Genomic DNA, 71,372 nt, shown 5'->3' with positions numbered 1-71,372 from the left:
GGTTGAGAGAATACCAACAGTGTACAAAGCTATCATCAATGCAAAGGGTGGCTACTTTGAAGAATCTCAAATATAACATCTATTTTGATTTGCTTAACACTTTTTTGGTTACTACGTGATTCCATATGTGTTATTTCATAATGTCGATGTCTTCACTATTATTCTATAATGTAGAAAATAGTACAAATAAAGGAAAACCCTTGAATAAGTAGGTGAGTCCAAACTTTTGACTGGTACTGTAAGTACTCAGACCCTTTGCTATGAGACTCGAACTTGAGCTGAGGTACGTCCTTGAGATGTTTCTACAACTTGATTGGATTCCACCTGTGGTAAATTCAATTGATTGGACATGATTTGGAAAGGCACACACCTGTCTATATTAGGTCCCTCAGTTGACAGTGCATGTCAGAGCAAAAACCAAGCCACGAGGTCGAAGGAATTGTCCGTAGAGCTCCAAGATAGGATTGTGTCGAGGCACAAGGGTACTAAAAAATGTCTGCAGCATTGAAGGTCCCCAAGAACACAGTGGCCTCCATCATTCTTAAATGGAAGAAGTGGTCTGGAACCACCAAGACTCTTCATAGAGCTGGCCGCCCGGCCAAACTGAGCAATTGGGGGAGAAGGGCCTTGGTCAGGGTGGTAACCAAGAACCCGATGGTCACTCTGAAAGAGCTCCAGAGTTCCTCTGTGGAGATGGGAGAACCTTTCAGAAGGACAACCATCTCTGCAGCACTCCACCAATCAGGCCGTTATGGTAGTGGCCAGACGGAAGCCACTTCTCAGTAAAAGGCACATGACAGCCCGCTTGGAGTTTGCCAAAAGGCACCTAAAGGACTCTCTGACCAAGAGAAACAAGATTCTCTGGTCTGATGAAACCAAGATTGAATGCCAAGCATCACGTCTGGAGGAAACCTGGCACCATCTCTACGGTGAAGCATGGTGGTTGCAGCATCATGCTGTGGGGACGTTCTATCAGTGGTAGGGACTGGGAGACTAGTCAGGATCTAGGGAAAGATGAACGGAGAAAAGTACAGAGAGGTCCTTGATGAAAGATGTTCCAGAGCGCTCAGGACCTCAGACTGGGGTAGAGGTTCACCTTCCAACAGGACAACAACTCTAAGCACACAGCCAAGACAACGCAGGAGTGGCTTCGTGTCAAGTCTCAATGTCCTTGAGTGGACCAGCCAGAGCCAAGACTTGAACATTTCTGGAGAGACCTGAAAATAGCTGTGCAGCTATGCTCCCCATCCAACCTGACAGCAGTTGAGAGGATCTGCAGAGAAGAATGGGTGAAACTCCCCAAATACAGGTGTGCCAAGCTTGTAACATCATACCCAAGAAGACTCTGGGCTGTAATCGCTGCCAAAGGTTCTTCAACAAAGTACTGAGTAAAGTGTTTGAATACTTATGTAAATGTGATATTTCTTACATTTGCAAAAATGTCTAACAACCTGTTTTTGCTTTGTCATTATGGGGTATTGTGTGTAGATTGATGAGGGATAAAAAAAAATCAATTGAATCCATTTTAGAATAAGGCTGTAACGTAACAAAATATAGAAAAAGTTAAGGGGCCGGAATACTTTCCGAATGCGCTGTACTTTCCCTAGAAACTAAAGGACCACAAGCAACACCTTTCAATTACCGAACCCAGGCTGTTAGCTAGGAGCAATCAAGGTCTCAGTTTCTTCAACTGTGCGTGTGTGTCCCTCAACTATATTGTCCGTTCTAAATTACGGCACCAGCCTTTTCCTTTATAGTGTTGAGTCAGTGAATGTAATGGGTCATAAAATGTGTCATACACTGCATAAAACAGCCCGGTCCAGACTGAAAATCATGTTTAAGTGTCTTTGGCTGCATCCGAAGTGGCACCCTATTACCTACTGCACTGCTTTTGAACAGACCCGTGGTCAAAAGTAGTGCACTATGTAGGGAATAGGATGCCATTTCGGATCTCCTGTTTTAAAGCCCCATCCGGAAGTGGATGTCAATGAGATGAGTTGATCACCTTCAGCTCCATCTGTGCTGGGAAGAGGAGGGACAGATGTCCCTGATGTGTTTGCACATAGCCTCATTATCTAGGTGACCCATCTGTTAATGCAAAGCGTTCTGCCATGGCAAAGTTATAGGACATCAACAGGCAATCTGTCCTTCTGTAAATGATAGCAACCATCAATCGCTGTTGCGGTATATCTTGATCGTTATTTCCAACTCTTTGCTGAGAGATGTTCGTGGTTGAGGCCAGAGAAGATTTGGATATTTGAAAGTGGACAAATGCTGTATACTCTTGTGTTCCTGGAATAGATGAAAGATGTTGTCTCCCTACAAGAGTTGAGAGCAAAAACAATTATAAGTGGTTGTTCAAGATGTCTTTTGAGTTACTCCAGGAAGTGGTCACCATGGCGTAGTCTGCATCCCTAGATGGTCCCTGGTCAAAAGTAGTGCTTTTTATAGGGAATAGTTGCCATTTTGAGACGCAACCACAGTATTTTCTGCACCTAAACACTCTAGAAGCAGCAACAGAATGTACTGCAATGTCCCGTAATCTATTGTAATGCCTGTTATACCCACACAGCTAGAATGAGATTATATTTGCATGTTTATCTGTTTATATTTCTGCTAGAAGGTAGTTATAGTGTTTGTAGGTACCAGTCATAATAATGGCTGGAATGGAGCGAATGGAATGGCATCAAACACAGGTATTAAATACATGTGTTTGATGTATTTGATACCATTCCACCTACTCCGCTCCAGCCATTACCAGGAGCCCGTCCTCCCCAATTAAGGTGCCACCAACCTCCTGTATAGCCTGGGAACCATTCTGCTTGGGATAACATTCCAGTTCTTGTCGTGTCAAACATGATGTGTACAAGGAATGGAATGTTAGCACAAAACTGGATTTCAGTCTACTGTTATGCATTATCTCTATTTTGGAGACACTATAACTAAGTCCTTGAACCTGATTACATGCTATAACAAAGGTAAAGACAGCAACATGTTTTGCCTCAACTGTTATGTATGTTCCTTGTGATTCTCTTCTTAATGAATGGGCTATTTAAGGTACTCCACATCTAATCTGTTGGCAGTTTCCAGGCATCTATTTGCCTAATGGGTTATAGGGACAATAGTTTTGTCTGTTTGGTCAGATTGTCTAGCATTCTTTTCCATCTCTGTTTCTTCTGAATTCACTCTTGTATTCATTCGAAATGTCACAGAAAATGGATTAACGTTTCAAACCCATAGATGAAAATTCTGCACAAAACTATCATCCCATTTTTAAGATTTTAATTGAACCTGATGTGGGTATACAATACTGTTCCCTGTCTTCTTATCTCCTACCTGTACAATAGGACCTCTTGAAAATAGCCATCAATCGGTCGTAAGAGAATGCTCAGCAGGACTGAAAGCCCGGACAGAGAGGACAGAGTGCTTTCAGTATGATCTATAATATTCCTTAATAATACTCTATCTCACTCCTACCACAGGTCATCCACGAGGCTTACGCACGAACGCACGAACGCACGTACACGCACACACGCACGCACATACACACACACACACACACACACACACACACACACACACACACACACACACACACAGACACGTCAACATAATGCTCTCAGCCCGGAGGCTGGTGTTTTCAGTTCATTAGTTGCATTATTTGTTTGGACAGCCACCTTAACAAGTGCTGACAGCCATTAACAGTGAGGATGAGGAGAAGCAGCCGTGTCAATTCAGTCACATACGCAGTAGGGCAGAAGGTTAGTCGGGAAAAATATAAACAGGCTGCACCCCACTGAAATATCAAGTTCCAGGAACAGAAGAGACTTAACAGCCCATAAATCAAATGCTGCCCATAAATCAAGTTGACATCAATGCAACATGACTAAGTGAAAATTCGACTGACGTTGAAGTTAGGATAAAAAGTTTGAATGAATACACCTTCATGTCGACCAAACTTCTCAGAATAACTGCTATATACACTGAGTGTACAAAACATTAAGAACAACTACTCATTCCATGATACAGACTGACCAGGTGACTCCAGCAGAAAACTATGATCTCTTATTGATTAGTCTTCAAGTTTATTCTTCCCTGCTCACGATACGTTCTGAGTTCCTGTTCAAAGTATTAAAACTCCCTGAGCTGGCAGCTAAACTCTAGTCAGGACTTTTGTTGTATTCGTGTTACATGTTCACCAAACTCCTTGGTGCTTGGTCTCTTTATTAAAAATCCCTGCTTTGTTATAAACTCTTGATAGTGTCTTTGTATTCAGCATGAGCAGCATTGTCTCACCAGACTAGCTGCGAGAGAGAGAGAGAGAGAGAGAGACCCTTTAGTCTGTGTTTGAGTTATCATGTCCTTACTTCTGACAAATGGATGTTCTGCTTTGAAACTCCCAACATCCACTATCTAGTTTGGGTTCTACAGTGTTGAGCGTGGGCTTTGGCATTTCAACTCTTCTATTGACTGTCTCCCCATCATCATCATCGTCTCTGAGCTTTCATTTATGATATCAATGTTTTGAGGCTTTGTTGGATACTTAGACATATTGGCTTTGTGCTAAACTGTCACTACGTTGACAGCTGTCAATTAGAGAAAGCGATGCCCTCAGAGAAAGGAGTCTGAAAGTGGGTTGAGTAATACACTACACATGCATGGCTGCACTGAGATAAAATAGCCATAAAAGTGATTCAGGATAGCAAATAGGGACATTTTTATTTCATGTTTGGACGTTGGAGGCTGTTTTGTAGCTGTTGTTTTTTTTTTTGTCTACCTCTGAGTCACAATCCTTCAACCAAGATAGACATGGTCACAATCCTTGAAATGTATCTTAAAAAGACGGATGTGGGTCAAAAGGTTTAATAGAATAGTAATACAATGTCATAATAGCAACTGCATGAAAATGTTTGAACGTACCCAACCATGAGAAACTTTCAAATGTACCATGAAGAAGAGGATTGTGATGGAAAGGAACGAGGGGGACGGTCATTCAAACAGTTGAACACACACAGGGTGAACTTGACATGACACCAACATGAACCTGACAATCTAAAAAGTTACATTTGTCAAGACTATTGAGAAGAATTGAGATAGAAAGGAAAAAAACTAAGGTCTTGTTGTGTGTTTTCCCAAATCATTTTACTGTAGCTGTAATGAATCTAAATCTGTGTTACCATTTCTGTTGAATTTCTTTTGAATGACCTTAAAAGGGTATTGAAGGAGAGATTAGGATACCCACAGACTCATTCCTCATCTTGACAATCTCATTCCATGTTTCTGGTCCACACCAGTTAAACACAAACAACTCTGCAGGTCCTCCAACATCGAACTATTCACATTCATTGCAGGTGTGAGGACAAATAGGAATGTTATTGAACTTTGAGTTATTCAGGGGAGTCCATTGAGCCCAGGGTCTCATTTACAATGGTTCCCCGAGGACAACAATCCAATACAACACATTCAAAATGATCAATAAAAATAAAATCAACTACAAATGACAGAATCAACACTACAGCTTCAAACGATACAAATACAATACATTCATTCAACATTGTTTTATATATTAAGGGTATGTGAGACAAGGGAGATGTACCTGTCCATAGTTGTTTATTAGGAAAGGGAATTGTACTAATTATCTGATGTTATGAATCAAACAACAACTTTGTCTGTTGCAACTACTATTGCTGCTTAACCTTGTTGCATTTCTCCTCCCCCTCCGTCTTCCCTCTTCAAAAGGACCACAATGGAAATAAGCTTTTAAGCTTTATTGTGTTATCCTTGATGATTTTCTTAAATTGTATGTAGAGGCTTCTGCATTCCAATAAATGGTGTCATCATAGTAAAGAACTGGCAGGGAAGTTGACTGTACAATCTGCTTCCTGCTGTTTATGTCACGCCTACTCCCGCTCTCCCTCTCTGGGCCACGAGGACGCCAGGCTGCCCTTCATTACGCACACCTGTCACATCAGCGCAATATTGGACTCACCTGGACTCTGTTACTTTGTTGATTACCTCCTCTACATCTGTCTGCTCCTCACTTTGTTCCTTATGTCAGTGATGATGTCATTGTTTTTCCCCTGTCCAGACACTGTTCCTGTTCTGTTTCATGCACATTGGTTATTAAATGTTCACTCTGTGTACCTGCTTCTCATCTCCAGTGTCGATCCTCACAGTTTTGGGAGAGGCATGATTTATTTCTATAAATACTTATTTTCCACCATAATTTGCAAATAAATTCATAAAAAATCCTACAATGTGATTTTCTGGATTTTTTTTCTCATTCTGTCTGTCATAGTTGAAGTGTACCTATGATGAAAATTACAGGCCTCTCTCGTCTTTTTAAGTGGGAGAACTTGCACAATTGGTGGCTGACTAAATACTTTTTTGCCCCACTGTAAATGTGTAAGCCATCTGCAATATTTCTTAGAGAATTAGAAAACAGTATACATTTAGTTTTTCCCTCATTAAGTACCAGTTTTAAAGCAACAAGGACTTTCTGCAAGGTGACAAAATCAGATTGCAGCCTGTTCAACCATAGTATACATAACAGTGTCATCTACATACAGATCAATGTTACAGGTGGCTCATAGACCAACATTATTTATATAAATAGTAAAGAGGACATGTTCCAAAATCAATCCCCGCAGGACACCTTTAGTAATATTGAGTTAACTTAACTTGACACCGTAAGAAAGCACACATTGTGTCCCAAACCATAGTGCTGCTCATAGTATTCCCACTGGCAGATGGGGTGAGTGTGTGTGTGTGTGTGTGTGTGTGTGTGTGTGTGTGTGTGTGTGTGTGTGTGTGTGTGTGTGTGTGTGTGTGTGTGTGTGTGCGTGCGTGCGTGCGTGCGTGCGTGCGTGCGTGTGTGCGTGCGTACGTGCGTGCGTGCGTGAGTGTTTGTGGGTGCGTGCATGTGTATGAATGTTTGTGCGTGTGTGCGTGTGTGCATGTGTGTGGAGATGCAGGGAGGCATTCATTGTCTCTCCATGCCCACTGGGCACCTCACACCGTCTCACCTGGCCTCCCCGTTCTATCAGTACCACCAGACACTCAGGTCTATGAATCCTAACCATGCACACGCACATACACACACACACACACACATTGTCTGAGGCTGATAACAACACAGGCAGTCCGCTTGCCAGTTAAAACAGATTAAGACCAATATCTTCATCCCACATCCTCATCCAGACAGCTTTATGCCTAGCCTCAATGTGACACCCCATGCTTTTCTTTCTGGACAATTGTTATAGTCACATAGTGTACAATCAAAATTGCACCCTAATGCTTATATACTGATGTCGGATCTTAATTTGATCACTTTTTTGTTGCTGAGAATTTTCCTGCACCACAGATGAGCTTTGTGATTTACAAATTCACTGAAAAACCAAACTAACACACAGTTATATTAACCGTATTGTACTTTTCATGTAGCCTATTTTCGAAGAGCTAATCGTCTAACCACTGATCAAACAACATCATGGACTAAACGTTCAAATGCTGTTGATGCAGGATTATTTTGCCCAGGTCAAAAGTAGTGCACTATATAGTGAATCAGCCAGGTCACCTGTAATACAAGTCAGTATTCGACATCCATCCATGTCTGAGGATGCCAGGTGATGACATGGAAACCAGCCTATAGGGGCAATAGTGAGTGCTGTTTCCTTCAAATAGGTTTAGTTTTTGTAGGGCGTTGTGGACACGGACGGCGGATGGTCGTAAGCATCTGCCTCTGATTCCAAAACTGCCAAAGAGAAGGAACCAGACGAAGGAAGGTTGCAAGTTCAAATCCAGTGATTAAAAGTTGTTTTGAGATTTAAAAAAAAAACATTTCTGGAAAACTTTGAAATTTGACGTGAGACTGTGAGAGCTAGTTGAGTGAATGGGGTGTCATTTCAGCCATAGCCTTATCCCTGACCTCACTGTGACTCCCCATGCTTCAGCATAATGATAACATCACTCGTTCCTCTCTGTCAACTCAGCTCCAGTCTGAAGATCAATATGATCATCCATTATTGTCATTGGAGAGTTTGTGATCTGAATATCATTCTCAACCAACCATTTTGCATAAGATCATGTTACTGAAGATATTCATCACTAGAACCAGTGTCAGTCACGGTAATCGGATGACTGGGGTTGCGTCTGAAATGGCATCCTATTCAGAGAGATCAGTCACACTAATCAGATTGGAACTTGGAGGAAAAATAATGTGTCCTTTACAAAAACGCACTGTTTTTCCAGAAATCCTGGTTGGAAGATTCCGGATTTCCTTATTATTCCCTTCTAATTACAGGAATCTTCCAACCAGGATTTCTGGAAAACCTGGGAATTTTGACAAAGTTCATTTTACAACCCTAGTTCTTGTTAAAAAACCTGTAGCCTTTCCTACCGTATCTGACACTATATTTTCCCTAGTATGATCATTATACAGAGTTAAGATAGCCTTTAGGCAATGTTTTACAAGCATAACGAATTGGATGATTCATTTTACGTTGAGACAAACAACATCCTTTTGAGGGATGCTTTAGCATTCAGAGAGCCTACTACAGTGAAGACTATTGTATCTGATAACAAAAGTCTGCGAGGGGAATGATAACCTTGGGAGTGCAGCTCTCGGGACGAACGATGCTTAATGGAGCATGCCAATTAGCCAAGGATAGGCATTCTAGGCCTTCTTCCATCTATTAAAATATTATACGATCCTATATAATCTATTGCATGTTGTAAGATTCTATAGCCAGATTCTGTCCCCATTGGTCCTTTAGCCATGAGAAATGGTGAGCTATAAAGCTATAAGGGTATGGAGTTGTTGAACCCCTTTGTATTCCTCATATGAATAATTCTCTTTCTCCTTGTTTTAGTCTTTCATCACGCCCACAACCTAGTTCCCTTTCTCTCTCATCCTCTTCTTCTTTTTCAAGTATAAACTTAAAAGATTAAGATCAAAGTATAGTCTATATTTTATGGCGATAGCCTCTTGTTCACGACTTCTGTTCCACAACATTAATGCAACACTCTTCTGATCAAAGAGCAATGTACATCAGAGGCAACAGGCCACGTAGTTTAACAGAACTAAGCATTCTTACTGAGAGGTTGTATGTGTTTCAGATTGACTGTTGCGTTCGGAAACTACAGACAAACTGATTGACAAATCACCTTGCATCCTAAATAACTACTCATTATTTTTTGATCAGTCCTTTTTCCCTGTGATCAGCGACTGAGCAATATTGATAATCTCAGACACGGCCATAGTCTGATGTTGTTTAACCCGTGCCCTGATTAGTATGGATTCAATTCACTAGTTCGAAGTGAGAAACAACAATTCTGTATTGCCCTCTGAAAGGGGGCACATGAGGATCATGAACTACATTTTCGTATTATTGCTGAGAATTGCCGAAAATATGTACATCTGAACCAATATACAGAGCTACGGTGTCCTTAAATATGGCCTGCCCTCCATTGTAGTTAAGTTCATGTAAATATCTCTCTTCACTTTGTTTCAATCCAACACCTCACTAAGGGTAATTAATATGACGCTGGTAGAAAGAAAACTCCCATTAATTAAACAGAAACACTTCAGATGCTTCAGTGAAGCGAACACTGTGTCTCTGTGGTTAGTGTGGTTGGTACCCTGGTTTCCATGGTGACTGCAGTGGATGATGTCGCTGGCTGGATCTGCAGAGAAGGCAAACAGAGTGGGAACTTTCATTTTCTGATAGTGAGCGGCTCGATGCGATGGGACTTGCACGCTAGAGCTCACTGACGGAGGCCTTGGGGCCATCTTTGTGACGCATTCATATTGAAGGGATCTGTTTAATTTCATGACTGACTTTTTTTATTTAAAGACTTCGGCAGAACTTTAAAATGGATTTCTGGTCATGGATGAATTGATGGGTTATTTTAAAGGGGCAATGATTTCTGTGACATGGATAATGCCAGTAGATAGTTTCTCAGATGTTGTTTTAGTTTTTGAAGTTGAAGAAAGCATCCATTAAGCTTGCTTGCATTAAAAACCCCATGCTGTCTTTTTCATTTATTTTTTTTAATCATTACTGTGTGTCCAATAAATCACTGTAGGTGTTTATTTTATGAACATTTTTACATTTAAAAAAATAAAGGTTAATTTATTTCCCTGAGCCTCCCTTTGCCATTAAAATGTTCAGTCTAGTTGTGTGGGCGATTTGATACAAATGTAAATATATTTACATACACAACCCTGATTGGCGAATAGAATCGTCTAGACTAGGGGTGTCAAACTCATTCCATGGAGGGCCAAGTGTCAGCGGGTTTTGTTTTTTTCCTTTCAATTAAGACCTAGACCACCAGGTGAGGGGAGTTCCTAGTGACATTAATTCATCCATCAAATCGAGGGTAGAGTGAAAACCTGCAGACACACGGCCCTCCGTGGAATGAATTTGATTACGCGGTCTAGACTAGAGAGCCTACCGGTCATATGACCGGTCAGAATAATCAGATCAGATTGTGATGTCATGCTGTGGGTCACAAAATTCATCCCATCTGAACGGGCTGAAATTCCAGGTTTTTCTCCAAAAAAACTGTTACACTAAAAGGGCATTATCAGAATGTTCCTAATTTCAGAGTGTTATTGCGACATCATAGTATGGAAATATCATTTGAAAAACAGGAAATCATGTTTTTGACTACACTAGACGTATTGATTCAAAATTGATTCTATAGGGAAGGTCAAATTTTTTTCATTATCCAAGTAAAGTGCTACTACTTTGTTTTTCTGTTTTTGAATGTTTTGATGTACTGTGAAGACAATAACTAATAGTTTAGCTATCCATCCACAGTTCCTCGACTAGACATAGAACACACCTAACCCCTAGCCCAGCTATCGTTAGCCACAAATGCTAACGCAACAAGACGCATGATAATGTAAGACCGCTAAAACGTATGATACTATATGACCGATATTCCACCACCAGACCATTTGTAACATATCATACAAATTGGAGGACGTAACATATCATATGAAATGGAGAACGTACATATCATATGAAATGGAGAACGTACATATCATATGAAATGGAGAACGTGCATATCATATGAAATGGAGAACGTGCATATCATATGAAATGGAGGACGTAACATATCATATGAAATGGAGAACGTGCATATCATATGAAATGGAGAACGTGCATATCATATGAAATGGAGAACGTGCATATCATATGAAATGGAGAACGTGCATATCATATGAAATGGAGAACGTGCATATCATATGAAATGGAGGACGTAACATATCATATGAAATGGAGAACGTGCATATCATATGAAATGGAGAACGTGCATATCATATGAAATGGAGAACGTACATATCATATGAAATGGAGAACGTACATATCATATGAAATGGAGAACGTACATATCATATGAAATGGAGAACGTACATATCATATGAAATGGAGAACGTACATATCATATGAAATGGAGAACGTACATATCATATGAAATGGAGAACGTACATATCATATGAAATGGAGAACATACATATCATATGAAATGGAGAACGTACATATCATATGAAATGGAGAACGTACATATCATATGAAATGGAGAACATACATATCATATGAAATGGAGAACGTACATATCATACAAAATGGAGGACGTAACATATCATATGAAATGGAGGGCCACAAAAACACCACAACATAATGTGAATGGGTGTGAGACAGTGTTGGTTCTACAAATCATTCCATGGTTTTTACAGATTGGGAAACATAATTTGCCACCGTGTTCATTTTATTGATTTTTGTTGTTGTTTTAATCAACAATCCGAGAAGCTTCTTGTAAAACATCTTGGCTTGCTGTTAATTCATCAATGCCTTTTACAATAGATACTCATCTAGCTAGCGTAAGTTATAAACTATAAACTATAAGGATCACTGCATGAGCACTGTAAAGTTAATCATGATGGGTTCAAGTGTGACTAGCACAAATACCTTACAGTCTCTGGCAATACATTGAATATAAGCAAACATACAGCTTTTTGTATACATTTTACAGAAATGTTCCAGGATTCAATAGTCTTTAAAGGAGTTACTTATAAATGTATATTAATTCATAAAAATGACAAAATTCCCTAACTGCAATATCCAAAGCAGGGCAGAAGAACAGTGCTAGAAAAAAACAGAGGTAAAGCTATATTTGGATTAAATAGTGAATCTGTAGGCAAAGAAAATACTGTTGATATCCTGCTGATAGTCTACAGCTAGTTTGTTGAACATCTGCACATTTCCTATTTATATAAAGCTTTACCAAAATACACTGGGTGTACAAAACATTAAGGACACCTGCACTTTCCATGACATATTGTAGACTGACCAGGTGACACCAGTTGAAAGCTATGATCCCTTATTGATATCACTTGTTAAATCCAATTCAATCAATGTCAATGAATGGAGGAGACAGGTTAAAGAAGGGTTTTCAAGCCTTGTGACAATTAAGACACGCATGGTGTATGTGTGCCATTAGGATGGTGAATGTGCAAGACAAAAGATTTAAGTGCCTTTGAATGGGGAATGGTAGTAAGTGCCAGGCACACTGGTTTGTGTCAAGAACTGCAATGCTGCTGGGTTTTCCATCCTCCACAGTTTCCTGTGTTAATCAATAACGGTCCACCACCCAAAGAACATCAAGCCAACTTGACACAACTGTGGGAAGCAGTGGAGTCAATACAGGCCAGCACGGGCCTTGGGGTCAACAAGGGTAGGGGTGGGGTGGTTGGTGCAACTCAATATTAGGAAGGTGTCCTTAATGTTTTGTACACAGTGTATAAGTATAAAAACCATGAATGATAGATTGTTAAATAATTAAATTTGATTTTCAACACAAAGTGTGACTCACATGACAAGAGAAAGGAAAGTTACAATTGTATTGCAGTATTGTAGCTATTGACAGCGGTTGCGAGAAATACTATGTGGGAGTTAGCCTTGATCAATATAAAATCCATCGTTCTATAACAGACACTCAGAGGCAAAAAGGTTATAGTAGGCTATTAGCAACTGTTTCTCTAGTAAAAATGGGTGGCTAAGTGGTCATTTTCTATTTTGTGACATTTGCACGCATTTGTCAGTTTGATGTACTGTACTGTACCTTTCACCATTATGGTCCTACTGTGTATTAAAGGGTGGTAAAACCATATTTAGATGTACAATTCATTTACAGAAGTTGTGAGCATTGTTACACTGGAGTACAGTACTTAAATATCTCTACCCTGTCGATTTTAGCTTGTTTGCAAAGCTAATGCATGTAATCAATATCACATCTGTTATACATAATAATGTGTAGGCTGTTTCACATTTCAATAGACTCTCTCTTTGTAGAAGCCATGTAAATACATCGTTTTAGATCCACATAATAATATAAAGTGTGTCTGTCAGGAATACTGACAAAAGCAAGGAGAACATAAAGCAGAAACGGATTCGGCTGTAAATAATTCAGCAGTCTGTGTTATTAGACCTGAAGCATTTTCACTCACTGCCAGGACATATACTGAAGATACGGGATGAAAATAATCTCATTCTATAAATGGGACTTAATCTGTTTCTCTCTTATTTTCTTTTTTAAATGTAAGACTAGCCTCAGCAGTTATGCAGTACAGTAGCTAATAAAGCATACAGCTATTTGATCAAATATCACTGTGAAAATGGAGCGATAGTCATCATCAAAACAGCATACAGAATCACATACACAAACGGAAGCCAGTTAGTTTCACCTGTCACTGAAAAAGTTAGCCAACTACGTAAATAATATGTCGGAGTGCTGAGAATATCTATATCTACAAAGTCACGTTAAGTGATTTTAGTTTGGAACTGATTTTGGTTCCCTTACATTCAGCAAACTACAATGTTGTGGTACATGTACATGCATCCTTCTGACTTCAGTATTTCCACAGACATGCACATTCATCTTATTAGAAATATGCCAAAATGTTGACATCTAACCATTAATAGTTAGACTATGTCATCTAAACTGACATCGACATAAACAGTAATTAATTATATTCTCTTTTCATCTGTAGTCTGTGCTAGCTAGTATCAGTATGCAAAACCATTCACAAACCTCTCGTCCACATTTTTGGGCTTGTCATAGTGGTTCATGACATAGCATCATGCCCAAGGTCAGTAAAAAATATAGCTACTTCTGAAATGGTACCCTATTCCCTACATAGTGCACTACTTGGTCAAATGTAGTGCACTATATAGGGAATAGGGTGCCATGTGGGTTGCAGTCTATGGAACGATTTACAGGCTTGATCTTTCATCAGCATTGATGTTTTGCAAGGTTACCGGGAGAATTTATGCCCTATAATAAAGTCATAAGTTATAGCCTACAGCCTATGAAATATGAAGGGTCATTTTAATCTTAATCACTATAATTAGTTGATGCCCTCAAGGTAAAATTGAGCGCTGTCATCATCTTTCTTAGGAATCTTATCATGACTTAATGCCATAGTTAAGTCTCTCTAATCTGCCATCGATTTAATTTGACAGATGACACACTGTTTTTCTCCAATTACACAGTAAAACAGATAGTAAAAGTCCTTTCCAAATCTCACTTGTTTCAGCTATGTACATGCTCAGTGATTCTCAAGAGGTTTGTTGTCTTGGTCTCACAAGCCGCCATACTCTTCAGGTTTGTCAGTTTTAAAGTTGTTTTGCTGTTGTTGTTTCATTTTTACATTCATCAGAGTAGTAATGCATTCACGCAGAGTGTAGATCTAGATTAGGCTGTTCTGCTCCTCCACCCTCAGTGGTCTATGATTGTTTAGTTATTCCTCTCAGTGGTCCCTTCTACCTCTCTGCTCCGATCTATGAAAGTCTATTAGGTTTGTAGCCGAGAGCCGAGGTGTCTGTGAGGAAATTCTATGGTACAGCAGTGGAGCACAGGCAGGCACAAAGCTCTGTGGTAGATTTCCATTGTTTGCAGATTCATGTAGCTATCAGCCCCATTTTCCCATTTGTTTCAGTGTCTCGTGCCCCAGTGCTTTGCACTAAAGTATGTTTTCATCCATCATCCAACCTGTCACAATGGATCTGTAGTTTCTTCTTCCTCTGTGGCGCGTGCAATGTATTTGTTTTGCCTTTTGTAGATGGAAAGTGGAAAATAACTATTTTTCTCTCCATTATACAGTACCTTAGTCAAGTGTGATGGAATATGCGTCAGCAATCTTCGAAAATTCATCATCGATGTTAGTTTACAGGTGCTTGCTTCCCAGAGAATAGAAAGAAGGTCTGATAAACAAAGGTTGGACATCCATGCTTCTCCACTTTCTCAGTTTGTCAAAGCACAAGGCTACTGTAGCCTGGAGAAGCATTGACATCCCACTCACAGTGTACTGTACCCATGCTACAGCCTGTCTTGTCTATTCACACTACTTCAAGATGGATGATGCAGTCTCTGGTACATGAGATAAAAAATAGACCACTGCTTAGCATTTGGAATATTTGCGAAGTCCGTCAGCTGTAACAACTGTCATTGTCACTGAACAGTGTTGGGTGTTTTCTCCAACCCCTCCTGGGTGAAACGTCTCCATTTCAGATGTCTACATATCTACTCATTCAGTGGTTTCCCTTACCCTGTTGTCTTATTTTCAAAACAACCCCAGTCCCATATTTGTGCAGCTTGTCATGAGTCACAAACAGGGATGAGTTGTTGACAAAACCATGTCGTATACTTTGGACCACTGTCCTTGACAACATCCTGTGTATTCGCTCTGCAGCCAGACATCCATTTGTCATAAACCAGAAATTCACTACTCAAAAAGGCCTGGCACCTTCGCAGATTGTCTCTAGATAGAACCTTCACAGAGATGTGTGTAGAGTTTTATTGAACACGATTTATGATGAAGAATTGAATCTCTCTACTTCTGAGCTACAATAACGAAAGTTCCTAAATCTCACTGGTAGGAATGCCGATGATGAGGTCAAAAAAAAAAAGGTATGGTGTGTTTTGGAACCTCCTTTACTGACACCTCTGTGTGAGTCTGAATAAATAATTTTTTGTCCTGTCAGAATTCTGTTGTGGAGATCTGGGTGATCTCAGACTGCAGGTCTTGCTGGACCCTCCTTGATCGAGAACCACGAGGGATCTGGTCCATGCCTAGTCATACGGGCTTCTTTTCCGTCCCAGCTTCAGTCGGAGCGCAGACGGACACAGGTTCCCGGTTGGCGTTCCGACCCCTGTTGAGGGAGTTGCGTTCCACGCGGGTCCGGCAGGGCAGGCAGAAGTCCCGGAAGCACCTCTTGAAGTTCTCGTCCAGGAAAGCGTAGAGAACAGGGTTGAGACTACTGTTCATGTAGCCCAGTGCAATGCAGAGGTGCCAGCTGGCTTTCACGTAGGGGTTCCTGTTAACAATGAATCATAATAAGTTATGCATCATTTCATTTGATGCCCTTTTCCAACACACCCAAAGTAATTTGACCGAAAAAAATTGACAAGAAAATAAAAGTACACAAAACATAACGACTAACCCAGAGTCGATCTCCACCAGAGTCTTGATGATGATGAAGATGTGGATGGGCGTCCAGCAGACAATGAAGGCTGCGACAATCACGAGGACCATGCGGGTGATGCGGCGCATGTTGCGGTCCTTCTCCTTAGAGCCGGAGAGCAGGCGGACGCTGCGCAAACGCAGTATCATCAGACCATAGCAGATGGTGATGACCATGACAGGGATGATGAAGGCAAAGATGAAAACGCAGATCTTAGTGACTGTATCCCAGTACCAGTCAGGGTCGGGGAACTTCAGTGTACACATAGTCTGACCTAGGAGTAGAGAGGGGTGGAGGAGAGAAGAGGGGGTGGGATGGGTGGAGGAGAGAAGGAGAGGAGTCAGACACATTTAAAGAGAGCGGGGGTGAGACAGAGCCTGTAGGACAGAGACTGAGGAGACTGAGGAGACTGTAGGAAGTTTACGTTATAGAGATAATTGATATTTGACCATAATATACAAGAAAGCCGTTGAAAGAAGTGTCAAAAACGTGCTAGCTAGTTTAACGTTACTTTCTCACCACTGTCTGTTGTTTTGGTCACCGCCATGACCATGATGGGCACCCCGATGGCAGAGGACAGAACCCAGATCAGAACGTTGATGATCTTACCCTTGGCGGGCGTCCTGAACTCCAGGGCTCTCACTGGGTGACACACAGAAGATTACGTTTCAGTTGCAACTTATATTACAGTGTGGCTCTAGGCACCCTTTCATTTCTATTTGCGAGAGGATACGCTCTGGTTAAAAGTAGTGCACCATAACGTGTATAGGGTGCCATGTGGAATGCTTCTCTCCCTTTACCTGGGTGGCACACAGCAATGTAGCGGTCCACAGACATCATGGTCAGGGTAAAGATGCTTGTGAACATGTTGTAGTAGTCGATGGCGATGACCACCTTACAGAGGACCTCTCCGAAGGCCCAGGTCCCCATCAGGTACTTGGCGCTCTGGAAGGGCAGTGTGCTGGTGGCTAGGGCATCAGCTAGAGCCAGGTTAAAGATGTAGATGTTGGTGGATGTCTTCATCTTGGTGTATCTGTGGACGGAGACATTTGTTAAATAGATGTTGCTGTCAAACCGTATGTTGTATTCTGTGATGATTTTGACGTGAATGAATTGAATTTCAATTCACCTACAAAATTTACTTTGGAATTTATCTCAACCTTGGTGAAAGATAATTAAGTAAAAAAGATTTAGCAGTCAGTAATGACAGCGGTTGGTGCGGATGGTAGGATTTTCTGTTTGGGTTGAGAAAGCTACAGTTGAAGTCAGAAGTTTACATAGACTTAGTTTGGAGTCATTAAAACAAATTTTTCAACCACTCCACAAATTTCTTGTTCACAAACTATAGTTTTGGAAAGTCGGTTATGACATCTACTTTGTGGATGACACAAGTAATTTTTCCAACAATTGTTTACAGACAGATTATTTAACTTATAATTCACTGTATCACAATTCCAATGGATCAGAAGTTTACATACATATAAGTTGACTGTGCCTTTAAACAGCTTGGAAAATTCCCAGAAAATGTCATGGCTTTAGAAGCTTCTGATATGCTAATTGACATAATTTGAGTCAATTGGAGGTGTACCTATGCATGTATTTCAAGGCCTACCGAAACTCAGTGCCTCTTTGCTTGACATCATGGGAAAATCAAAAGAAATTAGTCAAGACCTCAGAAAATAATTGTAGACGTCCACAAGTCTGGTTCATCCTTGGGAGCAATTTCCAAAAGCCTGAAGGTACCACGTTCATCTGTACAAACAATAGCACGCAAATATAAACACAGTGGGACCACGCAGCCGTCAAACCACTCAGGAAGGAGACGCGTTCTGTCTCCTAGAGATGAACGTACTTTGGTGCGAAAAGTGCAAATCAATCACAGATCTACAGCAAAGGACCTTGTGAAGATGCTGGAGAAAACCGGTACAAAAGTATCTATATCCACAGTAAAACGAGTCCTATATCGACATAACCTGAAAGGCCGCTCAGCAAGAAAGAAGCCACTGCTCCAAAACTGCCATAAATAAGCCAGACTACGGTTTGCAACTGCACATGGGGACAAAGATCGTACTTTTTGGAGAAATGTTCTCTGGTCTGATGAAACAAAAATAGAACCGTTTGGCCATAATGACCATCATTATGTTTGGAGGAAAAAGGGAAGCACCGTGAAGCACAGGGGTGGCAGCATCATGTTGTGGGGGTGCTTTGCTGCAGGAGGGACTGGTGCACTTCACAAAATAGATGGCATCATGAGGAAGGAAAATTCTGTGGATATTTTGAAGCAACATCTCAAGACATCAATCAGGAGGTTAAAGCTTGGTCACAAATGGGTCTTCCAAATGGACAAAAAGCATACTTCCAAATTTGTGGCAAAATGGATTAAGGACAACAAAATGAAGGTATTGGAGTGGCCATCACAAAGCCATGACCTCAATCCTGTAGAAATGTTGTGGGTAAAACTTTAAAAAAAGCTTGTGCGAGAAAGGAGGCCTACAAACCTGACTCAGTTACACAAGCTCTGTGAGGAGGAATGGGCCAAAATTCACCCAACTTATTGTGGGAAGCTTGTGGAAGGCTACCCGAAACATTTGACTCAAGTTAAACAATTTAAAGGCAATGCTACCAAATACTAATTAAGTGTATGTAAACTCTACAGAATATACAGTGTGATGAAAGAAATTCAAGCTGAAATAAATAATTTTCTCTACTATTATTCTGACATTTCACAAGTGGTAATCCTACCTGACCTAAAACAGGGAATTTTTATTAGGATTAAATGTCAGGAATTGTGAAACTGAGTTTAAATGTACTTGGCTAAGGTGTACTGTATGTACATTTCCGACTTCAACTGTATATTCTGTAGTGTTTTGTCACTGTGTTTTCACTCACGTCCAAGATGCTCAAACGACTTGCCTCTTGCTGTATATGTTGAGCAGAGAAACATTTGGAACATGTCATTCCAATTCTCTTTGCACATTGTTCTATTTCTCTGTGAACAAGTGATTGAAGATATTTATACAACGGGTTGGTCTAATCCTGTATGCTAATTGGTTAAAAGAGCATTCCAACCGGTGTCTATTCCACAAGTTCTAAATCTATGATGTTAAAATGCCTATTTAGTCTGTTCCATCTGACTGTGCAATCCACTGTCTCATCTGCCAGGCAGGGAAGTTATCAACTTGATCTAGACATTATCTCACATTTCTTTTAGACTAACATTTAGTCTACAACAACGGAGATTTGTATAAAATTTGCTGTCTTTCTCTCAGACATTTGCAACATTGTTTCAATTTTCAAATTCGATCTCCAACTGTCCCATAGTAATGAACGTGTTGGGGTCAGGAGTTGGGACAAGAGAGAGAGAAAGAGAAAGGCAGTGTTTCAGTTCGCATCATTTTTATGGATATATACAAAGAAATGTCAATTTCCAGCTTCAGTTTGAAGTTATTGTGTTCGTTGTGTTATTGGCTAGCTCCTCTGACCAACAGTGTCCTAACGACAGAGGACATTTTCTATGCCAGGCAAAATCGTGCTTCATTAGCTCATTGCTATGGATGTATCCAAATAAATGTCACAAGAAAACAGCTTAAACAAATGCAGCTACCGTTGTTATTCTGGCTGCACTGTTTGACGTGACTGTAAGTTAGCCGTAGTTGGCTAGCTAGCAAGCAAGGGATAACAACATTGCCAGCCAGTATGGCAATGGAACATTTAGAATGAACGACTTGGTCGCGTCCATAGAAACAGAACAAAAAAATACTGAACGCCCGGGTCGCGTCTCTGGCGACCAAACCAATAGAACGAACCAGCCGGCTTGGGTAGCAACCCTAAGTTTGTTTCAGGACTATATCTTGTGGAAGGTTGAAATGGTATGAATAAATTCATCCAAATAACATTTCATGAAAATATGTCATCATTATTTGAATATGTTGGTAACCCGTTGTGTAAAAGTGATAATGTAATGGTTTTCTTCATCTGAAGGAGAGGCGGACCAAAGCGCAGCGTGGTGGTTATTCATATTCTTTAATTTATAAAGAAACTACACATGAGATAACTAACAAAAACAACAAATGTGAGAAAACCTAAAACAGTCCCATCTGGTGCAAACACAAAGACAGGAACAATCACCCACAAACACACAGTGACACCCAGGCTACCTAAGTATGATTCTCAATCAGAGACAACTAATGACACCTGCCTCTGATTGAGAACCATACTAGGCTGAAACATAGAAAACCCCAAATCATAGAAAATCAAACATAGACTGCCCACCCAACTCACGCCCTGACCATACTAAATAAATACAACACAAAGGAAATAAAGGTCAGAACGTGACAGATAATGCCTTCAAAGCCGGTGTTTGGGGCCTAACAACACCCATACCGATATCCCCCAAACACCAGCTTCTCGGGCACGAACACTTAATCGATCTCTTGAACATGCGTGGAACAGCAAAACACGTTATTCTAATTCTCTTCATACGCGGTTCTATTTCTTTCTGAATGAGTGATTAAAGATAATTGATATACTTCAGGCTTGTTAGTGTCTGATCAAGCACTTTGAGGACCGCTTAGGATTATTTGCTGCATTAAGATATGTTCTATTCTTCAAAAAAACTCCTGCAAAGAAGATTTTCTTTACTTTTTTGTAATTAGACCCAAGACCCACTGGGCAGAGACATCAGTTCAACCTCCAGTTTTTTTTATTTAAATTTGGTTGAGTTGTCAAATAACATGAAAAAAATACATTACATTGATGTCTTTTTGCGAATCCAATTCGTTTTCCACATTTGTTTAACTAGGCAAGTTAGTTAAGAACGCATTCTTATATACAATGACAGCCTAGGAGCAGTGGGTTAACTGTTTTGTACAGAGCAGAACAAAAGGTTTTTACCTTTGCAGCTCAGGGATTCAATCCAGCAACCTTTTGGTTACTAGTCCAACACTCTAACCACTAGGCTACCTTTCACCCCTAGGTGACCTGCTGACCCAAAACATTGATTCAACATCATCACGTAGATTTTTGGGATTTAAATTATGTGGCAACAATGTTGATTCAACCAGTTTTTGCCCAGTGGGGAGCATGTTGGCTGAGTCACTAGAGTAGTTAGAGATATTGGCCTAATGGGGTCAGAATCTCTCTGAAGGCACAATATAAATGTGTTCATAGAGATATATTATATCTTAACCTACTTTGCCTTCAAAAACAGTATTATATTAGTCAAAGCCCATTGGTCTGTATGTAAAATGCTCTAAGAGTTACAGAATATGCTGTGTTGAAATTGGTGTGCCTAAGTGAGAACGGTACTTCAATAGATTTTTGCACTGTGGCTCTGTGGATACATTAAGTGAATATTTTGTACAGTCCATTTAGTTAATGGTCCAGATGTGTGTGTTCACCATAAAAGCTATTGATGTTCAAAAGTCAAAAGGACAACAAAATCAAACCAAACAACACTCAGAATGAAGTAAACAACATTTACTGGAAAATGGAAATCAGCTTTGGGCGTTGGTCAGTCTTTGACAGGGACTGTAACCTCCTAATCCTAACTCCCTGTTGGGTCGTTCCATGTCATTTCAGCAAGCCGTTACACCCACTATCTCAGATTGATTAAGAAATACTTTTTTTAGTTAGAAAAATATAAAATTAGCATTCCTGCTAAATCCTTTTGCTGAAATATAATTTGATCTCTGAGAAATTAAGCTGCTTGATTGCACCCAAATTCATATAATATTCAATATGTCCTGGTAGTCCATCTGGCCACGTGGCCTTGTGACTGTTGAATGTTTAAAGGTCTTGCTCATATCGACTACGGAGAGCGTGATCACACAGTCTTCCGGAACAGCTGGTGCTCTCATGCATGCTTCAGTGTTGCTTGCCTCGAAGTGAGCATTAAAGGCATGTAGCTCGTCTGGTAGACTTGTGTCACTGGGCAGCTCGCTGCGTTTCCCTTTGTTGTCCGTAATAGTTTACAAGCCCTGCCTCATCAGATGAGCGTCAGAGCCGGTGTAGTAGGATTCAATCTTAGTCCCTGTATTGACGCTTTGCTTGTTCGTCTGAGGGCATAGCGGGATTTCTTATAAGCGTCCGGATTAGTGTCCCGCCACTTGAAAGCGGAAGCCCTTTCCTTTAGCTTGGTGCGGACATTGCCTGTGATCCATGGCTTCTGGTTTGGATATGTACGTACAGTCACTGTGGGGGGGACGTTGTCGATGCACTTTTTGATGAAGCTGGTGACTGAGTAAGAAATTAGGAGTGTTGCAGGAATGCTTATCTTGTCTGTTTCTAACAACAGAAATGATTTCAGAACAATCTGACATGGTGGGTGTCAAAATCCTCGTACTTTTTGAGGTGGAATAACCCTGATCCCTGTCGCTCAGTAATAAATACATTATAGCCTATTGATTTCCCATTCCCTTTCTCCCTCTTTAAGATATGTTCGATAACATGTAATAATTTACAGCTCTTAGTGCATAAACACTACCAGCCAAATCATTCTGGAGACTGGGGCTATAATCTAGGTCTGTGGAGTGTATGTGTATCTATGTCGGTGTCTGTGCTGGTGTGCGTGCATGTGTGTGCTATCATGTAATATAATATATATATGCCATTTAGCAGACACTTTTATCTGAAGCGACTTAAAGTCATGCGTGCATTCATTTTACTTATGGGTAGTCTGGGAATGCTCTACAAAATGAGCTTCAAAGGATCACCCATATGCAAAATGTCTCTTTGCTATAAGTCAGCAAAGAGGCCTTGAGCCAGGACTGTGATGACCATTCCATGTTTAGGCATCCCATCTGCCTATGAGACTGATGGTGGGTTAGGGGTGAGAGGGGACAGGACTGTCGAGTATGTGGACTGAGAGCTGCTGGTGATTTGCTGATTTCTCTTCTGCTTCAACGGCTCCCACAGGAGGGTTAGACCCTCCCGACTGAAATAGTCTATGAAAGCCACCTTCTTGATTGTTCATCTGACAGATGTGTTGTGATCCCTGTCAGGTCAAGTCAACTGGCCGACATTGAACAGACTTTACAACAAAAGTGCGTGTGTGTGCATGTGTGTGCGTGTGTGTGAAGAGTCGTGACAGGCATTGTGATATGGGCCAACTCAGGGACAAACGCTTTAAATTAAAACAAGGTCAGGTCAGTGGATCTAAATATTGTCTATTCAATGTATTTCTGTTTTAATTGCACCTGTCTCTATTCAAACAAAAGGTTAACTAGATTAATTGTTGGTTATCTCCCTCTCACACCATCTCTGTCTGTATTGGGTCTTGGTGTCAGTCAGTAAGATGGTCATTGATCTACTGGCTCTGCCTCTCCAGGGTATCAGTCACTCTCTACACCATAAACGCAGCCCTGGCAATTAAACAATCCCACTGTTAAAAGTAGAGACAGGCTAGGTGGAGGGATTGATGAACACAAAACAAATCTGTCAAGAATCATTCCAATGAACAGCATCCTGTACCTGACTTATACAATATGCTTTTCCAACTTTTTAGCTCCATTCCTATGCTGTATACATTGGATTTTATTGTCACATTTAATAATATCAGTACTGTATACAGATGTAGGATCTTAATTTGATCACCCTGTTACAGGATAACTTTCATACAATGCAGGACAATTAAAACGTGTTGTTTATTTGAGGTGTAAAAAGGCTTCTGAAGTTTGTAATGTCCACTTAGAAATTTCAGACTTGATTTTTCCTTGCGCAAAACGTATAAACCCCTACATAAATGTCCGTTCATTATTATTCACACAATCATTCACATTTCCTGTTGCTGTAGGATTCTTTTCCTGGCTCAAACTGGCTCAAATTAAGATCCTACATCTATAATGCAACCCATCTGTGGTTTCTAAATGGGTCTCTGTTGTACAAACACATCACTTGTCCATTGCTGTGAACCTGCTCATAGTGTATCACAACTATATCTCAATGGGGCAAGGAAGATATGTTTTAGGAAATATTGCTTGAGTCATGTACTGGGGTGCCAGAGACAGAGTAAATCTATTGTCTGAAGTTTCCGGTGCTCAGATGAGTCAGACTACAGCAGGTTACAGACTCTTTTACCGCTAGGGAAGATTGTTCTTGATGGGAGATTTCTTTCTCTGTCTGTTAGAACCCTTTGATTCAGCATAACTTCATCTATGAATCCGTCTGTGCTCCCTAGCGCCACTGTCAGCAGGAGAGAATTAGATATTACATGTTATATTTGTCGTATTTATAAGATGACGGTGAATCACAGGCAGTCATTATATCCATTGGATGGGTTTGCTCTCTGCGTATGTAGAATCTTTATCGCTAGCCCTGATCTGAGCTGGCGTGGTCAGGGCACACCCACCCTCACCTCTCCTCCACCACCAAGACCCATGCTGGGACCATGTCCCTTCTTGTCTTTCCTGCCCTAACCATGGCCCACTCCCCTCTGCCTTGAACCAATGTTACAGGAGCCAGGGCTTACACATGATAGACACACACACAGAGACACACACACACACGGAGACGGAGATGCAACGAAAGACGCATCGAGTGGGTGGCCTCTGGGCTCTGTTTGTGTGGATGGATGTTGATGGCTAGAGAAGGGGAGAGGAGGTGAGTGGGCGGTGGGGGAAGAGACATGATGTCACATGTGCACGATGTTACACATACAGGAGCTGAGAACACACAAGTGGCCAGATACTGGCAAGATGTTGAAAGGATACGGTGTTCTGTACAGCACTGTACGGTACAGTCGTTTCAAGGAACTGGCTAAGATAGGCGGTCCCTCCCTGCTATCTTTAAAGGGGGTGTAGCTGACAACCTGAAGCATCTTCTCATCAGGTTACAGCACCAAGGCAGGTTTCACCACAACATGCTATGTTCCATTTCCCTTTGAGTATGACACCTGTGCATGCATGAATCATAGAAGAGGAGGGAGAATATGAGCTTTTGATATTTTCCCACGGTGCCCACTCTGTTCATGCCATCCGTTTAACTGGTTCTGGACCTGTAGTAGTTAGCTAATGCCACAGGTTCATAGGGGTGGTCCATTCTCCTTGTTTGGAAGCCTGAAAAGCTTGAAAACAGTGGGATATTTTCTTCCAATGTCATGTTAAATCATTCTGTTCAAAATGAGAACCATGATCTGTAACTGTGATAGTATCATAGATGTCAGTCTAGTTGGGGATTGTAGCTGTGGAGCTGTCATTGCTGTCCTGCCCTGTCATCTCGTGTCCCTAGAGCAGTGGTTCACCACCATTTCCATTCAGTGGACCACCAAATCACCGTCAAAACCTCTTGAGGACCATTATTTGTGGAGTCACTAAATGTTTTAACATTAAATATCTTGCCGGACAAATTTTGAGTCCGTTTTATCCATGAATGTAACAGTTAAAAGGCCTATTATTATTATTATGAACAATTTGTATTTTTTTAAGAAATGAACATTTCTTATAATATAATTAATAACCCCAACTGTTTTTATTTTTGAAGGAAAATGAATTGCACCAACAACAAAACAACTACCACAGACCACAGGTTGAAAACTACTGCCTTAGAGGTTAATCAACATATGGAGGAGGCAGATCCTTGTTAGAATCACTGCTGCAGGCTACAGAGGGTTGTGTCTGTATGTGTATTTGTGTGTGCGTTTGTTAAATTCACAGCAGCAGGGAACAGAGGGTCATTTTAAAAACGTCAGTCAGTGGCCTTGGTTCCAGGACAAACCAGATGGAAATTGAATACTTCCTTCTCCTGACGCTGGTGAATATTGATTATTGTCTTATTGATCACAGCTTCATCAGACCACAGGCAACATTTGTATATTGGGTACGTACACCCAGAGCCATTGATCATAGTCTGTCACCACAAGTTAATCACTCGGTCCAGTATTAACCATGTTCACTGGGCTCCAGTCCGATATGTGTCCATTTCAGCCAAAGGCAGCACACCATGAAAAGATGAACTATATATACAAAAGTATGTCAACACGCTTTCTAATTAGTGGATTCGGCTATTTCAGCCACACCCGTTGCTGACAGGTGTATAAAAATTGAGCACACAGCCATGCAATCACCATAGACAAACATTGGCAGTAGAATGGCCTTAATGAAGAACTCAGTGACATTCAACAAGTCAGTTCATCAGATTTCTGCCCTACTAGAGCTTCCCTGGTCTGCTGTTATTGTGAACTAGATATGTCTAGGAGCAACAACAGCTCAGCCGCGAAGTGGTAGGCCACACCAGTTCACATAACGGGACCACTGGGTGCTGAAGCGCGTAGCGTATAAAAATGGTCTGTCCTCGGTTCCAACGCTCACTACTGAGTTCCAAACTGCCTCTGGAACCAACATCAGCACAAAAACTGTTCATCGGGAGCCTAAGATCACCATGTGCAATGCCAAGCGTCGGCTGGAGTGGTGTAAAGCTTGCCACCATTGGACTCTGGAGCAGTGGAAACGCGTTCTCTGGATTGATGAATCATGCTTGGAGGAGGAATAATGGTCTGGGGTTGTTTTTCATGGTTCGGGCTAGGCCTCTTAGTTACAGTAAAGGAAAATCTTAACGCTACAACATACAATGACATTATAGACGATTATGTGCTTCAAACCTTGTGGCAACAGTTTAGGGAAAGCCCTTTCCTGTTTCAGCATGACAATGCCACCGTGTATAAAGTGAAGTCCATACAGATATGGATTGTAGAGATCGGTGTGGAAGAACTAGACTGGTCGGCACAGAGCCCTGACCTCAACCCCATCGAACACATTTGGGATTAATTAGAACGCTGACTGCGAGCCAGGCCTAATCGGCCAACATCAGTGCCTGACCTCACTAATGCTCTTGTTGCTGAATGGAAGCAAGTCCCTGCAGCAATGTTCCAACATCTAGTGGGAAGCCTTCCCAGAAGAGTGGAACGTTGTTATAGCAGCAAAAGGGGGGCCAACTCCATATTAATGCCCATGATTTTGGAATGAGTTGTTCGACAAGCAGGTGTCCACATACTTTTGGCCATGTAGTGTGTCTTGCTGCTGTAACGGAGGTGGTTTGGTAAACCATGCTTGCTTGATAGCTAACCTTGCCTCAGACCTGAAAAGTTGTGTTTGCTCTATGAGTTATTACCTAGGCTTTAGCTCAGAGGGCTGACACAACCATATGGCGCATGGGAGACACAGACTCAAACATCAGTTTGTCACACTGCTTGGAGACAGTCAAAAGAGTACTCACTCTTTTATGAGGGTCCTTCATTCAGTAAGTTTACTGTGAATTGGAGGCAGTGCTCAAACCTTTGGGCTTGGTGGGCCAGAATAACATCTGAGTGGTGCCCAACTAGACATGATGTATTTAGAAATAGGACAGGTAAACAATAGCTTTTTAGGGTCTTTAAACAACCGCATTTTAGTAAGCAATTGTAAAATCACACTTCACACCAAACTCACACTTAAGAACACATTCTAATTACCAGTAATGATGTATACATTTTTAACAGTTGTGGCACAGAAACAGCAACCAAGTTTCTATGTTCACGAGGCTAATAACTTGAATATGTTTAAAATGTCTTGAATATGGGAAATGTAAACATGTGTATTTGCAGCTCTGATCTGTCATCATTTCTACCCCACTGTTTCCTCCATACTCCGCGGAAGTGCCCTCGACCCCTCTTCGCTTCCCACCACTTCCCTGACCAAACACACACGACTCCTTCCAGAGCTCTCTCTCACACACACGCACATGCGCACGCACACACACTTCACACACACACACTGCTGAGTAAGAGAGTAGACATGCAGCGAGACACGGGAGTCGGTGTTGACTCACACCCGTCCTAAAAAACACCCAACTAAAGCTTCCACTCCACTGGGTACAATATGTCAGGCAGGAATTGCTGCTCTTTGTTTGTTTGGGTAAACCCTGATGTATTTCAGCAAAGGAAGGATTTCGACCTAATCAGAGTTATAAGATGTCAGCTTATGGTGTATACCAGAGTTCATCTTATTCAAGCTCATTGGATGATTCTCCCCCATTTAGGAGTTTTCCTCCTAAGACAGCTCTGCTTATGCCCTGCGTATGAATAAACCAAGTACACCACCTAGTACATCAGCTACACCACTCAAAGAAGTAATTTTATCAACTGCACACCCTCATTCATAACATTAGCCATTTAAATGTAGGTCATAGCACAGTACATTGGGTACAATCATCTCTACACTATTACTGATTCTGTGTGTGTGTGTGTGTGTGTGTGTGTGTGTGTGTGTGTGTGTGTGTGTGTGTGTGTGTGTGTGTGTGTGTGTGTGTGTGTGTGTGTGTGTGTGTGTGTGTGTGTGTGTGTGTGTGTGTGTGTGTGTGTGTGTGTGTGGCTGGCTGGCTGTCTAGCAGAGCGAATGCTTCTGACCTGGGCTATCTTACAGAGGGATGAACCACAATATTGGTGGTGTTAGCCCCAGCTCTCCCCTCAGTCCCCTCAGTCAGTAATCACAGAAGAGTCTTCTTTGGCTCTGTTCCAATATCCACACTAGCATACCACTCAGAATGAAGCAATGTTTTGGGCACGTATTATAAGTGATGCTATTGTGGATACTAAAACATAGCCTTCATATCTACCCAGGCAGCTCTCCCTCTGAAGCAGCCGACACCTGGGTTCAAATAGTATTCGTTTTCTTTCAAATACATTGAGTGTTTGATTTAGCCTGCCTGGAAGGCCAGATGGATCCAGTCAACAGCTCTCTAGAACAGAGGGAGGGGAGATACTGTAGATGGCTCCTAAATAGCTTAATTACTCACTGTGCTGTGTTTTCAAAATGAATATCCAATGCCGATCACGATTCACAGTGAATGAACAATAGCGACTGACTGTGGATGCTAAAACACTCATTTTACTCCACTAGTCAATGTTTTCTTTCCTGTGTAAGGCTGATTACTCCATGCCTAGCACACAGTCTCAGAGAATCAGGAAGCATCGAACCCAACTCAACCTCACCACTTTCTCCGCACTTCATATCTCCCTGTCTCTTCCAATAAATGTGTGTAATTCAGTCCTTGAGCTGTTCTTGTCTATTGATGTTCTGTATTATGTCATGTTTTTTGTTTTGTGTGGACCCCAGGAAGAGGATCTGCTGCTTCAGCAACGGCTAATGGGAATCCTAATAAAATAATAAAATACTAAATCCGTCTGTTTCTCTCCGCTCTCTCTCCCTGTCTCTCTCTGTTTCTCTCCCTCTCACACACCCACTCTCCCTGTCTCTCTCTGTTTCTCCCCCTCTCACACACCCACTCTCTCTGTCTGTCTCTGTTTTTGTCACTGCCTCTCTCTCTCTTTCTCCCCCTCTCTCTCTCTCTATCTTTCTCTCTCTCTCTCTTTTTCTTTTTTTTCACTCTCTCTCCTTAAATTTTGGGGTGGTAGTCACGGTAATGGCAGGTCATGTGCAAAGAAAACCCCACTTTAGAGCAAAGAATCTGATCTGTGCGTCCAGACAGAGGTCGCATATGGAGGATTCGGTTTGCATCAGAATTCAGATCCACATATGGAGGTGGTATAAATCTGGAGTCAAAAGATCAGATTCCATGTTTCTTTTTGCTGTTTACACTGAAGGGAACACATATCATACTGTATCAGCAGGTTAGGAGAGCCTTTTAGCTAACCTAACCTTAACCCTTTTCGTAACCTTAATCTAACTCTCCTAACCTGTTACATTCATTCTCCTAACCTGCTGCGTAAATTCTCCTAACCTGCTACGAAAAGTAACTTCCGTCCGTAGCTGTATAGGCCTACCATCTAGTAAAACCCCTTTAAAGCACCTCCACAGCAAGAAACCAGAGTCCTATATTTTGAGAGTTGGGCCAAAGCGGTTTCTCTCTGAATGTTCTGAGAGCGCCACATTCTCCTCCACAGATGTTGCTAAGTGATAATTGACACTTCTGTATTGTGCTGTTTATTTCTGATAGTTTTCAAAACCTATGAAGATGTCAAGTGAAAGCAGATATGTCGTTTTTTGAGACCATAACACAGTACCGACTTGGATACACATTATCCCGAATGCTAATAAAAAAACGTCTGTTAAATTCACTGCTCTGTTTTGCTTGTTGACAGCGAGTAATTTCATAGGGAATTGTCTGAGGCACTCTCATATTGTACATCACCAACATTTTGAGAATAAAAGAGCTAACATGGCATCCGTTCTAATACCTGGACGAACTCTCTTAAATATATGGCTCTCGGAAAACCAACTAATGTCCATTGTCATGACAACCCCTTTCATTATCTGACAGGAAACAGCAGAAGAGGCCACTATACGTATCTCTTCCCTGACAACCAGAGAGGAGAGTTCATACTGATAGTAGACTCCTGGTTCTTACTGTCAAGAGTTACAGCCTTATTCTAAATGTGATTAAGTAAATAAAATTCCTTGGCAATCTACACACAATACCCCATAATTTTTTACTATTTTACATAAATATTCAGCCCCTTTACTATGAGATTCGAAATTGAGCTCAGGTGCATCCTGTTTCCATTGATCATCCTTGAGATGTTTCTACAACTTGATTGGAGTCCACCTGTGGTCAATTCAATTGATTGGACATTATTTGGAAAGGCACACACCTGTCTATATATGTCAGAGCAAAAACCAAGCCATGAGGTTGAAGGAATTGTACATAGAGCTCTGAGACAGGATTGTGTCTAGGCACAGATCTGGGGAAGGGTACCATATTTTTTTCAGCATTGAATGTCTCCAAGAACACAGTGGCCTCCATCATTCTTAAATGGGAGACGTTTGGAACCACCAAGACTCTTCCTAGAGCTGGCCGCTTGGCTAAACTGAGCAATCGTGGGATAAAGGCCTTGCTCAGGTAGGTGACCAAGAACCCGATGGTCACTCTGACAGCACTCCAGAGTTCCTCTGTGGAGATGGGAGAACCTTCTAGAAGGACAACCATCTCTGCAGCACTTCAACAATCAGGCCTTTATGGTAGAGTGGCCAGATGGAAGCCACTCCTCAGTAAAAGGCACATGACAGCCCACTTGGACTTTGTCAAAAGGCACCTAAAGACTCTCAGACCATGAGAAACAAGATGCGCTGGTCTGATGAAACTAAGATTGAACTCTTTGGCCTGAATGCCAAGCGTTACGTCTGGAGGAAACCTGGCACCATCCCTACGGTGAAGTATGGTGGTGGCAGCATCATTCTGTGGGAAGGTTTTTCAGCGGAAGGGACTGGGAGACTAGTCAGGATCGAGGCAAAGATGAATGGAATGTCCTTGAGTGGCTCAGCCAGAACCCAGACTTGAACACGATCAAACATCTCTGTAATATTTCAGTTTATTTTGAATAAATCAGCAAAAATGTTTAAACCCGTTTTTGCTTTGTCATTATGGGATATTGTGTGTAGATTGGTGACAGGGAAAAAAACAACTTAATACATTTTAGAAAAAGGCTTTAATGTAACAAAATGTGGAAAAAGTCAAGGGGTCTGAATTCTTTCCAAAGACACTGTATATAACAGGATTGGGGTCAAGTATGAATAGAGACACGAATTGCTCTTTAATTATGTTCAATTCATTAATTTGAATTGTATTTCAATTGGACATACCCCACAGGAAGCAGAATTTGAATGAAAGGAAGTGGAATTTATTTTAAATAAATGTAATTAAATTCAAATGACTTATTTATTCTACACATCCCCATAATTTTGGTTACAATAGCATAAGGTTGAAACATTTAATTTTCTAAACTCATTCTCTTGAAACAATTGTAAAGTATTATAGTGGTCTGGGAATATTCTAAAACCATGTTGTGGGTTGTCTATAATAATCCATAATTCCCTTAATGTTCAAAATATCAGAAATAAAAAAATCCCAGAATGCATTAGATCAAACACTTCCTTATGGAGACATGCCAAAGCGAAATACTGCTTCACATCTGAGTTATAATCAAATTAAGATTTGAAATGGTGTGCATATTATTTGCATTAATAAGGGGCATTGATAAAATATTTGTGAAATGAATGAGACTCATGTTTCACTTCTAAATTGAATTGGTTTCAATTGGTTTTAATTCAATTCTCCTTCCTTCAATTAAATTCACATTCTGCTTCCTGTGGGGTGAGGCCAATTCTAATTCAATTCAGAAATTCCAACCCTAAAGCTATTATTAGATTCAGAGCAACTAGACTGGACATTGTTTTATAATGTCTGACTGCAGTGGGCAATAAAGCTATTAGTGGATTCAGAGCTACTAGACTGGATACGGTTTTATAATGTCTGACAGCAGTGGGCAGTAACAGAAGTAAGTGCACTAGACTGGACATTCAGTTTACTAGACTGGATACACACTGTCTTATAATGCCAGACAGTTTAGTACTGTCAAGGGTTCAGTTTAGTACACTGCTATAGGGTTTAGTTTAGTACACATTGTGTGGGTTCAGTCCTCCAAGTTTGGCCATGGCCTGCCATGTCTATGAACATGTCAGAGGGGGGTTGTTAGAGCATTTTTGTGGTGTGGGCAAAATTATTATCCTTAAAAATACACTCAGCATGGTAATGTCATCATAAACAATAAACCCATCACTGACATCAGTTCTATTTAAATTAAGGGAGGGTGCAGATTGGGAATAGCCAATAATTGAATCCTGTTGATCCTAATTATTGTCTGTAAAATGGGACCATTTGATAATAAAACTTTTTTTTAAGTTAGCTGCTGTGTAGTAGGCACACACACACCACACACTCTCCACCAGACTCTCTCTTTTTCCTTTGGTCCTCACGCGCAAGTAAATACTGATTTACTGTTTCGCCAGATAAAAAAAATCCTTGTTGAACAAAAGCAACAACAACAAAAAAGTATTATAGAGTGTAGCATCTTCAAATCACATAAAATCATTCATTTTATCATTGATTTGCGCCCTGTGCTTGCTTTGACAAATACACGGTTTGCTTAACTAACACAAAGAGAGGCACACATGAGATATTGGTCTATAAAAAAACGCGATTTCTATACGAAATACACGATTCCCCTATAGCCTAAAACCTTCTTTGAGAAAAGTACATTTTCAGTCACGCATATCCCCACAAATATCTGCATTCACATGCTTTCTTACAGACAATAATAAGGCATATAATCTCAAAAGCAAGTTCCCACCAATGATAGTAGGCTAAATATAATATGCCACGGGTGGTTCCAGTAGAAAAGCCTTACCTCACCACCCCGTACATCACAAGGACATTCCCGAGCAATCCCACCACGCAGATAACCGAGTAGAGCGCGGTGATGGAGATGGCTACTATAATATTGGAGGCGCTCTGAACCGGGAGCTGCTGGGTGTAATTTTCCCCGTTGGGCACGAACCCCATCTCGTCGTCCGGGTAGGTGACATTGAACGGAATCACCGAATACATGTCGAAATCAGCCGGTTCAGCACCAGGGGCAGTGGACGGCTCCATGGCTCTAGGACTGTCGCGCGCCTGTGACTGTTACTGTTCTCTGGTCTGTGGTGCTGAAAACTTATCCAAGCACTACTGGTCGGCTGGTCGGACACGGCTCGCGCTTTTGTTTCGCCTGCTCGGCGTTTTATTGGCTGGAAGGTGTGTACTGATCCTCACGCGCCAAAGGGCAAGGTGCACAGTTTACAGTTGGTCTGTCTCACCAAGGGGTCGAACATGAAAAACAGAACGATGACAGACTTCCCAACCTCAAAAATAAGAATAGAAAAGCAAAAATTATTTCACTTCTGTTTAGTGTTCACAGAACATTAGGATGATTCAAGAATTGTTCGGTCTTGTGTCTGGTTGAAAGAGAGGAGTCCTGTTCTCAAGAGGATCGGTCTGTATAATGTTGACGGTAGCCTTTAGTGGGAAAGGTGCATGCGGTGATTTGGTCTCGCTCTCCAAACGTCTAATAATGTAAACACTCGCGCACTGCAAGTGTTTTTTTTTCATAGGCAACACATCAAAGCTGTGCATAGTAGGCTGATAATTGTTTTAGCCTATTCCGCTGAGCTATAGATGAATCTCTACACGTATTGTGACAGAACATACACTATGTATACAAAAGTATGTGGACACACCTTCAAATAGTGGATTCGGCAATTTCAGCCACACCAGTTGCTGACAAGGTGTATAGAATCGAGCACACTGCCATGCAATCTCCATAGACAAACATTGGCAGTAGAATGGCCTTACTGAAGAACTCAGTGACTTTCAACATGACAGTATCATGGGATGCCACCTTTCCAACAAGTCAGTTTGTCAAATTTCTGCCCTACTAGATTTTCTCCAGTCAACTGTAAGTGCTGTTATTGTGAAGTGGAAACGTCTAGGAGCAACAACGGCTCAGCCGCGAAGTGATAGACCACACAAGCTCACAGAACAGGACCACCAAGTGCTAAAGTGCATAGCAGGTAAAAAATAATCTGTCCTCGGTTGAAACACTCACTACCGAGTTCCAAACTGCCTCTGCAAGCAACATCAGCACAAGAACTGTTCGTCTGGAGCTTCATGAAATGGGTTTCCATGGCCGAGCAGCCGCACGCACACAAGCCTAAGATCAGCATGCGCAATGCCAAGCGTCGGCTGGAGTGGTGTAAAGCTTGCCAGCATTGGACTCTGGAGCAGTGGAAATGAGTTCCCTGGAGTGATGAAAAGGGGGACCAACTCCATATTAATGCCCATGATTTTGCATTGCGATGTTTGATGAGCAGTTGTCCACATACTTTTGTTCACGGAGTGTATGATAAAAACATTGTTGGTGTACAAGAACATGATAATGCAATTTTATTTTCATAAATTCCCAAAAGCAGGACTTCGAATGAAAGGAAATCATTCATATTTACTGGGCCTAGGCTTATTAGTGATACAATTACTGTGTGTCGACGTAGGTAGTTCTAGGCATAGTGCTTGGCAAGGCAAAAATAAAATATTCTAACAAGGAATTGAATGGTGCCTCAGATGGTTTTGATGTGGCAATATTAATAATTTAATTGAAAATGTGGAAAATGTGGAATAGTACAGCAACACTCTACATATCGTGCCAATAGGGTTAACCCTTCTGGTGGGAATTGTAACGTGGTTCCACTCCTGGTGGTTTGTACCTCAAACCATAGGGACGTCCGCCGAGAACATGAAAGAGAACGTGTGTCACGGCCATGGGGTCTATAAATGAGTTCTTGAAGGTACTGAGGTTCCACATGCTGTCCCTAGCACGCGTGTTGCAGGCCGTGTCCAGGGACCAGTGGTTTGTTTTGCTGGACCTGAGGAATGCATACTTCCATGTTCCTGTTCACCCAGCTCATTGGCAGTACCTCCGATTCGCTTTCGAAGGGCGGCTTACGAATTGATGGTACTTCCCTTCGGACTCTCCTTGGCACCCCGCGCTTTCACAAAGTGCATGGACACTGTCCTGGCACCTCTCACGTACCAAGGATTGTTGATCCTCAATTAACTGGACGATTGGCTGATTTGTGCCCTGACCAGGACCCAGGTCCTGTCAGACAGAGACATGCTTCTGACCCACATCGGCGGGCTGGGCATTACTGTAAACGACAATAAGAGTCGTCCAACACCCACCCAGAGGGGGGCCTTCATTGGCATGGAACTGGACACAGTCCTCATGAGAGCACGCCTGCCCACCAGAAGGGTGCTCCTGTGCCTGCTCCATGTCCAGCATCTTCAACGATGGTTCAACTCCCACCGGCTGCACCCGAAGCTCCACCATCACCGCCAGCTGCGGGTGACCGCACAGTGCCTCAGGGCAAGTTGCTCCTTTCTCTTAGGTGGGGTGGAGATTTTAATTTCTCTCTGTCTATAGTTTCTCTCTTTCTCCCTCCCTCTCACTCTCTCACTCACTTCTTCCCTCCTCCCACTCTCTCTCTCCCTCTCGCTTTCTTCATTTCATAATTTCATTGATTCCTCTCTTACTGTGTCGATGACTATATTCTGAAACCAGCTCCTCATTACTCTCCACTTTACCAGGCTCCATAATGGCCATTAATTTCCTGCTATGTAAAGTGGCTATACTAGCTCTTGTTCACACACCACTAAACCCTTCAGGAAATATACAACACTCTTCCACCCACAGGGCTTAGAGGACCAGTTCGTTATTAATAATATAAGCCTCATGTCCCTCTGGAGTTCACACAGGTTGCATCCCACATGGCAACCTATTCCCTATATAGGGCCCTACTTTTGACCCGAGCCCTATGGGTAGTGCACTAAAGTATTCTGGAAACAGGAGACACAGGGTTGTGAGACATGGGTTTGGTCCCATACACATGAAAAGTGGGATATATACGGAGGGTACAGGGCAACAGAAGACGAACAGCAGAGTAAGTATCTTGGAGATTGCGGGACTCCACCCGGAGGGGAAGATCTCGGGCGGCTTTGGAAAACCGGTCCTCTACTGTCAGGATGGTGGTGTTGCCATCAGAGAGACATAAGAGAACAACATAGTGAGGCAGTAACACATAACAACACAGCATGACAACAACATGGTAGCAACACAACATGGTAGCAGCACAAAACATGGTACAAATATTTTTGGGCACAGACAACAGCACAAAGAGCAAGACGGTAGAGACAATAATACATCACGCAAAGCAGCCACAACTGTCAGCAAGAGTGTCCATGATGAGTCTTTGAATGAAGAGATTGAGATCAACCTGTCCAGTTTGAGTGTTCATTGGAGCTCGTTCCAGTCAGGGCAGGCAGAGTGGTCAAAACTGGGAAAGCTAGAAAACAATAACTAGAAAAAGACAGGAGCAAGTGGAAAACCACTGTTAGGCATGACCAACAAAACAAACTGGCAACAGACACACAAAGAACCCAGGTATGGGGATAATGGGGAAGATGATTGACACCTGTGACAGATCAGGGTGTGACAGATATCCCCTTAATCATCTCTGATCTAATGTGTCACAACCATATTTATTAATGGGGCAGAGAGAAATCCTTAACGTAGAACATTACATCAAAACAGCCTAAACATTTCCATCTCCTATCTCTTCTCTTTCTCTGTCATGCCTACTCCTGCTCCCTCCCTCGGGCACTCCACGTCGCTATCTACTAACCACCGGTCCTGGATGCCACATTGCGCACAGCTGGCAACCATCAATGCACACACCTGCTCCCCATCATTACGCACACCTGGACTTCATCACTACCCTGATTACTGTCCCTCCATAAAGCCCTCTAGCCTCAGTCATCAGGAAGTATTGGATTTGGTTACATTCAGTACGCGGCTCCTGTTTTGTATTTTAATCATGTTTATTATTATTATTATTATTATTAATCACCTGCTTCCTGATTCCCTGCATATACGTTACAATCTCCCGGTGTCTGTCTGACAACCACCTCCACCTCCATCGATCCAAATAGAAATGGATTCTCATTAAAACACAGAGAACAGAGCATGTCAGAAGGGTTTGTTCCTCTACCTTTCATGGTGACAGAGAGACAAACAGACAGACACATCTCGCTGAACTTCGGAGGCCTCCTCCAGAGCAGCCTTCCATCTGGGCCTGGCTGAGAGGAGGGGAAAGGCTTCCCCATTAAAGAGAAAGGTACACAGTCCCACAACAGGTACAGAGACCACGACTAGGCAGGCCAATCCTTGAGTTAGGTGGAGACAGCCTGGCCACAGCAAGCCCAGCAGCATTTCTTGATGTAAATTGGTTCTAAGGACATCATTCTACCAATTAGAGAGAGAGAGTGAACGGGTGATTCATGCCACAGTCAAAGAAGTAAGCCTCCTCCTCACCATAATATATCAGGACAGCCTAGATCGCTGGTGACACCCTTTATTTTTCCTCCTCCCTCCTTTCTTTCTCATCTCCCCTTTATACAACCCCCTGGTTTCACTATGTAATAACTTGGGGATGACTACAGGCTGCTGACACCTCACAAAGGGTGCTGAAGCGTTGGTTGGTGGACAGCATTATTGTGGCATGAGCTGTGCTGTCACTGACTGTCAGCGAGCACCAAGTGACACAGTAATGTATGCTTGAACATGACTTCATACATGAATGGAGGAGTTGGTGTGAGACTTAATCTATGGATTGTAACATTAGTGTCAGAGAAATATAGGATCTCATGATTAAAATACCAGTGTCTGATTAGAGCAAAACATTAAGTGAAACATTAACTTCCACAGTTAGTCCTAAAAGTCATCTTAATTTTTTTTTAGCATGTTAGTTTGGATGAGAAAATATTGGTGTCGTACACCCAAGCTCAAAATATCATTTAAAATAAAATCTTGATGTTTTTTATCGTCTTAATTTGAATAAGTAATCTTGACATTTTTTATCATCTTTGTTCGTTTGACTGAGGACGAACATGTTCTGCAGCTCAAAAGACCAAGCTGCAAAGAAGCAATTTCATGGCAGCGACAAAATCATTGAGCCAGCCCCACTTTGGAATGGAACAAACTATCTCTTTCACTTTGGTATTATTCTGACTGCCTTTCATCACTTTACCGTTGCAGACATGTAGAGCGAGAATTCCATTTAGAATTGATCACCAATGCTCTTTGTTTCTCGATTCATGTAACTGTAGGCATAGGTGTTGCTCAGTCTTTGTTTGTGTAGGGCAGGGTTCCTCAACTGAATTTGGCCTGCGGATGGTTTAATTTGGCTACCCGCGGGTTCTATTCAATCCGTGTCATTCAGCGTTACAGCATGATTAGATTTGAAAGGCAATGTTCCCTCGTAAACAGAGAGTGCATTCACAGTAAACACTGCATATGTCTGCTCATTGGGAAATTACCTTAAAATGTATGTGGCACAATCTGTGACACTTCAGCAATACAGATTGAATAGATGTTTGTCTTTATTTTGATAATCTTATATCCCAGTCTGTCACAAGAGACACGATCATGTTGATAGTGGCACTTTTAGGAGACACATGGCAATTATTGATGGTTGGCACGTACTGTATAAGTGTTCCTATGGTTCTTATTGTTCCTGTGCCAATGACTTACCCCCTTCACCCAATTCATAACAGTTGCTTTCTTCTTTGCTCAGTTGGTAACAGGTGATGTGCCAATCGTGTTCCCCTTATGCGCAGTTGCCCAGTTGGTAAAACGTGAAGATGCCAATGGCTTCCCCCCTTCGCCCAGTTGGTAACAGGCGACTGGCAAGTGGCTTATTTGAAATCTATTAAATCTCCCTCTCAAACAGCCAAATGGGACGGTTTGTACCACACAGCCTCTTCATCATGGCCAGAGCAGATGGTGGTAGAGATGGGCGAGATGTCTTGTCCAGACACATTATCTAGACCCGTGAATCCTCACACTCTCCTGGATACAAATGTTATTTGTCACATGCGCCGAATACAACAGGTGTAGACCTCACCGTGAAATGCTTACTTAAAAGCCCAACAATGCAGTTCAAGAAATAGAGTTATGAAAATCTTTACTAAATAAACTAAAGTAAAAAATTAAAAGAAGTAACAAGAAAAGTGCATAACAATAACGAGGCTATATACAGGGGGTACTGGTACGAGTCAATGTGTTGGGGTACAGGTTAGTCAAGGTCATTTGTAAAGTGACTATGCATAGATAATAAACAGTGTAAATGTAAATAGTCTGGGTGGCCAGTTGATTAATTGTTCATTAGTCTCATGGCTTGGGGGTAGAAGCTGTTAAGGAACCTTTTGGTCCTAGACTTGGCGCTCCTGAGAACAGTCTATGACTTGGGTGACTAGAGTCTTTGACAATTATTTGGGCTTTCCTCTGACACCGCCTAGTGTGTTGTTATCTGTTAATAACATTTAGACTAGGTTAGCCAGCAGGCTATGCGGGCGGGGCAGGTGGTTGAAGAATGCCTTGCATGGCTAAACAAGGAGTATTCTAGCTGAAGTATAAGTTCATTAAAAGTAGTTAAACCGCCCCGGTGTGTCATTATTTAAGGAACAAACATACAATGGTGTCAGATTGGTAGTCACTATGACGAGACAGAGAAAAGAAAGGAGGAACTCTGTAAATTTCCCCCAAAATTTCCCCAATTGAACATTCTACCACAAGTCAAGTGACGTGAGTAGTCGAAGATGCTAGCTTGCAAGAGCGAGGACAACGAGCCGCAGCAGCGAGAGTGACAGCAGCGAGAGCGAGGCTACATTGGAATCTGTTGACGAGCAAGTTGATGAGCAACATACTGAAGTAAGAGAAATTGACACTGTTCCTGTTCTCCGTCATGGATAGACTTAGTCCTCCTACTCCTATGCAGTTAACAGGCAATTTAGCTGACAATTGGAAACGTTTCAAGCAGAGATTCAATATCTACCTAGCAGCCAGTGGTGCAGGGGGGTGATGATGACAAATTGAAAGCTTCCATTTGTATGCATGTTATTGGAGAGGATGCATTGGACATTTACTATAGCTTTCAGCAAGACGAGGCAAACTTGACATTGACTGTGCTAATGGCTAAATTTGAGGAGTACTTTGTACCAAGCCAGAACGTCACGTTTGAGAGATGCAAGTTTTTCTCTCATGATCAGAAACAGTGAGTCAGTTTTGATCAGTATTTGGCTGAGCTGAACACACTGAGGAAAATGTGTGAATTTGAAAATCTGAAAGACTCACTAGTGAAAGACAGGATAGTCTGTGGCATACTTGATAATGGACTCAAGGAGAGATTGCTGCGTGAGTAAGATTTAACTTTGGATAAAGCAGTGAATATGTGTCGAGCAGCTGAAAACACCAGAGCACAAGCGAAAGAGCTGCGTGGGGATGAGACGTCAGTGCATGCAATAACAAGAGAGGAGCACCACACACACAACGCCTTACAAAACAAAAACAAGCAAAGAGAGAAATCAAAACACTACATGTGGAAAATATGGATTCATCCACAAGCCCAAAAATTGCCCTGCATGTGGCAAATCATGTAACAACTGTGGGAAAATTAATAATTTCTCAAAATACTGCAAAGCTGAGGCTACAAAGAAAAAGGTTCAAACAGTCAAGGAGAAGATTGAAGAAGTCTTTGTTGATTCTGTGGAAATATTCAGTAAATGATGAATGGATTGTGCCATTGACTGTGAATGAAACTGTAATACCATTCAAGCTCGATCCTGGAGCACAGGTAAACCAGGTTACTGGTTATACTGGGGAGAACGTACCGGTCAAAGGAAGCTGCATAGTAACTTTACAGCACAAAGAAAAACAGTTCAGTGCACAACTGCTGATCGTGGAAAAGAGTGTACAGCCTATTCTAGGAATCAATGCATGTGAAACGCTCAATTTGTTAAAAAGTAGTGACATCACAGACTGAAAATGACCAAGAATAGCTACTGGCTGAGTATGAGGAGGTGTTTGAGGGTCTTGGATGTTTACCAGGAGAACACAAAATATGTACTGAAGACAAAATTACTCCAGTTGTGCATGCATGCAGAAAAGTTCCATTTGCACTGAGGAAAAAGCTCAAGGAGGATCTCGGACGCATGGAAAAGATAGACTTCATCACAAAAATGGATGAACCTACAGACTGGGTAAGCTCACTGGTTATTGTGGTGAAAAAGAACGGCGATCTCAGGATATGTCTAGACCTGAGAGATCTCAACAAAGCAATCAAGACAGAGCATTTCAAGTTGCCGACCGCAGAATAGATAATGTCGCAGTTTGCTGGAGCAAAGTGGTTCAGTAAGCTTGATGCCTCATCAGGATTCTGGCAAATGAAGCTAGACGATGCAAGCTCAAGGCTATGCACATTCAACACACCTGTGGGCAGGTACAGATTTCTTCATCTACCATATGGGATTCTCTCAGCGCCAGAGGTCTACCACAAGACAATCCACATGATCTTCGAGCACATTCCTGGAGTGGAGACTATGATGGATGACACCATCGTCTGGGGGTCCACAAAAGAAGAACACGATGCGAGAGGGAGACAAGTGCTGGACCTGACACGGAAAGTCAACCTAAAACTAAACAAGGACAAATGCGAGTTTGGTGTGAAAGCACTTACCTTCGTGGGAGATGTACTTTCAGAGGATGGAGTCAAACCAGACCAGAGGAAAGCATCAGCCATCAACAACATGGAGCGCCCGAAGAACAAGGACGACGTGAGACGCTTCATGGGCATGATCACCTACCTTGCAAAGTTCATACCTCAACTGTCAGCACAGTCTGCTCCACTCAGATGTCTTCTGGAACAGAAAAAGGAATGGGAATGGTCCCATGAACAGGAAGACTGCTTCAAAAACCTGAAGAAGACAATCACAGAAGAGCCAGTGCTCAGGTTCTATGATCCAGAGAACAGGATTTCTGCAGATGCGTCACAGTTTGGCCTGGGAGCAGTTCTTCTGCGACAGCATGATGACACATGGCAACCCATCGCTTATGCATCCAGAGCCTTGACAGACACAGAGACAAATAGAGAAAGAACTACTGGAGAGCACATACGCTTGCGAAAGGTTTTACCAATATGTCTACAGATGAGACTTCGAAGTAGAAACCGACCACAAACCATTGGTGTCAATCATGTCTAAGCCACTGAATGATTATCCAATGAGAATCCAGAGAATGTTGATCAGACTGCAAAAGTATGATGTGAATATGATCTATACCCCGGGAAAGCTCATGGTCGCCGCCAACACTCTTTCTCGAGCAGTCGACAAGAAAGAGAGCTTCGACACACAGAAAAACACTGGGATTCAGGCTACGTCGACATGATCGTAGCATTACTTCCTGTGTCTTCTGAGAGAATAGAGCAGATCAAAAGAGAGACCGCAGCTGACCACACAATGACAGAGTTGAAAGCAACATCACTGATAGGACGGCCCACACAGAAAAACAACTGTCCAAAGAGAATAAAGGATTACTGGATGTGCAGAGCAGAGCTCACTGTTGTGGATGACGTAGTGTTCAAAGGCAACGAGATTGTCATTCCCATGACACGACACAAAGAAATGCTACAGAAAATACACGAGGGCCACTTGGGTGAGGAAAAATGCAAACGACGAGCACGAGAAGTAATGTACTGGCCAAGAACGAACCAGGAAATCAGCCAGACCACTGCTTCATGTGAACTGTGTTTGACCTATAGGTCAAAGCAGCAAGCTGATTTGCCTCGTCCAATACCCAACAGACCCTACTACAAAGTTGGAGTTGACCTTTTTGACTGCAATGGCAAAAGTCACATTGTTGTTACCGACTACTACTCAAACTACCCTGAAGTAGCAGCACTGCCAACTACCTCCAGCAAAGCTGTAATCACCTACCTGAAATCAGTCTTTGTAAGACATGGGGTTACGTCTGAACTGTACTCGGACAATGGCCCGCAGTTCTCAAGTTCTGAATTCTGATCGTTCGCTAACGACTGGGGATTCTGACACAACACCTCCAGCCCCAACTACCCAAGGTCCAACGGCTTAGCAGAGAGTTCAGTCAAAATTGTTAAAGGTCTGATGAAAAAGGCACACGATGGAAAGGAGGATTTCCTAAAATGTCTGATGATCTACTGCAGCGCACCGCTGCAGAACGGACTTTCACCTGCACAAATGTTGATGGGACGTCGCATCAGAACCAACCTAACCATCCATGACGACTTGTTAACACCCAGAGGTGCTCACAAAGTCAAACACGTGAAGGAAAAACAGAAAGACGAACAAAAACAGCGACACGAAAAAAGTGCAAGACACTTACCTGAACTGAAACCTGGAGATCATGTACGACTCTGAGACATCACTACAAGAACCTGGATGCAGCAAGGGTGTGTGCAGAGAGAAGTTGCACCGCGATCCTATGAGATCCAAACGGAGCATGGATCACAACTGAAACGAAACAGAGTGGATCTAAGGCTTCAGCCATTCAACTCAAGGGACTGAGGATCATCAGTAATCTGTGGCCTCCAACTGCTCTTAAACGCTAGTAAAACCAAATGCATGCTTTTCAACCGGTCGCTGCCTGCACCTGCATGCCCGACTAGCATCACCACCCTGGATGGTTCCGACCTAGAATATGTGGACGTCTATAAGTACCTAGGTGTCTGGCTAGACTGCAAACTCTCCTTCCAGACTCATATCAAACATCTCCAATCGAAAATCAAATCAAGAGTCGGCTTTCTATTCCGCAACAAAGCCTCCTTCACTCACGCCACCAAGCTTACCCTAGTAAAACTGACTATCCTACCGATCCTCGACTTCGGCGATGTCATCTACAAAATGGCTTCCAACACTCTACTCAGCAAACTGGATGCAGTCTATCACAGTGCCATCCGTTTTGTCACTAAAGCACCTTATACCACCCACCACTGCGACTTGTATGCTCTAGTCGGCTGGCCCTCGCTACATATTCGTCGCCAGACCCACTGGCTCCAGGTCATCTACAAGTCCATGCTAGGTAAAGCTCCGCCTTTTCTCAGCTCACTGGTCACGATGGCAACACCCATCCGTAGCACGCGCTCCAGCAGGTGTATCTCACTGATCATCCCTAAAGCCAACACCTCATTTGGCCGGCTTTCGTTCCAGTACTCTGCTGCCTGTGACTGGAACGAATTGCAAAAATCGCTGAAGTTGGAGACTTTTATCTCCCTCACCAACTTCAAACATCAGCTATCTGAGCAGCTAACCGATCGCTGCAGCTGTACATAGTCTATTGGTAAATAGCCCACCCTTTTCACCTACCTCATCCCCATACTGTTTTTATTTATTTACTTTTCTGCTCTTCTGCACACCAATATCTCTACCTGTACATGACCATCTGATCATTTATCACTCCAGTGTTAATCTGCAAAATTTTAATTATTTGCCTACCTCCTCATGCCTTTTGCACACATTGTATATAGACCCCCCCTTTGTTTTCTACTGTGTTATTGACTTGTTAATTGTTTACTCCATGTGTAACTCTTTGTTGTATGCTCACACTGCTATGCTTTATCTTGGCCAGGTCGCAGTTGCAAATGAGAACTTGTTCTCAACTAGCCTACCTGGTTAAATAAAGGTGAAATAAATAAAAATCAGGAGGATACTGCTGAAGCGTCAAATGCCTTTAGCAATGGACAATTCAGTCAGAACACCCTGACTGACAATGAATGCTGTCCAACTGTTTCAGGAAGCACTTCAGCAGAACGACCAAAAAGGACTGTCAGAGCCCCTGAAAGGCTTATTGAGAATTGATTTTAAAAAAGAGGGAAAAAAGGGGCACCTGGACTGAGTGTTTTGTTTATGTGAAAAGAAATAGAGACACAATTGAGTATTGTTGGACAGACTATAATTAGTTTAAATTGCATGTTATGCAGGTTGAGTAAACAAATGTGATGTGACATGTAGTTACATAGAAAAGTAGTTTTATTTTAAAGGAAAGAAGATCTGTTGTTACGTGTTAATAACATTTAGACTACATTACCCAGCAGGCTAGGCGGGGCAGGTTGTTGAAGAATGCCTTGCATGGCTAAACAAGGAGTTTTCTAGCTGAACTATATGTTCATTAAAAGTAGTTAAACCTACGCCCTGGTTTGTCATTATTTAAGGAACAAACATAACACCTAGTAATATAGGTCCTGGATGTCAGGAAGCTTGGCCCCAGTGATGTACATTTGCATCTGCCTTACGGTCAGATGCCGAGCAGTTGCTATACCAGGCAGTGATGCAACCAGTGCTCTTGATGGTGCAGCTGTAGAACTTTTTGAGGATCTGGGGACCCATACCAAATCTTTTCAGTCTCCTGAGGGGGAAAAGTTGTTGTCGTGCCCTCTTCACAACTGTCTTGGTGTGTTTGGACCATGATAGTTTGTTGATGATTTGGACACCAAGGAACTTGAAACTCTCGACCTGCTCCACTTCAGCCTTCGTCGATGTTAATGGGGGCCTGTTCGGCCCTCCTTTTCCTATAGTTCCCTATCAGCTCCAACCATATGGTTTCCCTGACCTTGGTTTGGTATTTTCCCTGCTTCAAAAACCAGGAGAAATGCTGCTGCTGGCAACATGATGAAGTTATTCTCTTTCTGTCTCCCTCCATTTCCTCTTGGTTAGATGCTAGAAATGAACATGTTATTCTTGAGGTCTTATTATTTTTATTTTTTTACATTTCACGGCATGGTTAGTGAATCTGCAGAACATGTTCAGTGTTATATCAGAATATGTTAAATAGCACCAGGCTCAGGCTGACTGGCAGAACACAGCAGCATTTACAGAAAGACGTTAACTCACCTTTCCCCCTCTTGCGTGATCACAGCCGTTCTACTCCACAGATGCTCAATAGAATCAGTCATTTTTTTACCTTTCTCTCTTTCCTCCCTGCCACTTCTCTACTTGGTGTTTTTTCTACCTTTTGTCTGTCCTCCCCATTCTTCTCTTCTGCCCGTTATCTAACATTGCACCTTTTCTGTTGAATCAGTGATATACTGTATCCTTTTTCTACCTTGGTTTTTCTTCCTATATTTAGAAAACGTTCTCCCTGCCTCACCTCTCTTTCTCTTCTCTACTTGGCCATCACTCTACTATGACTGTGGCTGACAAGAATGGCATTCATTCCTTGATGTAAGGGACTAAACAGGATTTAATGACTGTTAGAGTTAAGGTGGTATATGATATGAACTGCAGCAAAGACTAACGATTGTGTGTGTGTGTGTGTGTGTGTGTGTGTGTGTGTGTGTGTGTGTGTGTGTGTGTGTGTGTGTGTGTGTGTGTGTGTGTGTGTGTGTGTGTGTGTGTGTGTGTGTGTGTGTGTGTGTGTGTGTGTGTGTGTGTGTGTGTGTGTGTGTGTGTGTGTGAACACCATAGCGATTGCTTTGCATGCTCATTAAGGAACATCCATCAAATGGTAGTAACTGTGGCAACGGCAGACTCTGCAGTAATAAACTCAGGAAAATGGCAAAGTTCTTTCAAACACACACACAATGCATGTTGTTGTTGCACCATAACTGCTTTGTACTATATATCACCCTACAGCTGCTCACAAATAATGGTTGTCTATATTTATATGAGAACGGTGTAAAGAAGAGAGATGATTGCCGGAAACGAGGAATGGCGGAGTAGTTCTGCCAAACCAGGAAGAAAAATCAGTTGAGGGACCAATTTTTTGGGGGGGAAGGAGGTGAAAGAAGCATGAATTGATGTGACGTACAGTATTTGTGGTTAGGGATGGAGACAGTGTTGTGAGGCAGGACGGGCTGCAGTTTGTGTGTGTGTGTATGTGTGTGTGTGTGTGTGTGTGTGTGTGTGTGTGTGTGTGTGTGTGTGTGTGTAGTGGTGTGTGTGTGTGATCATGACTGATATTGGGAGCATGCACGTGCTGTTTTCGTGATTGTGTCTGTGTGTGTTTGTGCGTGTGTCCATGTGAGTCTGTGCATTTGTTTGTGCATCTGTGTGCTCGCTCGTGTGTTTAAGGCATGAGGACCCAACAGGTTGTGAACAGAAGGGAGGCAAGAACTGAAGGAAAAAAACAGCATATTGTTCCACCTCAGCTTGTTACTAGCCAAGCGTTCACTCTACTCTCCCTCTCCCTCCATGCTGCTCTCCTGATGCCTGGCAGAAGACAGGGGGAGGGGAAGGGGGGAGGGATAGAAGAAAGGAGTGTGAGAGAGAGGGAAAGAGAGAAAGAGGGAGAGCCACAGCGAGGGATTGAGAGAGGGAGAGAGTGAGAAAGCGAGTGTGAGGGATTGAGAGAGTGAGGAAGCGAAAGGAGTGAGTGAGGGAGGGAGAGAGTGAGAGAGAGAGGGAGAGGGTGAGGAAGCGAGAGCAAGGGAGTGAAAGAGGGAGAGAGATGGAGGGAGGATGCATGCTGGAAAAAAGAAAGAAGAAAGAAAGAAAAAAGCACAAAGATACAAGGCTAGCCTATGGACTGGTCCAAGATCAGTTTGTGCTTTCTTGCCAACATCTGTGGTCATTGACATGACATTAATGTGACAGTGACCATAGGAGTTGCAAGACGGCACAAACAGATCTGGGACCAGGCTAACAAAATCATGGATTGTTTGACAGAATTATATACTGTAGAGATCCTCACACCATACAACATATCACTTTATTGGGGGGAAAAGGTAAAGAGTTTTTAACAAATTAATTTCTTCAAAAATGAAGGAGAATCAAGAGAGAGATTTTGTACAATGTAAAATGCAGCTAGCTAGTTTAGCCTACTCAAACACCCTTCTCAAATAGAGGGATGCTATATTAGCTAGCTGGCTATGATGATCTAAAACAACACCAGAACTCTTCCAAGTCAAGGTAATTAATTCCCACTGGGGCCCACCAGTGTAACTGCTAAATCAATCAATCAAATGTATTTATAATGCCCTTCTTACATCAGCTGATATCTCAAAGTGCTGTACAGAAACCCAGCCTAAAACTCCAAACAGCAAGCAATGCAGGTGTAGAAGCATGGTGGCTTGGCAAAAATACCGCACATGCTGTCTCTAGAGAGTTGAAAACAGCAGGTCTGGGACAAGGTAGCACGTCTGGTGAACAGGTCAGGGTTCCATAGCCGCAGGCCGCACAGTTGACACTGGAGCAGCAGGTAGACTGGGGACAGCAAGGGGTCATCAGGCCAGGTAATCCTGAGGCATGATTCTAAGGCTCAGGTTCTCCGAGAGAGAGAGAGAGAGAGAGAGAGAGAGAGAGACTTATAGATGACCTGGAGCCCGTGGGTTTGAGGACGAATATGAAGCAAGGCCCAGCCAACGAGAGCATACAGGTCGCAGTGGTGGGTAGTATATGGGGCTTTGGTGACAAAACAGATGGCACTGTGATAGACTGCATCAATTTGCTGAGTAGAGAGTTGGAGAGAGAGAGAGTGAGAGAGAGAGCATACTTAAATTCACACAGGACACCGGATAAGACAGGGGAAAATATAACAGACTGACCATAGCCCCCCGACACAAACTATTGCAGCATAAATACTTGAGGCTGAGACAGGAAGACCAGGGGGGGGGGGGGGGGGGACCCGGACAGGAAGACCACATTAGTGACTCAACCCACTCAAGTGATGCACCCCTCCTAGGGACAGCATGGAAGAGCACCAGTAAGCCAGTGACTCAGCCCCTGTAGTAGGGTTTGAGGCAGAGAATCCCAGTGGAAAGAGGGGAACCGGCCAGGCAGAGACAGCAAGGGCAGTTCGTTGCTCCAGTGCCTTTTCGTTCACCTTCACACTCCTGGGCCAGACTACATTCAATCATAGAACCTACTGAAGAGATGAGTCTTCAATAAAGACTTAAAGGTCGAGACCGAGTCTCAGTCTCTCACATGGGTAGGCAGACCATTCCATAAAAATTTAGCTTTATAGGAGAAAGCCCTGCCTCCAACTGTTTGCTTAGAAATTCTAGGGACAGTAAGGAGGCTTGCGTCTTTTGACGATAGCATACGTGTAGGTATGGACTACTTACTGTAACGTTACTGCATAATTGTTTATATAAAGGGTTCCTAACGCATTAGTTCTGTTAGCTATGTTGAGTACGGCGTTACTTTAGCTAATATGGGAACAAATATGTAGACTGTGTGTATGATATGATATGGTTGGGCTTGGAAAGGTTTTTTCGCCTGATCACATTTTTATATTATTTTTATTTCACCTTTATTTCATTTAACCAGGTAAGCCAGTTGAGAACAAGTTCTCATTTACATCTGCGACCTGGCCAAGATAAAGCAAAGCAGTGCGACACAAGCTTAACGTTAGCGATGGAGATATGAGTCTCCAGCTTCAGTGATTTTTGCAGTTCGTTCCAGTCATTGGCAGCAGAGAACTGGAAGGAAAGGCAGCCAAAGTTGAAGTTGGCTTTGGGGATGACCAGTGAGATATACCTGCTGTAGCGCATGCTACAGGTGGGTGCTGCTATGGTGACCAGGGAGATGAGATAAGGCGGGACTTTACCTAGCAAAGACTGATAGATGACCTGGAGCCCGTGGGTTTGAGGACGAATATGAAGCAAGGCCCAGCCAACGAGAGCATACAGGTCGCAGTGGTGAGTAGTATATGGGGCTTTGGTGACAAAACAGATGGCACTGTGATAGACTGCACCAATTTGCTGAGTAGAGAGTTGGAGGCTATTTTGTAAATGACATTGACGAAGTCAAGGATCAGTAGGATAGTCAGTTTTACGAGGGTATGTTTGGCAGCATGAGTAAAGAATGCTTTGTTTGCGAAATAGAAAGCCAATTCTAGATTTAATTTTGGATTAGAGATGCTTGATATGAGTCTGGAGAGTTTACAGTCCAACCAGACACCTAGGTATTTGTAGTTGTTCACATATTCTAAGTCAGAACCGTCCAAAGTAGTGATGCTAGGCGGGCGGGCGGGCGGGCGGGCGGGTGCGGGCAGTGATTGGTTGAAGAGCATGCATTTAGTTTTACTTGCATTTAAGAGCAATTGGAAGCCCCGGAAGGAGAGTTGTATGTCATTGAAGCTCGTCTGGAGGTTAGTTAACACAGTGTCCAAAGAAGGGCCAGAAGTATACAAAATGGTGTCGTCTGCGTAGAGGTGGATCAGATAATCACCAGCCACAAGAGCGACATCATTGATGTATACAGAGAAGAGAGTCGGCCTGAGAATTGAACCCTGTGACACCCCCATAGAGACTGCCAGAGATCCGGACAACTGGCCCTCCGATTTGACACACTGAACTCTGTCTGAGAAGTAGTTGGTGAACCAGGCAAGGCAGTCCTTTGAGAAACCAAGGCTGGTGAGTTTGCCGATAAGAATGTGGTGATTGACAGAGTCGAAAGCCTTGGCCAGGTCGATGAATACGGCTGCACAGTATTGGCTTTTGTCGATGGTGGTTATGATATCGTTTAGGACCTTGAGCATGGCTGAGGTGCACCCATGACCAGCTCGGAAACCAGAATGCATAGCGGAGAAGGTACTGTGGGATTCAAAATGGTTGGTGATCTGATGGTTAACTTGGCTTTCAAACACCTTAGAAAGGCAGGGTAGGATAGATATAGGTCTGTAATAGTTTGGGTCTAGAGTGTCTCCCCCTTTGAAGAGGGGGATGACTGTGGCAGCTTTCCAATCTTTGGGATCTCAGACGATATGAAAGAGAGGTTGAACAGGCTAGTAATAGGGGTTGCAACAATTGCGGCGGATCATTTTAGAAAGAGAGGGTCCAGATTGTCTAGCCCAGCTGATTTGTAGGGGTCCAGATTTTGCAGCTCTTTCAGAACATCAGCTATCTGGATTTTGGTGAAGGAGAAACGGGGAGGCTTGGGCGTTGCTGTGGGGGGTGCAGAGCTGTTGGGTAGGGGTAGCCAGGTGAAAAACATGGCCAGCCATAGAAAAATGCTTATTGAAAATCTCAATTATTGTAGATTTAGCGGTGGTGACAGTGTTTCCTAGCCCCAGTGCAGTGGGCATTTGGGAGGAGGTGCTCTTAGTCTCCATGGACTTTACAGTGTCCCAGAACTTCTGGGATTTTGTACTACAGGATGCAAATTTCTGTTTGAAAAAGCTAGCCTTTGCTTTCCTAACTGCCTGTGTATATTGGTTCCCAACTTCCCTGAAAAGTTGCATACCGCGGCTATTTGATGCTACTGCAGTACGCCACAGGATATTTTTTGTGCTGGTCAAGGGCAGTCAGGTCTGGAGTGAACCATGGGCTATATCTGCTCCTGGTTCTACATTTTTTTAACGGGGCATGCTTATTTAAGATGGTGAGGAAAGCACTTTTAAAGAGCAACCAGGCATCCTCTATTGACGGAATGAGGTCAATATCCTCCCAGGATACTCGGGCCAGGTCGGTTAGAAAGGCCTGCTCGCTGAAGTGTTTTAGGGAGCGTTTGACTGTGATGAGGGGTGATCATTTGACCGCGAATCCATTACGGACGCAGGCAATGAGGCAGTGATTGCTGAGTTCCTGGTTGAAGTCAGCAGAGGTGTATTTAGAGGGCAGGTTGGTCAGGATGATATCTTTGAGGGTGCCCGAGTTTACGGATTTGGGGTTGTACCTGGTAGGTTCCATGATAATTTGGGTGAGATTGAGGGCATCTAGCTTAGATTGTAAGACGACCGGGGTGTTAAGCATATCCCAGTTTAGGTCACCTAACAGTACAAACTCTGAAGATAAATGGGGTGCAATTAATTCACATATGGTGTCCAGGGCGCAGCTGGGGGCTTAGGGGGGTCTGTAACAAGCGACAACAGTGAGAGACTTATTTCTGGAAAGGTGGATTTTAGAAGCTCGAACTGTTTGGGCACAGACCTGGATAGCATGACAGAACTCTGCAGAACTCTGCAGGCTGTCTCTGCAGTAGATTGCAACTCCACCAGTTCTATCTTGGCGCAAAATGTAATAGTTGGGGAAGGACATTTTAGTATTTTTGGTGGCTTTCCTAAGCCAGGATTCAGACACGGCCAGGACATCAGGGATGGCGGAGGGAGGAACTTAGGGAGGAAGCCTCTGAAGTTAACATGCATGAAACCAAGGCTTTTTGACTTTTTACAGAAGTCGACAAATGATAGCGCCTGGGGAATAGGTGTGGAACTGGGGGCAACAGGGCCTGGGTTAACCTCATCACCATCACCAGAGGAATAAAAGGAGCAGATTTCTGGGTGTGGTAGAATAGATTCAGGCACAAGACTGAGGGCTCTACAGTGAAATAAAATAAAAAAACTAGCCAAGACAGTAGTAGACAAGGCATATTGACATTAGAGAGAGGCATAAAGCAATCACAGGTGTTGATCAGGGGAGCTAAGACAACAACGGGTAAATGGCGAAGAAAGAGCATGCTGGTCAGTTAAATACATACAGGACCTGAGTTCGAGGCTGGGGCCGACAGGTAAACAAAATGAGGTACCGTGTTATTGAAACAGTCCAGGGGGCATCAGCTGTGTAGCCGAGTGATCATAGGGTGAAAAGAGTAATAGGTGAGACAGGGTGCTGTACGGTATTCACTACTACACTGGGCGAGCAGGGGAACATACAGCTGATGTGTTGTGCATTGAAGTCCACAAATGAAGGGAAAAGTTGAGAGGGGGAGAGCGCATAGACGCAAGAAGGAACTGTGTATACACGCGATCAGGGGTGCATTCATTCTGCCGATTGTGTTGTTAAACGTTTCTTAAATGGAGGCAAACAGAACAAAACGGGGGATAAACATACCTGAATTTGTCCAATAGAAACTTTTGTTTGCAACTGTTGGACTCATGATTACACCCTACATTAGCTAGATGCATTGAAGAATGTGCAAGGCGGTATTGAATGTGTAACTGTCTGTCCATGTGTCACTGTCTGTCACCTCAAATTTTTCTCTCTACCTGTGTGTACGCCTACATTGTAAACTTTCATTCATAGGCTCGGTTGCAGCAAACTCATGATGGGTATAGGGAAAATTAGAGTATCATGTAACCTATCGATGTTATTTTGAACTGGGTGAATGGAATATGAATGACAAGCATCTGATAAGCTATAATAGAAATGAGGCCATGTTCATAAAAATAAAAAAAAGTCCTCCCTCATCTTAAACGGCATCGACCACCACTGAATGATATGGGAGTTATTTATATGCTTCGCCTATCCTCTATCCCTGTCTGGAAGTCCAATTAGCAGCACTGCCAACACTTTGACTTCGAAGGCTGTTGCACTCCTATAGAAACTTGATATACTTTATAATGTCAAGAGGCATATCAAGTCAGAACTAGATAGAGGGAGATCGAATGCTGCCTGTCAGCCGAATAATTTGAAAAAGCACAAAGTGTGATATGAAAATTGAAGTAATGACTCCCTGAGATTCTTTTCATTTCAAAGATGGATTGATTCATATTTTGAAAAGGATAGGTGTGCGTGTGTGTATGTGTCTGTTTGTGTGGGTGTCTATGTTTCTGCATGTGTGCCTGTGTCTGTGTGTGGGTGTGTGTTACGTTCACCAGTTTGTGTGTTGTTGTGGGTTTGTATGTGTGTGTATTTCAGGAAATGGCTTCCTGGAATCCTAAAGCAGCTGATTGGCCGGCCCCCATCGCTGATTGGCGCTCTGACTCCTCCCTCTCGTCAGGGGAAACAGTTGTCTCTTCAATTACCAACTCCTTCTCCAGCTTGATAGAACCCAGTGTTCCTTTGTCAGAAGAGAGCTTATTTTATGTCCTGTGTTGGTTAGTGAAAGTTTTGCTGATATGATTTTGAGGCCGCTCCTTCAGAGGTATGTGTCTGCCAATAGGACTTAGTGTTTTTGGTTAATTGAAATTGTTCACGTAAATTATTGGTCAATTATTCTGTTTCATTTGTTCCCAGGGGGCAAGGGGAACGCACCTTGGGAGTGTTGAGGCCTACGGGCATACATAACCCGTAGCATTTAATCTGTCTATGCACACTAGCTAAGACCTGTGCGGACGACCCTCTGTATTTTTGTTAGTGCGCCAGGTGGTGCTAAAAGTTAGGTAAGTAGTGGGAAGGCAGGTAAGGTAGGAGAGGGGAGTCTTTAATTTGTACTTTCTTTTCTTTGGTTCCGTCCAGCCCCTTTTCCCCATGTTAACGAATAATAAATTCCCTGTAAATGGTATTTTTCTCTGCCTCTGTCCTTCCCCGCACCTATGATCACATACTTTTTCACTCCACAGGGAGTTGAGATGTAGCAGTTGCGTTCCCTCCTCCAAGAGACGGACGTAACAGTGTGTGCATGTGTTACTCTGAAGTCTTGGAAGCTGACCCCATTAACTACTCATAACCAACACAGATAGACGAGAGGAGATGAGCCCCCTCATGTAACCATTATGAGAAATTTGCTTTCATTACGATCACAAATAGCACCCTGTTCTATATTCAGTGCATTACTTTTGACCAGAACCCTATAGGCCCTGGTCAAAATGAGTAAACTAAATAGGGTATAGTGTGCCATTTGGGACGAAGACAACACTTTGGCTTGCATTTCTCAACAGGCCCAATCTGTCAGCAGCTCCACTGGGCTTTTTGAACTAGCCATTGTGGGTGATGGAGGTGGCCTCTGGCAGAGTTAGACTGTATGTGTATATCACTGCAGCACATTCGTCTGTCTGCCCGTCTGTCTCTCTGATGGACGCACCTCAAGGCAACATGGTTGGAGCTAGCTGGCGTTTGCTCCTTTGTTTCCTCCTTTGTTTGTTTTCTTCTTCAGGGAAGTCTTGCACCAGCAGATGTCCACCTCAATATAAATAGGTATTGCAGTACAGACATACAGTACAGACATATGACATGCCGTGTAGTTCTGGGCTGATCCCTCACCTTCCTCATGATCATTGATGCCCCACGAGGTGAGATCTTGCATGGAGCCCCAGGCCGAGGATGATTGACCGTCATCTTGAACTTCTTCCATTTTCTAATAATTGTGTCAACAGTTGTTGCCTTCTCACCAAGCTTCTTGCCTATTGTCCTATAGCCCATCCCAACCTTGTGCAGGTCTACAATTTCATCCCGATGTCCTTACACAGCTCTCTGGTCTTGGCCATTGTGGAGAGGTTGGAGTCTGTTTGATTGAGTGTGTGGACAGGTGTCTTTTATACAGGTAATGAGTTCAAACAGGTGCAGTTAATACAGGTAATGAGTGGAGAACAGGAGGGCTTCTTAAAGAAAAACTAACAGGTCTGTGAGAGCCAGAATTCTTACTGGTTGGTAGGTGATCAAATACTTATGTCATGCAATAAAATGCTAATTAATTACTTAAAAATCATACAATGTTATTTTCTGGATTTTTGTTTTAGATTCAGTCTCTCACAGTTGAAGTGTACCTATAATAAAAATTACAGACCTCTACATGATTTGTAAGTAGGAAAACCTGCACAATCGGCAGTGTATCAAATACTTGTTCTCCCCACTGTGTGTATATATATATACACACACACACACACACACACAGACAGACTGTCTGTCTGTCTGTCTGTCTGTCTGTCTGTCTGTCTGTCTGTCTGTCTGTCTGTCTGTCTGTCTGTCTGTCTGTCTGTCTGTCTGTCTGTCTGTCTGTCTGTCTGTCTGTCTGTCTGTCTGTCTGTCTGTCTGTCTGTCTGTCTGTCTGTCTGTCTGTCTGTGTCTGTCTGTGTCTGTCTGTCTGTCAGACCGATCTCACAAGATCTCACAGACAGACACACAGACATACTTGTCTGTGTGTAGAACCTCCAAGAATAGGCTTCATACCCTGGTGGCATGGATATAACCAAAGGGATAACCTTGGCAAATATCCTGGTATGCCAAGATGCCTTCTGGGCAGGACACCATTTGGTACTACTGCCATCTGGCTGTCTGCTTCATTTCTGGCCCTAGAGGAGTTAACAACTTCTTATGGCTGGGGGATTATTAAATTAAAATATTGAGTAGCTTGGATGAATTAGTTGCCCAGAGTAAACTACCTGCTACTCAGTCCCAGTTGCTAATATATGCATATGATTTGGATAGAAAACACTCTGAAGTTTCTAAAACTGTTTGAATAATGTCTGTGAATATAACAGAACTTATACAGTGGGTACCTCATCATGCCATATGGGTTGAAGAATGCTCCAGACGTTTTCCAATCTTTCGTAGACGAGATTCTCAGAGACCTGCACGGGCAGGGGGTGGTAGTGTATATCGATGACATACTGATCTATTCTGCCACACGCGCCGCGCACGTGTCTCTGGTGCGTAAGGTACTTGGGCGACTGCTGGAGCATGACCTGTACGTCAAGGCTGAGAACAAGCCGTTTCCTTCCTGGTTTATCGCATTTCCACCTCTGGGGAGCGCGTTACAGCCATGCGTAGTTGGCTGACTCCGACCACGGTAAAGAAGATGCAGCGGTTTTTAGGGTTTGCCGATTACTACTGGAGGTTTATCCGGGATTTTGGTCAGGTGGCTGCTCCCATTACCTCACTGCTGAAGGGAGGGCCGGCGCGCTTGCGCTGGTCAGCAGAGGCGGGCAGAGCTTTCAGTCGCCTGAAGGAGCTGTACACCAACGCTCCCGTGCTGGCGCATCTGGACCCCTCTTTGGCGTTCATAGTGGAGGTGGACGCATCCGAGGCTGGGGTGGGAGCCGTGCGATCACGGAGCTCAGGCACTCCACCAAAGCTCCGCCCCTGCGCTTTGGTCGAACTATGACGTGGGGGACCGGGAGTTGTTAGCTGTAGTCAAGGCCCTGAAGGTGTGGAGACATTGGCTTGAGGGGGCCAAGCACCCTTTCCTCATCTGGACTGACCATCGTAATCTCGAGTATATCCGGGCAGCGAGGAGGTTGAATCCGCGTCAGGCCTGTTTCTGTTTCACGATTTCATATCAGCCAGGCTCCCAAAATACGAAGGCCGACGTGCTGTCCCACCTCTATGATACCGAGGAGCGGTCCATCGAGCTGACTCCCATCCTCCCAGCTTCATGTCTGATTGCACCGGTGGTGTGGGAGGTGGACGCAGAGATCGAGCGGGCGGTACGGTTGGAACCTGCACCCCCTCAGTGTCCAGCAGGGTTTCTGTATGTGCCGCTTGGTGTCCGTGATAAGTTGATTCGATGGGCCCATACACTACCCTCTTCGGGTCATCCTGGGATCGAGAGGACAGTGCGGAGTCTTAGGGGGAGGTACTGGTGGCCCATGTTGGCTAAAGATGTGAGGTTTTGTGTCTCCTCCTGCTCGGTGTTCGCTCTAGCATGGCTCCTCGACACCTGCCTAGAGGGAAGTTACAGGCCCTCCCCATTCCACAACGGCCGTGGTCGCACTTGTCGGTGGACTTTCTCACCGACCTTCCCCTGTCTCAGGGAAATACCATGATCCTGGTCGTTGTGGATCGGTTTTCTGAGTCCTGCCGTCTCATACCATTGCCCGGTCTCCCTACGGCCCTGCAGACTGCGGAGGCTCTGTTTACCCCTGTCTTCCGGCACTATGTGGTGCCTGAGGACATCGTTTCTGATCGGGTTCCACCGGTTCACTTCCAGAGTTTCGAGGGCGTTCATGGAACGGCTCGGGGTCTCAGTCAGCCTGACCTCGGGTTTTCACCTCAAGAGTAATGGGCAGGTGGAGAGAGTAAACCAGGATGTGGGTAGGTTTCTGCGGTTGTATTGCAGGGACCGGCCTGGTGAGTGGGTGAGGTACGTCCCATGGGCGGAGCTAGCTCAGAACTCCCGTCGCCACTCCTCTACTAACATGTCTCCGTTCCAGTGCGTGTTGGGCTACCAGCCGGTCCTGGCTCCATGGCATCAATGGGTGCAGCGATCGAAGGACACCTGGAGAGCAGTCCAGGAATCTTTCAAACAGGCTAGTGGACGGCAGAAGAGGAGAGCTGACCAGCACCGCAGTGAGGCCCCCGTGTTCACACCGGGGGACCGGGTCTGGCTCTCGACCCGACACCTGCCTCTCCGCCTGCCCTGCTGAAAGCTGGGGCCGCAGTGCGTAGGGCCATTTAAAGTCCTGTGGAGGATAAACGATGTGTGTTATAGGTTCCAACTTCCTACTTTCTATCATATTAACCCCTCGTTTCATGTGTCTCTCCTCAGGCCAGTGGTGGCTGGTCCCCTGCAGGAAGGTGAGGTGCCTGAGGTCCCTCCGCCCCTCTGGACATCGAGGGGCCCCCGGTGTACACAGTACGTGCTATTCTGGATTCGAGACGCCGGTTGAGGGGCCTACAGTACCTCGTAGACTGGGAGGGGTACGGTCCGGAGGAGAGGTGCTGGGTGCCGGTGGGGGATATTTTGGACCCTTCACTTCTGAGGGACTTCCACCACCTCCACCCGGATCACCCAGCGCCATTCCCCCCGGGTCGCCCTCGAAAGGCCGGTGGAGGCTCGCTGCGTGAGCCGTGCATCGGGGGGGGGGGGGTACTGTCACGACTCCCACCAAAGGTGGCTCCCCTGCCTGTTGGCGGTGGCGGTGCTCGGCGGTCGAGCACCACCAATCCCTTTTTCCTTTAGTGATTCATTCTATCTCTATTTCAGATTTTTTGTGATTCCTCTCTTTGGCTGGAAAAATGGCTGTGTTTTTCGGTGACTTGGCTCTGACCTAACATAATCGTTTGTGTTGCTTTCGCCGTAAAGCCTATTTGAAATCGGACACTGTGGTGGGATTAACAAGAAGTGTATCTTTAAAATGGTGTGAAATACTTGCATGTTTGAGGAAATTTAATTATGGGATATCTGTTGTTTTGAATTTGGTGCCCTGCACTTTCACTGGCTGTTGTCATATCGATCCCATTAGCGGGATCTCAGCCCTAAGAATTAACAGAATGGTTGACATAGAGGGGTAAACAGGCTCCGTTAAAGATTAAAGGGGTGCCCAAACATCATGTAGCCATAGGCTGGTTTAGTAAAACAGAATAATGAAGATACGCATATTAACTATGAAATGGGCTTATGACAAACTAAAACTACTGGCCTTGTATAAAAGTAGACTTTTTGAGAAGCTTGTCTTGTTGTGATGACATTAATCGTGTTCAGTTTTACTGTTTTGTCTGTGGAACAACGTGCAGAGGCAGAGTGCAAAATCATCATTATCAAGCACATCATCACCTGCCAGCCAACTCTTTAAGGTTATATATGAGAGAGATCTCTTAATTCTTCACCATGTCCCTTTCTGACTCACCCAGTCTAGACTGGTTCCTGATAAAATGTATATATTATTTATTAAACACAAAGATATTGATCTTCTAATTATCACAGGCGTCTCAACAACACACACACACACTAAATACGCAAATAAAACTGTTCCATCCGCATCACTGCCTGGCCTAATTGAATGGTTTGAAGCTATAAATATGGTATCTCTCAAATTAGAGAACATAGGACTGGCATAATGATGAAATTAAATGTCACAATGAAATGTCACAATAGCTCCTTGCAGACAGGCTACACAACTAGGCGAAATTGCCAAGAGGGAGGAGGGGACATGTCCCCCAAATATTCAGAACAGGTCGATTTGTCGTCGTCCTTCCTCCTCCCCAATCATTTCTGACCTCCAGGGGGCCCCCCAGATAGCATATGAACATGTCATAAGTGATAACAAAATTTGTCAAATTGCAGGAAATTAGGTTTAACGGGCGACTTTGGGCACGAAAAACAGTTAAACTACTCCTCTCTCAATTTTCCAACAGAAATGAGGTGTGGCTTTGGTGGTTCATCTGTGTCATTCTGGTCATGCGAGTCGTTCCCGTCATAGCTAGTTCGTTAGCTAAGCTAGCCACTTGTAGCTAGCCAGTAACTCTTTCAGGATTTGTTTTTGGAAGAAAGCTGTAGAGTTCGGTAGGAAATGACACTTCTGTAGCCAAATATCTTATTCATCCACTTACATTTACATTTGACTCATTTAGCAAAAGCTCTTATCCAGAGCGACACACAGTAGTGAACAATGTTCCCTCTAAGCTGTGCGTGCAGGCTCCCCCCGGGCAGAAGAAATATTAGCCCACAGAGAAGCACGAGAATGAACTTCACTCAACTTTCTAGAGTAGTGGTCACCAACCAGTCGATAGCAATTGACTGGTCGACCTCCAAGGCATTCCTTGTCGATCGGCCAAACAGGTGCACTCTATTCAGCTGCCCTGCGCACCGGATAAGGAACTGTTGCCATTTTTAACCATTTCATGTGTCTGAAGGTACAGTGGTTCATCCTTTAAAAGTTGCAGCGTACTGCGGTGCAGCTTGCATGGTGCCGAAAGAATTCTATGGTATGTTATTTAAGTGTGAACCACTGGTACCATTAATGAAAGTTAGTGCTAGTTTGACCACCAGAGGGCATATTTGAGAAGCATTTGAAAGCCTTCAATAATGGCTGTACTAGAGAATCTAAAACCTTTTTTTGTAAGAACATAGTATATGGGACTGATTTGAAGAAATGTTGCTTAATTAGATTAATATTAATATTAACCCTCCGAGTTTCCGTTAGGATGGAACAAAAAATATGGTGCTGTACAACGTGATGGTCGGGAGTAGGCTACAGTACTGGGCTGTTTTGCTAAAGAATCCCACGTTGTGCGGGCACGCGGGAGACCGGGGTTCAATTCCCAGATGGAGAGGAAGGAGTAGGATGTCCTTGTAAATAAGAATTTGTTCTTAACTGTCTTGCCTAGTTAAATAAAGGTCACACTAAGAGCATAACATTTCTACATCCTAATTCTAGTCTAACCAATTCCCAAATGGAGATTCATCGAAAATAACAATCTCATTGATTTACCAAGACCAGTCCCCATGCTTGTCTCAGAGTAGCGTGAAATAATACATATAGAGGATTGGAGGATTCTAAATTAAAACCAAAACTACTTCATGGGTCTCCCGGTGGCGGCCGGCACGCGTATTGAACCTGCATCTGTAGCAATGCTACGTAACCTAAGTATCAAAATACAGAGGTGTTGGTAAAGGTATATTGTCCTGCTAATAGCCCATAATGGCTATTATAATACTGTACATGGTGTCCAAACTCTGGCTTCTTGGCAGGCCTGGAGAGCAAATCAAGTATACTGTAAGCCTACGGCTGGCCAATTGGATGGCTCAGATTACCGTGGCTGCAGTAATTTAGCAGGCATAAAAGAAAGCTACAGCAAAGTTGATGCTGTACGTTTACAATCATGACTGGAGAGAGACTGTCAATGAATACAGCAATGAACTGCTGTTTTTATGAGTGAGTTCATGTTTAAGTTCTTACTCAGCACTGTCAACATTTTGTATTCAACACTTTTATAAGCCATAACGCCTCAGAGGAGGAAGGGGATGAACATCCACCTTAGTGAATTTAATAAAATCCAAATTGTAAAGGTTTTTAAATAAACCTATACTAAATATATTCACGTCACCAAATAATTGATTAAAATATATAGTTTTGCAATTAAGGTCTACAGTAGCCTCAACAGCACTCTGTAGGGTAGCACCACGGTGTAGCCGGAGGGCAGCTAGCTTCCGTCCTCCTCTGGGTACATTGACTTCAATACAAGACCTAGGAGGCTCATGGTTCTCACCCCCTTCCATAAACTTACACAGTAATTATAACAACTTTCGGAGGATGTCCTCAAACCTATCAGAGCTCTTGCAGCATGAACTGACATGTCCACCCAATCAAAGGGTAAGAAAATGAAAAAGAATGGCCGACAATGCATTGGCAGGGCAATTCAAGCAAAGCCAATATGCAGTGATAATGTGTTGAGCCTATAGCGGACTGCACAAACCCCATTGCTACAGTACTGTTTTTAATTGGTTAACGTTGTATAGGCTTACCTTTTTTAATGTTTTTTTTTATGTCAAAAAATGATCTGAGCAGTAGATCACGGCTTGCATTTTGAGTCAGAAAGTGATCCTTGGTGACCACAAAGGTTGGTGACCACTGTGCTAGAGTTTAACACTATCAGCATTGAATGAAACATGGTACCAACACTTTTCATGTTGTGTTAATATTTTTGATCTGTGTAGATGAAAAACATGATTGAGGTTTTTTGGTTGTTACACTTCTCAGCATTCTTTGGAGTACATTTACAGTTAGTGCATTGACTGTAGCTGGAGAGGTCGGACTCTTAGTGGATAAACTTTGTGAAATGTACACCTGGGTCTTTGGATTCAGCTTGTGCTCTACAATACATGACGTGTGTTTTCTTTTTATTGGGTACATACTGTATCACTGGAAGAGCAATGACACAAATAATCTTCAACTGTGCTCTTGTGGTGATGGAAAATATTCTCTCTGTGTTCAGATAGGAAAACTTCATTGTCTTTTCAGTGATGAAGAATGGTGTATTTCTCTATCATTATATGTTCCCATGGGTGTCAAGGGCAAAATTATGAGTGAAGGATTTCCTATTGCGTGTTTTCATTTTCACTGAAGTCTCTCTTTGTGTAGGTGTTTCACTCCGTATTTGTGTGTGTGACTGTTTGAGAGAGAGCATTTCTGTGTCTACTCTCCACTATTCTTGATTCAGTGTGAATACAGCACCCTATGACACTTGTAGAAACCTGTGTAAACTGAAATCACTCTAAGCCCAAACCAACTGGACGTCCTCACAGACAGACACATAAAACCAAGATAAAAACATTAGTACAGCTGCACCATTAAGAGCATCCTGACCGGTTGCATCACTGCCGGGTATGGCAACTGCTCGGCATGTGACCGCAAGGCGCTACAGAGAGTAGTGCGAATGGCCCAGGACATCACTGGGGCCAAGCGTCCTGACATCCAGGTCCTACAGTTGATGTCGGAAGTTAACATTCACCTTAGCCAAATACATTTAAAAACTCAGCATTTCACAATTCCTGACATTTAATCCTAGTAAAAATTCCCTGTCTTAGGTCAGTTAGGATCATCACTTTATTTGAAGAATGTGAAATGTCAGAATAATAGTAGAGTGATTTATTTCAGCTTTTATTTATTTCATCACATTCCCAGTGGGTTATAGACTGTTCTATCTGGTACGCACGGCAAGCAGTACTGGAGCGCCAAGTCTAGGTCCAAAAGGCTCCTTAACAGCTCTTACCCACAAGCCATAATACTGCTGAAGAATTAGTCAAATGGCCTCCTGGACTATCTACATTGACCCCCCCCCCCCCCCCCCCCCCCTCCACCCTTGTTTTTACACTGCTGCCACTCGCTGTCTATTATCTATGTATAGTCACTTTACCCCTACCTACATGTACAAATGACCTCGTCTAACCTGTACCCCTACACAATGACTCGGTACCGTCTAACCTGTACCCCTACACAATGACTCGGTACCGTCTAACCTGTACCCCTACACAATGACTCGGTACCGTCTAACCTGTACCCCTACACAATGACTCGGTACCGTCTAACCTGTACCCCTACACAATGACTCGGTACCGTCTAACCTGTACCCCTACACAATGACTCGGTACCGTCTAACCTGTACCCCTACACAATGACTCGGTACCGTCTAACCTGTACCCCTACACAATGACTCGGTACCGTCTAACCTGTACCCCTACACAATGACTCGGTACCGTCTAACCTGTACCCCTACACAATGACTCGGTACCGTCTAACCTGTACCCCTACACAATGACTCGGTACCGTCTAACCTGTACCCCTACACAATGACTCGGTACCGGCACCCCCTATATATATATATAGCCTCGTTATTGTTATTTTGTTGTTTTACATTTTTTTACTTTAGTTTATTTAATAAATATTTTCATAACTCTATTTCTTGAACTGTGTTGTTGGTTAAGGGCTTGTAAGGAAGCACTTCACAGTAAGGTTGTATTCAGCCCATGTGACAAATAGCATTTGATTTGATCAAGGCACCTCCATTCTCTCTTTTTTTCTCCCTCTCTATTTCCACACAGGATGTCAGCCTCCCTTTCTCATATCCATCTGCCACCTGAGTGGCAGACAGCTGGTACAGACTGAGATCTATTACCTACCCATAATTCACATGAAACAAGTTGTTAAAGCAAGTCCCATTGCCTAAGTGTTCAATCCCTAAACTAAAGCCTCTGTGAGAGCTGCTTGGCACCAGTAGTAGCAGACAGTTGTGTAACCTGTATTTAACCAGGCAAGTCAGTTAAGAACAAATTCTTATTTACAACGACGGCCTACCAGGGAACAGTGGGTTAACTGCCTTGTTCAGAGGTAGAACGACAGATTTTTACATTTTCAGCTTGGGGATTTGTTCCAGCAACCTTTCGGTTACTGGCCCAACGCTCTAACCACTAGGCTACCTGCCACACCCCAAAAAAGTATTGTAAAAAATTATTATTATTATTTTTTTTTTAACTGAAATAAAAATAAAAGTTAAAAGGCATAAACAGAATACATCCAGGATGAAATCAATCCCTTCCATTTGAACACATTGAAAATGTAGCAATGCACAGTAATATGGATCATTCACATGGACGTTGTATAGATTATATACATTTAGACATTATTATTGTGACTTGTGAATGGGTTTTAAAATATGGGGGACAAAAACAGAGTAAAGGACTGTGATTATACAGTAATTTATATTGGCTTCTGTATCAACATCTTCATTGTTTAGATTCTGGAGATCAAACCGTTCATATAGCCAACTGTACACCATCACATCTCAAGGACAATTCTACAATGTCTCACATACAATTCCACAATGATTGCACGAGGGACAGTGAAATCCCAAACATTTTCACAACCTACAGAAACAACTACAGTCACTTGACATGACTCACTTTGCCTATGTACATGTACAGTATGTAATATGTGCCGTATGTAAATTATGACACATCGTCAATTTACCATTTCACATAAGTTAAAATATTGTTTTTAAGATAAAAAAAGTTATATCTGACCTGAGGCAACCACTCCCCCTCTCTGTAGCTATGTGAGTGTTGGGCTCCAAGGCAGGGCTACCAGGCTTTGCCCACTCACCCCCCTTGAGTGACAGGAGTTCTTCTCTGGTCTAGTCTGCTGCCACCTCCATTTAGTCCTTAGCTTGGCATCTGCCAGTCTTTCTTTCCAGTTTCCCGTCTCCCCCAGGCCTCCTCCCCCACCATCTCTTCCATCTCCCCTGCCTCCCCCTGCTGCCTCACCCCCACTTCCTCCAGCCTCCCGAGTCCCCTGTCTCCACACTCCTCCCCCAAGCTGAAGGTCAGTGATGTCTGAAGGATGTAAAATACTTGTCTGACAGAAGAAAATGTTGTCTCATTTTCCTACAACAATATCTGCTTAGGATAGGCCCCTTCTGGTTATCGAGAATTGTAAGGAGGGGGCACTCTGAATAGGTAATTCTCTATTCAGACAATTTAGATGTTTTTTCAACAGATGGCTGCATAGTCACGAAACTGGCGTTTGTTTGATTTGCTTTTCATTATGTCATACGGTAGGTTTTCAGAGGATCTGATTCTTAACCCTATAGTTATGAGAGGAAACAGACAGTGTCTGAAAGAGCTTGGGAACACTTACAGTTACATTTCAAATCCGATCCGTTTGTGCCACACTACTTAGACACTCAGGGACATAACAGTACATCATGCCAAAGACTATTACCATCAGTCATTAGCCAGGGCTCCCCCTCAGACCATGGCAATCTGAATGAGAACCATTCTAGGAATTCTATTTCTGTGGATTGTTCCATCTCCAGGCAGGATGAATCTCCTCTGCAACCACATGTTAAAACCTGACTCACAGGCCAACAACAGGCATGCACGTCTCACACACACACACACACACACACACACACACACACACACACACACACACACACACACACACACACACACACACACACACACACACACCCCACAGAACAGTGTTAGCGTTGATATCAACGTCACATGCCTTGTGGCTTAAACAGAAGCCTCTGTCTCTTTCTTTTCATCTGTCTCTGTCACCCCCTCGCTCTCTCGTTCTCTCTCTCCTCCTTGCATCCTGCTGTGATCTACATCCATGTTAAACTGCCAGAGGTTAATGGTCAGCTAAAGGTTATAGGGGACTCTGACGTTTTTAAGTGTCATAACTTCCTGCATGACCTTGTTCAAGCTCATTCACTACACTCCCATCTCTCAGAACATGTTTGCCTTTTATGTAGATGGACAATGGATACCAGCATTCTACAATATTCCTCTTTCTCACATTTTCTTCATAGAATACAAAGGAAATGTATTCATTCTCATGAATGTCATAAACAGATATTTCTCCTGAGTAGTTTGAACTCAGCCACCTTGGGCTGATGAGTCGTGACGTGTGACATGTTCAAATTGCATTGTGCCATTATTCAATCAATTATTCATTTTTCATTCCATTCTGAAAAGTAGTTTCTACAATGGCACCCTATTCCCTACATAGTAAAAGTGTTCTGGCCAAAAGTAGTGCACGCTTTAGGGTGCCATTTGAGACGCAATCCATTTTGTTAGGGATCCACGATGAGAAGATGGTCCGTTTTCTGTAATAAATATATTATGATAGTACACAGAATGGGCTTGAAATGCTCTGTAATTCTGACAGTGTAGAGTTTAGGCGTGATTTACCAGGTGCTAATGGGTTGAGGTTCTTTTGAAAGTGGATCACAAAAAAACAAACACACACATACTACGCCCTCTAGCCTCTGTCTTTTCTTCTCTCTCATTTACACACATGCATCCACAGATATTTCCCTCCCTGCCTGCAGGCTAAAACACAAATCAGTGCGGACTGTAGAATGACCTTACGATTATTTCAGTGGAGGAGGAGGAATCCTGGTGAGGAACAAAGAATTCATCAAACTGCTACAGCTACTGCCTCAATGGGCAACATGCCCACATCTCATTAACATCCCTGATCCCTTCTGAGCCTGGGAATTGATGGGTACCTGGTTAGTTTCCAGAGGCAGCTCCATCACTACTGATTCTGGTGGATGGAGTGAGTAGTGTAGGCTCCTCTCCATCTACGATCTGATCCAGACGATGGATTCAGTTGTGGACCGTCCATCTATCACTCACTTCACCCTCTTTCTGTTGTCTTTCTGGCTGACTCACTAACACTGAAATCTAATGAAAATCGTTTCTCCCAGACATACAGCACCAGTCAAAAGTTTGGACACACCTACTCAATCAAGGGTTTCTTTATTTGGACTATTTTCTATATTGTAGAATAATAGTGAAGACATCAACACTATGAAATAACAAATATGGAAGTGTGTGTTAAACAAGTGTTAAACAAGTCAAAATATATTTTATCTTTGAGATTCTTCAAAGTAGCCACCCTTTGCCTCGATGACAGCTTTGCACACTCTTGGTGTGACCGACGTGAAATGGCTAGCACACTTTGTACAAAATAATACAAAGCAGTACTACAGGATATTTCTTAAGGTAGCTCTTTATTAGCTAGCTATAACTGGCATGTTCACGTATTGCCAACCAGGATCAAACTGACCATGACCTAACCATTTGGGTGGTCTTAACCAATCATAGCACAGTATGTTATGGCGGTAAAATGCATCCAATTACAATTCAGTATATTTACACATATGAATATACTATACTGTTACATTGGCATTCTCTCAACCAGCTTAACCTGGAATGCTATTCCAACAGTCTGGAAGGAGTACCCACATATGCTGAACACTTGTTGGCTGCTTTTCCTTCACTCTGCGGTCCAACTCATCCCAAACCATCTTACTTGGGTTGAGGTCGGGGGATTGTGAAGGCCAGGTCATCTGAAGCAGTACTCCATCACTCTCCTTCTTGGTCAAATAGCCCTTACACAGCCTGGAGGTGTGTTGGGTCATTGTCCTGTTGAAAAACAAATGAAAGTCCCACATGTGGTAACCCAAAAAAGTGTTAAACAAAATGAGAGATTTCAGAGAATGCCAAGAATGTGCAAAGCTGTCATCAAGGCAAAGGGTGCCTACTTTGAATAATATAAAATATAAAAGGCAAATTGTTTTGTTAAAATTTTTTGGTTAATACATAATTCCATATGTGTTATTTCATAGTTTTGATGTCTTCACTATTATTCTACAATGTAGAAAATAATAAAAATAAAGAAAATGTAGGTGTGTCCAAACTTTTGACTGGTAATGTATATTTTACATTGACCATTGACTTCACCTCTTGCTGTCTTAATGATTCAATGTCAACAGTACATGGAAGCCTGTGTCAATAAAGCGCAGGGGTCTCTAAACTTTTCTAGCATGAGAGCTACATTAAAAACGTTTTATATGTCGCGAGCTAGCTTTCAAATAGGCACATTCTTCTCTTCCCCGGGTCCTTGGTGTACAATATGTGTTTTCTGTTAACATACCTAGTAAAATAATGGTTAATAAACAACTCCAAGGGGCCCCATAAAATGTGATTTTTGAATTTTCCTGAATTCTTAAAAAGAAATCCTGGATTTGTATCTTTAAAAAAAATGTACTCTCAATATTACAATTATCAATAAAGAAACACTGAAAATGTATCTTTTGAGTCCATGTTAATTCTTAAACCACATCAGAAGACAGATTTTGAGGTCTGGAAAAACAACCTGTAATTTAAATGGATTTTTATGGATTGCATGTAAAGGGACATACACCAATTGGTGAAGTGAAATGACAAAAATAACTTGTTTACAATTTTCTTTTCCACGTGTGCAATCTAAGTGTCACATGATCTGTCAAATGATCTCAGTGTTTTTATATATACCTGTTCTGAAAGGCCCCAGAGTATGCAACACCACTAAGCAAGGGGCACCACCAAGCAAGTGGCACTATGAAGACCAAGGAGCTCTCAAAAAAGTTGTGGAGAAGTACAGATTGGGGTTGGGTTATAAAAAAATATCTGAAACTTTGAACATCCCACAGAGCACCATTAAATCCATTATAATTTTTTTTAAACAAACAATAAAAACAATATCCGCCCACCAAAACTCACGGACCAGGCAAGGAGGGCATTAATCAGAGAGGGAACAAAGAGACCAAAGATATACCTGTAGGAGCTGCAAAGCTCCACAGCGGATATTGGAGTATCTGTCCATAGGACCACTTTAAGCCATACACTCCACAGAGCTGGGCTTTACGGAAGAGTGGCCAGAGAAAAATAAGCAAACACGTTTGGTGTTCACCAAAAGGCATGTGGGAGACTCCTCAAACATATGGAAGAAGGTACTCTGGTCAGATGAGACAAAAATGTAGCTTTTTGGCCATCAAGGAAAATGCTGTCTGGTGCAAACCCAACACCTCTCATCACCCTGAGAACACAATCCCCAGTGAAGCATGGTGGTGGCAGCATCATGCTGTGGGGATGTTTTTCATCAGCAGGGACGGGGAAACTGGTCAGAACTGAAGGAATGATGTGGATGGAGCTAAATACAGGGAAATTCTTCAGGGAAACCTGTTTCAGTCTTCCAGAGATTTGAGACTGAGATGGAGGTTCACCTTCCAGCAGGACAATGACTCTAAGCATACTGCTTAAGCAGCACTTGAGTGGTTTAAGGTGAAACATTTAAATGTCTTGGAATGGCCTATTCAAAGCCCAAACCTCAATCCAATTGAGAATCTGTGGTATGACTTAAAGATTGCTGTACACCAGCGGAACCCATCCAACTTGAAGGAGCAGTTTTGCCTTGGGAATGGGCAAATATCCCAGTGGCTAGATGTGCCAAGCTTATAGAGACATACCCCAAGAGATTTCTAGCTGTAATTGCTGTGAAAGGTGGCTCTACAAAGTATTGACTTTGGGGTGAATAGTTATGCACGCTAAAGTTCAGTTTTTTTTTCTTATTTCATGTTTGTTTCACAATAAATAATATTTTGCATATTCAAAGTGGTAGGCATGTTGTGTAAATCAAATGATACAACCCCCCAGGTTGTGATGAAAGAAAATAGGAAAAATGCCAAGGGTGGTGAATACTTTCGCAAGCCATTGTATCTTAAAGTGTGTAAGGGAATAGGTTACAAGATAATAACCTTGGTCAATGATTTACAGTTGGTGTGACTACCACTGCACGTCACTCTAATGCTTGATCACACCGATAGCATCAATGCATTTTGGTACACCAGAATTACATTCATTTCCAATGAAATGCTGTTTGCCTTGCAGCATTGAATTGCAGTTGCAGTGTGTTCGGCGTGGTGCATTAATTGGAGTCATTGTCGATCAGGCGTTCATTGCCTCTTATGGAAGGTCTGTTCGTTTTTTTCAGACACTCATATGCAGTCTTATTCTTGTAATCTATGGGGTCTATTTATCTTGCTATCAGGTCATAATTTATTCTTCTCATGTCTTACTGGTGTATACTGTTAGACATCATCCTTCAGGTTTAGTTTTTTGTACGTTTATGGCACTCTCACTGCATGCTGCAGATGCATCAGGGGAAAAAAACTCTAGACCACCTTTACTCCACACACAGAGACACGTACAAAGCTGTCCCTCGCCCTCCATTTGTCAAATCTGACCATAATTCCATCCTCCTGATTCCTGCTTACAAGCTCAAATTTAAGCAGGAAGCACCAGTGACTCGGGCAATAAAAAGGTGGTCAGATGAAGCAGATGCTAAGCTACAGGACTGTTTTGCTAGCACAGACTGGAATATGTTCTGGGATTCTTCTGATGGCATTGAGGAGAACACCACTTCAGTCACTGGCTTCTTCAATAAGTGCATCGATGACATAATCCCCA

General features: G+C 42.9%; 1 protein-coding gene across 1 annotated transcript; it reads right to left on the bottom strand.

Annotated features, from left to right (window-relative positions):
* Positions 1-11,760: 11,760 nt before the first annotated feature.
* On the bottom strand, positions 11,761-34,332 carry LOC109903108 (delta-type opioid receptor-like). The gene is made up of 5 exons (XM_020499733.2): positions 33,706-34,332; positions 17,333-17,565; positions 17,052-17,174; positions 16,512-16,806; positions 11,761-16,385 (listed from the first exon to the last, which is right to left on the bottom strand). The coding sequence occupies exons 1-5, from the start codon at positions 33,948-33,950 to the stop codon at positions 16,145-16,147; spliced, it is 1,137 nt and encodes a 378-aa protein (XP_020355322.1). The 5' UTR covers positions 33,951-34,332; the 3' UTR covers positions 11,761-16,144.
* Positions 34,333-71,372: the final 37,040 nt, after the last annotated feature.

The sequence above is a fragment of the Oncorhynchus kisutch genome, linkage group LG14, assembly GCF_002021735.2.
Source record: "Oncorhynchus kisutch isolate 150728-3 linkage group LG14, Okis_V2, whole genome shotgun sequence".
NCBI lineage: Eukaryota > Metazoa > Chordata > Actinopteri > Salmoniformes > Salmonidae > Oncorhynchus > Oncorhynchus kisutch.
Note: the sequence above shows the minus strand (reverse complement) of the source record. Positions and strands in the feature narration are given on the sequence as shown.

Excerpts from the sequence above, each read along its gene's own strand:
- LOC109903108 (XM_020499733.2), bottom strand. The coding sequence starts at position 33,950 with ATGGAGCCGTCCACTGCCCCTGGTGCTGAACCGGCTGATTTCGACATG. Across the intron at positions 17,175-17,332 it reads CATTGCTGTGTGCCACCCAG|TGAGAGCCCTGGAGTTCAGG; the intron begins GTAAAGGGAGAG and ends TGTGTCACCCAG. Across the intron at positions 16,386-16,511 it reads CTGGTGGAGATCGACTCTGG|GAACCCCTACGTGAAAGCCA; the intron begins GTTAGTCGTTAT and ends CATTGTTAACAG.